General features: G+C 43.0%; 1 protein-coding gene across 5 annotated transcripts; it reads right to left on the reverse strand.

Moving 5' to 3' along the window:
• Window positions 1-8,850: 8,850 nt before the first annotated feature.
• LOC147426114 (uncharacterized) lies at window positions 8,851-42,626 on the reverse strand. Of its 5 annotated transcripts, none has more exons than XM_086498055.1 (4): window positions 42,420-42,626; window positions 42,133-42,208; window positions 41,122-41,330; window positions 17,110-17,320 (listed from the first exon to the last, which is right to left on the reverse strand). In XM_086498055.1, the coding sequence occupies exons 2-4, from the start codon at window positions 42,199-42,201 to the stop codon at window positions 17,110-17,112; spliced, it is 489 nt and encodes a 162-aa protein (XP_086354181.1). In that variant the 5' UTR covers window positions 42,202-42,208; window positions 42,420-42,626. The 5 variants fall into 5 exon arrangements, with proteins under 5 accessions (XP_086354182.1, XP_086354183.1, XP_086354181.1 ...); XM_086498054.1 differs by having other exon boundaries at window positions 42,133-42,241; window positions 42,420-42,625; XM_086498056.1 differs by lacking the exon at window positions 17,110-17,320 and adding an exon at window positions 8,851-9,966 and having other exon boundaries at window positions 42,133-42,623.
• Between the last annotated feature and the right edge of the window lie 29,463 nt (window positions 42,627-72,089).

Raw genomic sequence — 72,089 nt, forward strand, 5'->3', positions numbered from 1 at the left:
AAGCGATGGACACATCGCACCAGGTCGTGCACATTCGATCAAGGAGTCCAGCAGTGCGAGGGGTGGTCGGCACACAACAGCGCATCTCTGTTGGAACTTGGCAATGTGCACTACGTGCGCGAGTGTGCGTGCACGTGCACGCCCAAGGCCAGTATCCACAAAAGAGGGGCGGGCTGCTGTGTAGCTGTTGCTGCAGTTTATAGCAGGGTGCGAGCCTCGCTTGTGCGCAATAAATAGAGAGGCTCTCAGTATGCGCAGGTCCGTACAGGATAGAGGCGGGGCAGCTGCAGTGCAGGCCATGCAGAGGGTGCACGAGGCAAAGGTCTCTCTCTCTCTCTCTCTCTCTCTCTCTCTCTCCGCTTTATGACAGATAGCAAAGCTAATGCTTCTTCATGGGTAGTTCCATTGCCAATCGACAAAGTGGATGGAACATGGCCTGGACAATGCCTGTGATGATGGATCTGTGCACATTTTACTTGCAAATGTGCACCGAAGGGGAGAGTAGGTCGTTACAGAACAGCAGGAGCAGATCATTGCAGGGCGCAGAGGGAGGGGATGTAGGAAGGGGTGTACGATCATGTAGGAGAGGCCAGGATGCTAGCTTCGTTTTTCATTTGGGGAAAGCAACGAATGACGGTATCTACATAGATTCGGCTTAATGAAATTGAAGTTGAGCGAAATAGGGAGACTAGGTTTAGCAAGTTCTAAATGGAAAAGGAGAACTCGAAAAGAAGGGGTGTATACCATGCGAAAACACCTCTCTCTCTTTCCCTTTTCATCTCTCTCTCTCTCTCTCTCTCTCTCTCTCTCAAGGTTGCTCCTCAATACCGAGCAGGATGTTACCGTTTCCCACCCCCAAATTCCAATTATCCAGGTAAAAGCTTTGCGCTCGCTCTCTCTCTCTCTCTCTCTCTCTCTCTGTGTGTGTGTGCTACATCATGGAGCTCTTCACTACCACAAAGTTGGCACACACTTTATTCCCTTGCCCTTTCCCTTTGTATGCAAAGTGTTTTGAAGTATTGAAATGGCAATTGCTTAAGTTCTTGGATGGCATTAGTTTTCATTCTCAAAGGAAGGCCAGCTTTGGTAATTCCAAGTTTCTATAGTTGATGATTCCAAATTCGCTTGTTTTTGGTCTAGAATAGCAGAATTAATCATCACATAGAGATTGGCGGTATTGTCAGGTTCTTCAGGTTGAATTCTCGGTCTGCTGATTGAGATCACTGCGAATTTGCTCACTGCAACCACTGCTGGACCAGACCACACAATGAACTAGTGTTCTTTGAATTCTCGGGCTTTGACAAATTACAACACGTGCTTAGAGATATGAGGTCCAGTGCTGAGAAATTTTTGAGAAAAAACCTTTGGAGCTTTTAAGAAAAGCTTGGTTCAGCAAGTTTGTGACTCGTTCTCCTCCATCTTTGTTACTCGACAAAGCTCTTGCTCATGTATGATTTCTTGAGTGTTCTGATCCTGTCCAGTTTCTTATTCATGAAATGCTTACATTTTCATTTCTAGTTTTGGACAAGGACATCTATTCACTTATGCCAAAGCATTGCTTCGATACCATCACTAATTTGTCATACTAAAGGTACAATTGGTCATGTAGCATATTGCAGATTTCCTCTTATCATTTTTGCATAATAAGATCATAGATTTCACTGCTTTATATCCATAGCCAGCAGATCAACATCATGTTTCAAGCTCATGCTAAATACCAACAAATTGATGTGTATCAACAAAGCAATGGGTTACATTTTTGAGGTGCCTCAAGATTTTGTACATTCGAATATGATGGCTCTAAGTCTGTCTTTATGTTTTTAAGCGAAGTGTGAATCACATTTTAGTTTTCACCCCCAACGTATAAATGTATACCAGTCCTTGTTTTTCTTAGGTGTGCGCAGTATTCACGAAAAGTCATTTTCTTAATCACACTCTCCCTTTTTATGATGTTCCGAGTGGAAACTTTCCACTTTTTGCTATTTTTGCAAGAATCCCCACTATATCTAGGCAGGATTTTGTCCTTTCTACTTGCTCTAAACTGATGTTTTTGAATGTTGGTGCTTTTCCCAATACTAGGTGTGCTTTAACACATGCTTAAACCAAGTTTGTGACTAACCAATTAAAACCTATGCATACATATGCACAATAAATTTAGACAAAGAGATCATATTTGAGCTGGATAGTTATCATATCTACTGAGAATGTCTGGCCGACAGACTCAAGGCCACTCTTGGCATGAGTGGCAAGTTAAACTACTTTTAGCTATGAGTGGTGAAAGCTGTACAACACAATTGAGAGCAAAGGAACGTAAACTTGGTTGAGTTGTAAATGAATAAAGCTTATTTTCATACATACAAAGCTCGTGCTGGCATTTTAACCTTTGGCTTCCATTCTTTGACAATAAATAGCTTTATCTGCAAATAGCTTACTGTAGAGGCGTTTTAGAAGTTTTTTGTGATTTGACCATACTTGGTAGTCTATTGCAACACTCTAGTTCTAGTTAGTAAAAGTGTTGGTTATTTCATCTGCTTCGCCATGTTCAAGATACGGTTGAAAGCAACTCTGTAAATAATAATGTTGTAAGCTAGCATATGTGAGCATGCTATAGAAATATTTAATACTAGTTTGGTAACTTAACATGACATAAAAGTGTCCTTCCAAGGTTTCGGGAAAAAAAAATCAAATGCTCCTTATCATATATATGAGAAGTCCTTACTTCAACTCAAAGCTAACACCACACTTCATGTGAGAGAAATAGCAAACACAACTCTTGTCAATATTGTCATGAAGAGCTTTCAAAGGAGTGCTCAATTTGACCAAACAAGTAGATTTGCTAGGTGAACTCCATTTTACACAAGGCACAAAAATCTCTAGACAACGAGCCTATTTTTCTCATAAACATCAATGACTTCTTGACCATATAATGCTTCTTGTGGCCCTAGAATATTTCTTTTAAACATAGTATTAAAAAAATTCTCAAACATGAATGAGTTCTTGATCAAAGTATGGTTGCTCTAAGCCCAAAATCTCTTTTGAACATAGTATTAAGGACAAAAAGAAGTGCACTTTTCATATTTTGTTACCATCAATGTTTCTATGCGTACACCTATTATGTTCACTACGAATACTTCCACTTTACACACTTCGGTTCTTTACATTCATGTCAAGCACTAAAAGCATTAAAAGCATCAAAACACAACTCCTTTCAGACAATTTGAAACACACCTACGAAGTTTTTAAAAAATCTGAATGAATGAAAAAACTGGCTTCCACAATGTAGCCTTTCATATGGCATATAAACCTGTCAAGTTGGTGCCAAATTAAAATTGTATGCTTGTATATATTTGGACCTAAGCTTGAATTAAAAACATGAAGGCAACATCACATTGACTGAAAATGAGTCCCTTTCGGAAAATCACTCTTGGCTTTGTGCTATTTGCTATTTTTAGGGTGTTAGGTGCCCCAATATCAAGAAAGAGGAGTTACATAGTAAGCACTCCATAAACACGCTCATAACTTTCCTTTTGATTGCAAAGAGACTTCCAAAATATTCATCAAAACATGAATTTTACTAGCAAATCAACACAGAGCTTAAATTGGCCATAATTTCCAATACATAGGCTTTCCATTTATTAGAGGCAAAACAACACTTGCAAACTAAATACGCTAGCTATGTAGCACTTTGGGCAAACACAACACACATTTATTTGACTAAGGTTAGGTATGAAAATGTTATTGGAGCCCAACTATGAAGGTAGTAGCTCAAACAAATTACCAATTTTTTTCAAGTCGTAAGCTAGCTTTGTGGATATAGAACACTTTAGAACCTCCTTGGCATCTCAAGCTGTAATTCTAGGAAGTTGATGAGTAAAAAAGTGTCTTGTTATCAATCTAGTGTTAATGAGCTAACTAGGGCAAATAGTCATATCACTTGCTAATTAGCTCTAAGAGTGCAAACCTCACAAACAAGATGTCCATTAGGATCTATAGAACATTACAGGTGCAGGTGGACACTAGTGCACTCTTGACGTCTATCTTCTGGTGTGTCTTTCTTCAAGTCGATTCCCTTGGAGGACGAGTGCAAGCAATACACAATTGGACTTCCATCACCGATACAAAAGTATTGTCTTTCTAAACAAGTATCCACAATGCAAGAGTTTATGGACCATGCCACGGTTGGCTACAAACTTATCGAAGGAAAGTTCGAGTTTACTACAGAAGCAACTCCGACAAACAATCGAAACTCTCGACAACAACGAACAAATCCCTGACAATCTTGTGGAAGTTAACCTCAAAGGCCTCGGTTGACATAGTGTCAAAGAGAAACCCTATTGCAAGAAAGCCGACGCTTTGAATGTTTTCAAACCGGCATACTTACAATCCATGTCCTCAAAGAGCCTAGGCATCTTTAAAACCTCCTGCTCCGACAGCAGATAGATCCCCACGACCACCTCCGACTAAGAGAGCTAGATCTGCCATTGGACTTGTCCCCCATATTTATGAAATTAATCTTGAAAGTTCAAATGAATTGTACCGAGTCTATGGCAAAGTCAACGACTTGAAAGCAAATTGCGTTGATTGCTTTTGGCAGTTTTTGGGGACCAGTTGCTTTTGAGTTAGATTGCTTTTGGGGCTCTGCTTTTGGGGAATCCCTTGTAAGAATATATAGACTCTTTGGGGCATCACTCTTCAGAGCATCTGGACGCAGAGTCAGAGCAGAGGACCCCTCGGGAGTTGTACTTTTCTCAAGTACTTTTCTCAAGAATTAATATAAAAGAAATACAGAAAGCGGCGCCAGTCTTTGGGCCAATCTCTTTGGGCATGAAACTACGTTGGGCCGTGTCGACCAAATTGAACTGTGATTTTTAAGTTGTGAAGTATTTTAAGTGATTCTCTCATGCTTGAACCTCCAAGCGACGCAAGCTGCGATCTAGGAGTGTTTGGTTGTATCAATCCTCTGAGCTCATGGCCCAAACCTTTTTAGGTAATTTACGGGGGGAGTGACGAGATAGTCGTTGAGTAGCTTCATACCCAAGACCGTTAGTATAGGAGAAGTGCTCAACGGTTCTATTCGTTGTGTCTTGTAACATGTATATGTGAGCATTTGTGTTGCATTGTGATGTGCCAACTATTGAATATTCCTATTCAATATAGATCAACACGGTCTTGGTGTGATGGCTAATTTTGCTACGCTGGAATATCAAGAGCTCCGATGTGGAATGAGAAAACTCAATGACCCTCAGAATGTCCCACGCAATGACCCTCGAATATTTTTTAACTAGCTTCAGTTGTTTTACATATATATTGTAATCGCAACGATACTCTTCTTTGAAGAAGGGAGGATGTCACAAATTGCTGACGTGCCAAGCCACTGAAGACCCGATGGATTAGGGTTTTCTCGACCTAACCCTAGCCAACCTGCACATCCCGATCGAGGGACCTAATTCCTAGAAGCAGTAGAAGAAACAAAAGTGTCTACCAACTTACAATTCCTCGTCGAAAGGGCCAAACATTAGAAGTTCAACCATGTACCTCACAACCCTTCCTGCCTAGATAGCATAGCAAATCATTCAATGGGCGCATGAACAATGCTTGCTTGATCTAGTAGCTATGATTGCATTGGAAGCAACATGCTCTCTCTCTCTCTCTCTCTCTCTCTCTCTCTCTCTCTCTCTCTCTCTCTCTCTCTCTCTCTCTCTCTCACACACACACACACACACACACAAAGGAAGTGGCTGATTTCTATCACTTGCAAAATCCCTCAAACCCCCAAGAAATCCTGCCAATTCTAAGGGCAAGTGCATCATTGATTACAAAGAAGGAATAAAGCCGACAAACTAGAAACTGTAAAAACTGCATTCAACTAGTCACATGGGCAAACCATACGAATTGAGAGCCAAGGTTAAAACCTCTTCTAAAGAGAGTAAAAATGCCTTGGTAAGCTAAGTGGAGAGGCCAAGTACCAGGCCTGTAAGTGTTGACCAAGCTGCAACACCCCAAGTGTATTGGCTGGCTGTAGAAAGTGCAAGCATCAGCCCAAGAACCTGAAGCCAAACCTGCTGTGCCATGGGGTCTCAAGTGGGTGGTCATACCGCCAAGAGGCCGCTGCGCACCAACCAACTCTTGATTGCAGTAGCTCGATGTGCAATTAGCCACTGGAACATGGTGACTCTCATCAGTTGTCTGCTCTCCCACAAGCGCTCCCAAAACTTTGCCAAGAACTCAGGCTTCAGACCCTGCTCCTACCAATGCGCCGCTGCTTCCGTATATCCGAGGCTCGACTTGTCCCACCGACGGAGACTATCCATGACATTTGGCTGCAGCTGATCCGTACTTAGTGGCCAGTTTGAGAGGCCTCATGGACCGCATTCGAGAGTGCCGCGAGGCCTTCTTGAGACTTTGGTGCCCAGGGCCCTTCTTCACCATGGTTCATGGCACACCTAAATGGCAATCTCGTCCACCAATGTGGTTGTTTCCTCCTCCCATATCCTGATTTAGCCATCATTGTACATACCTAGCCTTTTCATTGGGAGAGTCTCTCTCCACATTTTGATGTAGCCCTCTCTAGCAAGGCAGTTTGTAGCCCATTGGGCAGTTTCTTAACTAATGGAAGGATCTTTTCCTTGAAAAAAAACTCATGAAACCAAAAACCAAAAGAAATGAACTTTTAAGTCCAACTTCACCCGAACTCACTCACCCACCCAAACACACTCACTCACTCACTCACACTCCCAAAAGCAATTCATAAAAGTACATAAACCACACACACACACACACACACACACACACACACATACACACAAAAGAGCACACCAAAAAATACAAGGGAAGTAGAGTCGGAGCAATGGCCAAAATAGCATCACTAGGGAGACCACGAGACGCTGTGCAATGCAAGGCTCCATTGCTCTTAAGGTGCACATGAGCCCTAGCTAGCGGGATCAGGGAAGCCTTCTTAGGGGTGGCCGATGCAAAGGGGACGATCGAGGCCAACAACGGCGATACCTTGAGGTCAAGCTGATCTTGCCAAAATAGTGGGCAACAACTGTTCTGTCACGTGACACATCCAACCCTATGTGTCCGTGGACAGCATGACAAGGGTTCAATTCAGTCAAGTCAGTCTAGAATAGGAAGTGATCTAGCACTTTTGTGAGTTTCTTCGCAGACCGTGCATGACCAGTCACTTCGATTAGATGCATATCCTTCGGTTGCACACAACATTCCCATCAGAATCCATTGGGGAATTTTCCAGTGCATTAAACCTATTTTCCCTATTTTGACATTTTTCACTTATTATTTTTAAGTGACTTTTGTTGGAAAGTAGGTAGAGCAATTTTGCTAAGTTCGTATATACGCAAACCTAGCGCTAGCACTTTCTGGCAGAAGAGGCAGCAGGAGCACCTTGCTCAACAGACAACTTCTCAGCAGAACCCCATCAAAAGACCTATCGTTTTGCAGATTGCCAGACCTGCCGTTTTTTGATGTAACAGAACAGCGGCACAAAGCCTTGGCGTTTTTGCATTGTAGAGCAGCTTCGGCATTAGCAGACCCAGTGAAACCCCTTCATGACAGTAGATCAGCCCTAGCGTTAGTGGATTTCCAACAGCAGCAGAATTCAGCCCCTAGCGTTTTTGGATCAGCTTGGACCTCAGCGTTTTTACAGTTCCGTCGCGACAAGGCCACAAGAAGACCAGCTTTTCAGTTTTCAACAGTTAGCACCCGCAGTACCAGTCCCGAACCTCACAGACCTCACCTTCCCGCAGCAAATCCTCGCCGCACGGTGAAATCCATCAAGGTTTACAGTTTCAGCCCGGGAAACGCAGATTTCAGCATCTGCGTTTTCAGCGCGTCATCGTCGCCATCAACATCGTCACCGACATAGAGTCAAAATTCAGCATATAAAGGATTTGCAGATTTCAACCCTTAGCATTCTCAGATTTCAGCCCGTCTTGTCGTCGTCCTCATCGTCGGCAAGTCCAAGCATTATAGAGATTTGTGCAATCATAAGTAGACCGCTCTCGCCATAGAGAGTGGGGCCTTCGGAGGAGGGTTTGACAACTTCCGGTGTCGTATTCTCTTCTCTCTCTATCTCTCAGTCTCATGCACTTCCATTCACAGTGTCCATTCACTTTGTTTGTGTCCATTGCACTCTCTCACTAAAGGAACGGAAGCACTAAAGGAACGGAAGGCTCTCCCTTCCGTAAGTAAAAGGAACCCTTGAGCACAGTTCGGAGCACTCATCTTGAGCAAAGTTCAACATTCACTTCCACTGCACCTTACATGTTCCCAACAAGAAAAGCGTACTTGCTGGTGTGAATGGCAAGGCAATGCATGCAAACTTTGCAACGGCGGGCAGCCCTGAGTTGGGTTAGGTAGTGGAACACTAAGAACTTCAACCTGTGAATGGGCATAGCTCACCCCAAGAACCATAACAAATATGCATTGTTCTGTGTGTGCAGGTAGCTCTTTGCAATTGGCTTCAAACTACAAGGGCTGAACATTGTCGCAGGGAAGCTATAGGTAGGGCAGTAGACGCGGGAGGAGGCGAGAACAGCTGCGAGGGCTCTCTGCAGGTCGTGCACGCAACAAACAGTTCATGCAGGGAGAACGCGCGTGCAAGCAGCTGTTGGGCACGACAACACGGGCTACAATGGTGAAGGCTAGGGTTTCGACAACCTGCGACAGGCGCTGGAGCTAGAGTTCGCACTACCTCCAAGCATAAGTTTCACATTCACCTCTCTCTCTCTCTCTCTCTCTCTCTCTCTCTCTCTCTCTCTCTCTCTCTCTCTCTCTCTCTCAAAAAAAAAAAAAAAAGAGGGGGGGGGGGGGGGGGGGGGGGTTTGCTTTAAACCCTTTGCATTACATAAAATCAACCATAGGTCCATACCCAAGAGATATGAGAAAACCCCTGAAGGATATACAATGAGATCATGAGGGAAAATCCCAATAGGATACATCTGGGGGATGAAGATACTTAAATGAGAGAGCGAAATGTAGCTATCTAGCTTTTAATTACCCTACACAAATCTACCCAAAGCTCTGTCCACCTCAGGCAATGAAGCAGACACTACAAACTCCAAGGCTAGGTATCTGATTGATGTAAAGCATCCACTGTAAAATCCCCCAGGCAGCTCACAAAAGCAAAGGAATAGTGAAACCCCTAGGCTGTATCCAAAATCATCGGCATCCACTCTTAACATTTCCTGATATGGTACTCTGAAAAAGGATGCAAATCTATGGCACAGCCATACTGTATGAGAAGCAAGAAGGACCCAATCATCGTCTACCACAAAAGCCAAGAAAAGGTACTAAGATGCACATCTCTCCCAAAGGCCCTACTAAACTGACTCCCAAAAAACTTTGCAAACAATTTGATATTCAAGAAGTAATTGGCCTCAACCATTGTTTGTTGTTGTAGGGTATCATAAACAGCCTCCCTCGTCCCAAACAAACCCTCAGTAAAACCTCACTCTATATCTGATCATGGGAGCTCCCTCTGACCCAAGGAAAATGTGACGTCAGCCTCAGAAGAACAAGAAAAACATGTCAACACATAGTGGTCCACTCCTCAAACAGAAATCAATCGCAAAGAACTGTGCCGGCAAGATCTCAAATAATAGGATATCTGCTGGTAATACAATACCTTATGAATAGTCAAACTTCTCTACAAGCTGAGGAGACTCACTCTCCTGCTCACCATCAACAGTGACTATTGTAAGAGGTAGTTGCGACTGAATCTCCAAGGGATCGAAAGCCTATTGAATTGGCCTATCTTGGGGCAGCTCAGACTGCTCCTCAACTTCCATTGATTGTTGGTCCTCAAGCTTTATCGCTCAAGCTAGCTGCTATGGGACCTCCTCTCGATCCTCATCTCGTAACCTCTCCTCACGAGGTCTATCTGACACTCTGCTGTTGTTTACTCTGACCCCTCGGATCTCTATCATTCTATTGTGCAAGGCCTTGCTCCTGTGTAGAGCTCTACTAGGTTTCTCTCTCTCTCTCTCTCTCTCTCTCTCTCTCTCTCTCTCTCTCTCTCTCTCTCTCTCTCTCTCTGTGCCCACCCCTCGCATAACCTGCAACGCACCCCCCTGTTTTCGCATGCGTAACCTACAGCTCTTTCCCCACAGTCCGCAACCCGCAACGCGCCCCCACCACCCGCACCCCCCCCCCCCCCCCCCCCCCCCCCCCCCCCCCCCCGGGCAAGGTGCAGGTTTTTTCCAAAAGAGTTTCAAACGGCTTTCTCAGCCCTGCAGAAAAACAGTAATTGCAAGCAAAATTAGAAATTTACAGAATTTGCAGAACTTACAAAAATTGCAGAATTGGCAGTTGCAAAAAGCGGGAATTTGTTTTGATTTACAGAGATTGCAGGAAAGGCAAAATGTATGCCCTGTATGCTTAAAGTGGGGGAAACATGTATGCATAGTGTGGTGCGTGTGGTGCCGTCTCCTACTAGCATCGCAAATTTCCCTCTCGTTTTTTGCGGCGATCAAGCATGAGGAAACAGAAATCATAAGCTCTACCCTTTAGAGGATACAGTTCAAAAATGCAAAGAAGAAATGACCGAAACATTTAACAAGATCAGCCGCAACTTATTGGGCACAATAAAAATGCTCGACGAACACGTGTTGGCCCAAGAAAGCAAGATAGCTACACTGGGAGATCGTGTGACGGCCCAAGACGAAGGGATTGCGTCACTCAAGAGGGAGCTCGCAGAGGCACGATCACGAAACACACTTGAAGAGGGAGAATTACAACCTTCAGTAATAGAAGAGCTAAACACGATCAAAGAGCAAGTGCGAGCCATCAAAGAGAGGGAAGAGCAGCAGCACAAAGAAATGACGACCTCTTGGGTGGACGTTATTACAAAGACTCAACAAAAGGCAGATGAGGTCGAGAAATGGATTGAGGTTGCTAAGAAAGGGAAAAGCAAGGAAACAATTACGTCCATACCCACCATAATTAACCTGACACTAGAAGGGGAGCAAAGAAGGCGTGTGCGCTCTCTGCATGTGAGGATTTGCGGCCTTAAAGACAAAGATAATGTGGACGAAGAGGTAAAAGAACTCTTGGCTTTGATGGGGGTTCATGAGCCGATGCACAAGAGCTTGGAGAGTGGGCAACAAGAAAATTGGGAGCAAGGGGGAAACCTCGAAAGAAAGGGCACTCATCCTTCGTTTTCCCTCCATGGAAGCGAAGGACTTTTTGAAGAAGAGACCAACTCTCAAGAAAACGGGCATCTTTCTCGGGGATGACCTTACCCTCTCACAGATAGCTCATATGCAGGAGGTAATGCCAGAGATTAGAGCGGCAAGGGAAAAAGGTAAGATTGCTTTTTACCGAGATGGAAGAGTGGGGATATTGGAGCCACGCTCCATATAACGGTGTGAGACCTATGGGACCACACTCAAAGTTGCTACCTAGAATTGTAATGGATCTATGCGTCTTGATGTGGGTGCTTTTGAGGAAAGTTTTAGTGGGAGAGATATCATCTTCTACTCTGAGACGCATCACGCCCCCGGGCAGTCTATGCCTCACATTAGTGGATACATATGGGAGACCGCATGTACACACGAGACACGATCAGAGCACAGAGGGTGGGGCTCAGGAGGAATGGCAGTGTTATTCAAGGAGGAGTTGCAACCATTGATACATATAGCTCGCAGGGATGAGCAAGCTAGGTACATGTGGGTGAGATTGAGAGCAAAGACAGGCAGGAATCTTTACATTGCTATTTTCTACTTTCCCCCGAGTACGTCAGCGTATGCACCACCCAGAGGACAGTCCCCCTTTTCTATTTTGGATGATGACATCTAGAAGTTCTCTAGAGATGGTGACATCATCATTCTAGGGGACTTCAATGCTAGGATTGCCCATCATCAGACAGTTTTTTATGATACTTCAGAGGAGATGCTAAGAGAGCTAGATGTTGCAGAGACGGGCCTATCCAGACTATCACAGGATGGGAAGCATAATGAGTATGGACGACACTTGATAGACATGGAGACTGCACATGGATCGGTCATCTTGAATGGCCTACAAAGATTTCCCGCTGCAGGGGGTTTTACATGCTTTCCACACAGACATGGGGCTAGCACAATGGATTATGTCATGGCACAGTCGAGTCTCATCTCTAGTATCCAGGACCTCACTGTTGGACCTAGACTTGTTGGTGTGGTAGTGGATCGTGCTCTTGTGTCACTGACCGTCTCTTTCCAGTTTAGTGTAGTACAGCCACAGGCAGCAGCCCCTACTCGCTACACCTTAACGCGGGAGACGGACTCTGTATACATAGATGGGATCTACACACGCTTGTGTACAGAAGAGCCAGGGCGACCTTTGGAGGAGCTTACTACTATACTGACACAGACGTTACATGATACAGCAGCAGAGACATACCCACACACACAGCCTGAGCAAAGACGCCGTTCTGGGAGCATGCCCCAGAACAGCTTGTAAGATGAGGAATGCCGCGAGACCAAAGCTAGACTTCAAAGGGAGGTGCTTTTGGGAGACATCACTCACAGACAATCACAGATTGACTTCCGACGCCTAGTGCGGCGGAAGAAGAGGGCATTTTTGGCTCGCCTAGGATCTATACCAGCTATTCTTGAGTCAAGACTCACGTGAGGCATGGCGGCTCTTTCATGAGCATCCCCCCCCCCCGCGCCATTACCTCTACAGAGGCTTGGGGTCAGTACGCGTCATCTCTGTACACAGTTCCTGGACAACCGCCCCTTCCCGACCCCCCCGATCCATGCCCCTACACATGTGCTTTTTTCACCGCCGAGATGGTGAGGACGGCCATTGACAAGATGAGGACTGGGAGAGCATATGATCATGATGGCTTAGTGGCTGAGCACTTCATGCATGCTAGAGATCTACTAGCAGAGCTCCTAGCAGTTATGTTTAATCGTGCCATGTGTGATACTTTGAGCCTATCTACTATTGTACCTATCTTCAAGTCAGGAGACCCTATGGAGCCTGGGAATTATCGCACTATCATGATATCATGATCGGACACACATTGGCACGGTTGTACGCATGCATTCTTGAGCAGCAGCTGAGTAGATGGACAGAGAGGGAGGGGATACGCACAACCAAGCAGACAGGATTCAAGAGTTTTTTTTCTACTCTTGACCATATCTTGACACTCAGAGCCATCATTGAGGAGGACAGATCACATGGGAGACGGATCTATTGTAGCTTTGTGGACTTCCGCAAAGCATTTGACACAGTACCCAGAGCTAGATTGATGCGTAGATTACAAGAGATGGGAGTACCCACAGAGCTCATTTGGGGGGGTCATGGCACTATACAGGTCAATAGTGGGACATGTACGCACCTCAGAGGGCCTATCTACAGCGGTTCACTCCACTATTGGGGTGAAGCAGGGTTGCCCGCTCTCTCCTACTCTATTTGGTATGTATGTGGATGCGGTTTCTCACTACATTGAGAGAGATGGTGATAGAGGTGCATAACTGGTAGCAACATGGATTCCACTATTGTTATATACTGATGATATTGTGTTGATCTCCGACTCTCCGGAGGGGATGCAACGTCAATTGGATGCTTTGCATAGGTTTGCCCATGAAAGTGGTTTGTCTGTCAACCTTGGTAAAACCAAGGTCATGGTATTTTATACCACCCCACAGTGGATCAGGAGGTCAACGCCTGCATTCACATACGGCCAGAAGATAGTGGAGTATACAGATGCTTACACCTACCTTGGAATGTTTTTTAGTGGACCAGCATTTTCATTGAGAAGAGCAGCATTGTTAGGTGCAACGGAATGATTGTTTGCGCTTTGCTCAAGATGAGTGCTCCGAACTGTGCTCAAGGTTCCTTTTGTTCTTATGGAAGGTAGAGCCGTCCGTTCTTAATGAGAAAGTGCTATGATCACAAACAAAGTGAATGGACACTGTGCGTGCAAGTATACGAGACTGAGAGATAGAGAGAGAAGAGAGATACGACACCAGAGACGTAAAATCCTCCTCCGAAGGCCCCACTCTCGTCGGCGAGAGTGGTCTACTTATGATTGCACAAACTGGTACAAACTGAATGCATGGGACTGATGCAAGTCTAGGCTATGTCGGCGATGACGACGGTGAGGACGAAGTCGACCTAAGGGCTGAAATCTGCAATCTTTCTACTGCTGTCCAAAAACGCTATGGGCTGAAATCTGCGATTAGTCCAAAACCGCTGATTTGGGGGGCTGTTTTCTGTGGGTCTTTGTCGCTGAAAATCTGCAAGTTTAGGGCTGAAAACTGAGGTTCTTCATGGCTGAAAACTGAGGTCTTTACCGGGCTGAATCTGCCACACTTTAGGTGAAAATTGCCGGTCTTTATCTGCTGCTGAAAACCAAAAAATGTTAGGGAATCTGATGATCAAAAACGCTAGCAGTTGTGGTCCTTGCAAAAACGCGAGGTGCTGGGTACTGTTGGCGATGCAGATCTGATGCAAAAACGCCAAGCTGGGGATGCTGTGCAAAAACGCTAGGTGAGGGAATCTGCTGCTTGGAGGGGAAAGTCCACCAAGGTTCTTGTGAGAAGTTGCCTGCTGAGCTTGGCTCCTGTTGCCTCTTCTGCCAAATAGTGCTAGCTCTAGTTTGCTTATATACAAACTTAGCAAAATTGCCCTACCTACTTTTCTTATAAAGTCACTTAAAAATAATAAGTGAAAAATGTCAAAAATAGGGAAAATAGGCTAAATGCACTGGAAAATTTCCCTGATGGATTCTGATGGGAATACTGATGATCATGCTGTGTGCAACCAGAGGATATGCATCTACACTACGTGACTAGGCATGCACGGTCTACGAATAGACTCACAAAAGTGCCAGATCACTGCTAATCTAGACTTGACTCAACTGACTGAACCCTGCTGTGGTGTAGCTTGTCCACGGACACATAGGGTTGGGATGTGTCACGTGACAAGCAGAGACTAGATTGACCAGAGCCCATGCAGCATTGGGTAGATTGGAGAGGATGTGTTCACATGTTCAGTTTCAGGAGCCTCGAACGAAGCTCTGGCTCTTTGACACACTGGTGGCTTCTGCATTGGCAATTGCTCTATGGAGCAGAGATTTGGGAACCTTCATTGGACCATCACGGAGGACAGGTCGCACTAATGGATGGGGGGACATGGAGAAGCGACTAGTCTCTATGATCTTACGGCTCATTAGAGCTAAGGCTTCAGTACCACGTGCCATTATCCGAGCAGAGCTAGCTGCCCCCCCACTAGTGGTTGAGGTGCTCACCAGATCTGTCTCCTTTATACACCGCATGTGGGAACTTCCCAGAAACAGATATGCCCGCCTTGCACTTGAGTCCTCTCAACATTTAGCCATGCAGGGAGATACAACATGCTGGTAAGGGGAGATGACATCATGGTTTCAGGCGTATGGGTTCAGCATAGACAGACTGCCCCCCTTCCAGTAGTCACTGGATGCACCCTCTCTGACTCTTACACAGTCCAAGATCACCAGGCTCATCCGCCAGGACCTGACTCAGCTAGACACCAAGGGGGACATGGATACAGCCAACACAAGAGCTGGGCACAAAGATGGCTTTCTACAGAGAGCATCTTCTCCAACTTACGGAGGACGGTTTTGTGACGAGGCCTAGATACATGGACATCCACTTGTCTCATGGGATACGATGTGCTATTGGCCAGATACGCACATCTTCACACCAGGTGCGGATCGAGACTGAGAGATACAGCAGAGTACCAACAGAGACCAGGACATGCCTCCTATGTGACCTGGAGCCTGAGACAGAGTTGCACTACACATGCCACTGCCAAGTCTACTACGAGATACGCGGCCGCTTCCACTGCTTGTTTAGAGAGGGCTTCGGACCACTCTCCAGAGTCATGCGGTACGAGGATCAGAGATGCTTGGGTCTGTTTTTGCTTGAGCTACGCAGACACAGAGAGAGCCTGATGAGGAGAGAGGCCAGCCAATCTCAGAGACGGATCATAGACTTCTTTAGAGCAGACACTAGACACCCGGAGGAGCTACTACCACAGGAGAGCTCGCCCCGCCTCACACCAGAGGCACATTGATCGACCAAGCAACCGAGCTAGGGAGATCCAGACGCCCACGACTACAAAGGACTACACAGCATCGACGGAGGCTGCATCAGAGGATTCGGATCACTTGGCCCGACATGCACGACGCCGGGTCAGGCTATTAACCATGGAATGAGATCCGCCAACGACAGATGCTGGATCTTTTGTGATCTGCGATTTAGCTATCCCACCTAGCTGCTTAGATCACACCTAGCTGTTTCGGATTCCATCGCATTTTATTTTGTCATTGTATTTTGTCATATTTGTTACTCTGATTTTGTTTTGGATTCCATAGCATTTTATTTTGTCATTTTTGTTACTCAGACTTTATATCAGATCCACACCTATAAGAAATTATGTGTATGTAGTTGGATAACCATGACTTATTCTCGTATAGTTGGATAACCATGACTTATTTTCGTCTGGATAGATAGGCTCCACAATTTTGGCCATATCTCCTAGATCATAGCTTCAAAACTTATTAAAAAAATAAGGACATAATGATCACTTCAACGCCTACAACTTTTTTGTTGAAAGTGTTTTCCAATTCTAAATGAAAAAACTCAAGAAAAATCTCACAACAATATGTGTCTGTCTTTTCCCTTCCACAAGTCTTCCAGGTGGTCCCCTCTTGACTTCATTTGCAAGCCTTGTGTCCACAAGTGAATTATGATTGAATTTGATAATATCTGGTTGACATCCTCTCTCTCTCTCTCTCTCTCTCTCTCTCTCTCTCTCTCTCTCTCTCTCTCTCTCTCTCTCTCTCTCTCTCTCTCTCTCTCTCTCTCTCTCTCTCAGTGGACTTTAGCAGTTTAGAATTGAATCTCGGCATGGATGCCAAATTACAAGTTACGTACACTTAATGTTAAAACACCCCTCAAGATAAATAAATATTTAACCAAGTAGTATAGAAAAAAATTAAAAGCTTAAGGGAGCTCACAACATATCGAAAGGGACTCTTGTCATAGAAGCATTGCAACACCCACTAATGCAAGTGGTCCTCTAATTAACTCGATCCTTCTTGGGCGCCACTAACAACAACTATATCACCAACCATACCATCAAAATATTAGCATAAGTGAATATTTCTATTTTAGTGCTCTCGCTAATCTCAAACAAGTCTTTCACTTCCTCCCAGCACTCCGACCAACACATTTGTTCTATAGGGACATATTCAACACGACGACGTTGCGCATTAGGAGACACAACAGAGATGAAGCCATTGTCCATATAGGTAGCGAGGGTTCGGCACCTGCAAGCACACAACTCAAAACGAAGGCGCCACACAAAAACATGTACACAAAACAAGCACAAGTAAAAGCATCCACGACCCCACACACACACGACAGCCAACCAAACAACTAGAAGCAAAAGCACAAATATAGGGACACACAAACAAAATGCACCTTAGTAGAAACTCAAGGCTAGAGAAGGAGATATAGCTAACACCTACTACAGCTTGGTTAACAACGTTGTCTCGTTGTTTATACGAGAGAGGAGAGAGGGGGGGGGGGGGGGGGGGGGGGGGGGGATACGTGGTCTACTATCAAAGATTGGGTGCACCAACATCCCACACAAAGAAGGGAACATAGTGCATTATGTGTACTTGGATCCATGGACCTTAGAGAGCTACTCATATCCTTCAGGATACCATAGAGTTCAATTTAAGCCGACCACACTTACCTCTCTTCACAAGCCATCACACCATAGACATACTTCACTTCACCCGTGACCTAGGAAGGTCTATGTGATTACTATGTGCATGACCGCCTACTCTAAATGGCACCCATGAAAAGTCTCACCACTCAGCTCTACACACCCATCCTCAATAGATTGGCATACACCACACATTCTTGACCGTCCCTACCAAGGCGTTTTCCTCTCACTAGTCCACAAAGGACTATTGTCACAAATGGGAGCGCATAACAAGATCAAATATACTCTCACAAATAGAGTTTCACTTAATGCTGAGAGAGAGAGAGAGAGAGAGAGAGAGAGAGAGAGAGAGAGAGAAGATTGTTATAACGTTGTAGGAAACTATCACAAGAGACCTTACATATTTATCCGACGAGTAGAGTTGAACTCAAGACCTGTTATTCAAGAGGGAATTGGCATAACCAATATACCACACTTGGGTGATAGAAAGGTTATACCATTTTCCTCTTTTTATTAGCACACACCCACATATCCACACACACACCCAAGAAGAAGATTTTTTCCTCTTTTTATTAGCACACACACACACACCCGAGAAGAAGATTGTTTTAACGTCGACTATCCCAAGAGACCTTAAAGATCTATCCGACATGGAGAGAGAGAGAAAGAGAGAGACACCCCCCCCCCCCGTAAAGAGTATCTTTATTATTGGAGAGAAGTCGTCATACAAGCAATCGTACCAACCGTATTATGACACACTCAATGGTACTCGGAAGCCTCAGCTTCCTAGTCTCAGGGAAAAACCCTATTCCTAGGAACCTCTGTTCCTTACTCAAATCCTTGAGAACCAAGGTTAACACCTCTAGAACTCACCTTCTAGTCTTAGGGCATGGTATCCCTTTGTAACTCTGTACTGACTCTATTCCCAGAGTCTAGCATCAACTATGCTATCCTGGACGCACAATCCCTTCTTGGGAATCTCTATTCCCTCATCCCAACTTGAGAGTCTATCACTCTCAAATCTGCGGGTCTACTCCCAATACCTAGGATGTGAAACCCTTGGGTTGATCTGGCATTGTTCCCACATAGCGCTTTTCTCGTGTCGAGGCTCATCCCTTCCTCTGTTTCTACTTCCTCCTATGGAGAAAGTGCAAACATTTGTAGATCAAATCATGAAAAGCATCACCTGTGAAGACTCAAAACTCAGAATACAACTTCCCAAAAGCGATCTCTACGCAAAGAAGCTTCTCTTCCAATCCTCCACACAGTAGAGGTGTGTAATTGGGTCCCTTAGCCCCGTCTACAATGTTTAAGGGGCAAAGAAAAACAACAGCCAGTTGCGATGGAAACAATATCCAAAGTTACTTCTTCGCGATGGAACTTGTCTACATGGTCCTGGCGTCAAGTGGTGCACTCAGGGCAGCCATAGGGGTCTTCGACACCGTCTTCTTGGTGACTAGAGTCTGCAGCAACAAGGCCGAATTTTTCTCCTGCGGGCCCTCAAACTGGTGCGCTAGTAGTTGCTTTTATAGGCACAAAGGCCGACAAGAATAGGGGAAAATTGGTTGCCCAAAATAGGGCCAAAGGGGGCACCTAGAGGGGGGGCAAATGTTAGCCTGCTGCCAACGCTAGAAAAGGGGAGAGAAAAAACAAAAAGGCTCACCGCACTGCTCTCTCACCCTGCGTACCTCTCCCCCCGCTCGCGCTCCCTGTACCCTGCAGCCATGCGACATCCTTGCACCCCCCACTGCTCGCGCTCCCTTTCCTTGCTCGCTTCGCCCGCACCAGAAACAAGAGAGTGATGTACATAGTCTATATACAACATGTCTTGTTTATCATAAAACCATGGAATTCATAACATCTGCTTTGTCCAGGCGCATGATGAGGAAATCTAGGTTCTCTTTGTAATCAGCTAGCTCGAGCGACAAATCTGGAACCATCCGGTTCCATACATCGATGTCCTCGCCAGGAGCCATCTTCACGCGATACTCAGTCACTACCCCGCATCTGCAGACGCAACATATGTGACAATTTTGCGTCCACAAAATTGTATAAGTTTTTATTATCAAGGAAGATGGTCGCATCATGGCTATCGCTCATGCAAAAGAGCGTATTTAAGAAACACTTTGGTGTCACATTTGCAATCAGTGCATAAAATGAGCACTAAAACAACAAATTTCGCATTGAAATGAGCCAGAAATCTGGATATTAGTTGTTGGAAAGGCTACTAGTGGATGGGTGGGTACAATATTCCTTGTTCTCTTATCTAGAAGAGCATCATGGCCTTAGCCACAGCATCTTCGACATTTGTTGGAGCTTTACCTTTGAGTAATGCCCAATGGTACTCCTCATGTAGGCCAAGGATATACATGTGGACACCATGTTCTGATCCAAATGAGTAAGACACAAGGCTTCCTTGAAGGCGGTGGTATAATGGTCGAATGACATTGTTTTCATCAACAGGCTCTGAAGGATCCTTTCTGGCGAACTGATCGAAGAATTTCACACAGAAATTGTCACGAGGACATGGCAATTGCTAACTTGAGTTGTTGGTTTCTTTCCGATGATTTTTGTTTAATTTTTGGGACCCTCTTTTTGAAGTTGCAAATGGTCGGACATTGTATGGCCAGTGTGAAACGGTCGACGACCGAGAGTTTCACCCGCAGTCTGGAAGGGCAGATCACCACGAGTTGGTCGGGCCAACCGGCACTGGAATCCGAGCAATAAAAGGGTGTCTAGGATCAGTGCAAATTCATTTAGGCCCCTCGCGACACTTATAAGTTGGTGGGTACTAGGAAATTAACTCAAAAGAGACATAAGAGACACATGGCGGCTCCTGAGCAGCTTTCCCAATATGCATGAATAGGGGACGCCCATTTCAAGAGAGGGGACTGATTTCAGCCCATAAGTGAGCTGCAATGTGTGTGAGTAGTGGGTGCAAATGCTCACAACTTTAATGGAAAGCTTGCCTTCTCCCTTGCTCTATGTAGCGCGACAATTTGCTCTCGCGCATCTCTCTCTCTCTCCTTTGCACAAACGGTAATGCCTCACTACTTGGGCTTCTCAGATGAGCATGTACAATTCTGGGGGTTTTATGCGTGTTTGCCAAGGCAAGAGCCTTCTGTACAGGAATCGGATTAGCTAATTGCTAATTCCCTTCAAGTACGCACGATTCCATCGCGAAGGAATGCGAAAACGGAGAGTTTCGTCGCGTGAAAACTTGTCCGATTTACAGGGGAACTATTCCATTGCGTGCGGGAGAACCTGAGACACGCGTGCGTAGGCGTGCTTGCTCCGCTCGAAACGGTCCAAAACAGAGAATTACAACCTGCTGTGTTTTTCTGCAGGTTTAGGGTTTCGCACCTAACTGCAAGGAATCGAGGGGAGCCTCAGAAAGGCCTTGGAATGCGTGTACAAGCAGTAGGCACCTAACAGTGGCAAAACAGAAAATTACAGCATGCTTAAATTGACCTGCAGCGCACTGGAAAGCTTCCATACCACAAGGGAAAGTGTCCTTGACGTGTACTTTTGACCTACAGGGATATTTGCGCCGTTAGGCTGACGAAATTTGATCAAAAACCTGCAATTACAGCCATGGACAAGTTTGGACAGCTTGGTGAGGGTTAGGTGGAAGCGTCCGGATCTTTTATTTGCCAGGGGAGCCTCGAGAAAGCATTGGGTGCTTGTACAGGACAGTTTAGAGAGATTTCTCGCGAGGAATCTCGTCTAATTCAAGGGGCAAGTGACCCACATGTGCAAGAGCTCGAGGGCTATCCACAGAAGCAATCGGCACGCAAATCGGAGCGCAATACAGAGAATTCAGCAAGCTGCAATTTCTCGCCAAGTTTTACAAAGAGCTCTAAAGTGCGTGGGAAGTCAATATTTGCTTGGGATTTTGTCCATGGAGACTTCTATTGTGGTTATGTTGCCGAAATCAGGTTGGAGTAGAGGAATTTCAGCTCGATAAAAGTGGGACAGCTTGAAGAAGTTTACACATTTTTCTCAAGTATAATGAGAATAAAGAAATACCGAAAGGGGTGCCAGTCTTTGGGGCCAACAGGGTGTCGTCGTCCGCTTAGTAGCGCTCTAGCTGCCAAGCTAAAGACAGAGTACACGAACTTGGAATTACACTATGGTTGACAGGACAAATGACACCAAGGAAGAGGGTTTCTCTTCACAGGACAGATAGGAAATTATGAATGTTCGCCCTGCCAAAAGTGGTCAAATTAGGGCTGATTTTCTGCTGCGTTTTTAGGGTCTGCAAGTATGAACCAAGATGAGATAGGGAGAGTCTCACGGTGGTAGATTGGCCACTAGATCTCCTGCGGGAGCGATGTGGGTCTGCCAGGTGACACGTTGCTCACCGATTCTCTGAGACAATTGCTTGGATTCTATGACGCATTGGTAAATCATCTTGAAATTTGAGCTTACTTGGTCGTGGGTGGTACGTCACAGTATTGTGAAATTATGCTCGTTTGCAAAGGCAAGAGCCTCTTGCACAAGTAAAAGTTAAGGGACATGTTCCAAGATGCTATTTGGTGAAGTTCAAGAATTATCCACCTATGGATGCAGAGTGGATGGAAGTGTAACAGACTTGGACACTCCAAGTCAAGAATCAATCACGACAGCACCAAATAACCACTTCAAAAACAATTCACAGATCACAATAGATTTGCACTGGCCCGACGGAGTTCCGTGCCTAGAGATATTGGCCCCAAAGACTGGCGCCCCTTTCGGTATTTCTTTATGTATTAATCAATGTTCAAAGTACAAAGAGCGGTTAGGGTTTCACTCTCAGACTCTGCGTCCAGATGCTCTACAGAGTGTGCCCAAAACCGCGTATTTAAAGTTTTACAAGGGATGCCAAAAGCAGAGCCCCAAAAGCTTCCAAATCAAAAGCAAAGTGTTCTCTATCTATCTCACACAAACTCTCTTGAGTTTTGTAAATAAAGAAATCCAATTCTCTCTCTCACAAGCTAAACTTGCGTAGAAAATAAAGCAAAAGCTGCAAACTTTCTGCGCAAATTCAGCCCGTAAATCCCACCGCAAAACCCAGAAATCTGTATTGCTGCCACGTGGCATTTCTGCCGCCAGATTTAGGGTTTCAACCAGCAGTTAAGGTTAAGCTGAATTCTGGGTTCCATTTGGAGTAGACTATGCTAAACCAAAAGCATCGAGGTAAAGTTTCACAATCTGAAGAGTGTCTGCTAGGTCCTCCTCCTCCATCCACTTCGCATCTAATGCAGGATACTTCTTGAACTTAACCAAGAACCGTTTTCGGACTTTACCTTTATTCTTTGTATCCTTATGTGCCAAAATCTGTTCAGGAACAAGGATCTCCTCGTTTTCTTCCACTTCGGGTTGCTCATGAGGCTCCCCATCATCAGGCACATCACCTTTAAAAGGTTTCAAGAGACTCACATAAAATGCATTGTGAATCCTCTAAGTATCTGGCAGTTTCAGTCGGAAGGAGACATCATTTATCTTTTCCTGATCTGGAAAGGTCCATAGTATCGCATACTAAGCTTTGAAAAAAGCCTCCTTTCCCTTTTTCTTTCTCAGGCATGCCTTCTCAAAACGTAAGAGCACCCAATCATCCTCCTTCAATTTCAAGTCGCAACGATGGCGATCCGCTGCCTTTTTCTGTCGTTCTTGAGACTTCTGCAAAGTCTCGCGGACCTTGGCAAAAGCCGTATCTAAGTCTCGCGTATATTCATCCGCTTCAAAAATCTCATCTTTCGTGCTTAGGAAGGGTGGAACCTTCGCAGCACCTTCAACAATCTCAAATGGCGCCTTCCCCATCGAAGAGTGTATCGTGTTATTGTATGCAAATTCCACCAAAGGTAGATACTTTTCCCATTGAGTCTTCTGATCTAAGATATAAGACTTCAATAAATCTAGAACCACTGAATTTGCAATCTCAGATTGCCCATCAGTCTGCGGGTGGAAGGATTAAGAGAACTGCAAACGCGTGCCAATGTTCTCCCAAATTGCCTTCCAAAACAAACTCGTAAATCTGGGGTCTCTGTCGGAGACAATCGTCTCAGGCATGCCATGTAATCTGAAGATCTGGGCCACAAACAGTCTCGCTAAGTGATCCGGCTTGACTATTTTCTTCACTGGGATGAAATGAGCCTGTTTGCTAAATCTGTCAATAATAGTCCAGATACCATCGTGACCACTCTGTGTTCTCGGGAGATCAAAAAAAATCCATTGCAATACTTTCCCAGGGGCGGGTGGGTATGGGTAAAGGTTGTAACAATCCCCGTGCTTTATGCCTGTCAAACTTGACCTTTTTGCATACTAAGCAACTGCACACAAACTCTTCCAAATCCTTTTTGAGTCTCGGCCAAAAGAAGTATCTCTCTACCCCTTTCATGGTGGTAGCAATGCCGCACTGACCCGTAAAAGGTGGATAGTGGCATTCAGTCATAACCCTTTCCCTCAACGGCTGTGTAACGTACAACATGGTTTTTCTCATCAAGTAGCCTTCTCGAATGGAGTATCCCGCTACTGTCTCCCCATCCCGTATCGGTGTGAAAACGTCTGCGAAATCTATATCTGTGGCATACTGGTCGACCATATCCTCGAAGCTCCTATGATGTATAGCGAAAATAGCCATAACCAACGGCTTCCGAGACAAAGCATCTACCACCACATTCTTCTATCCCTGAACATGGACAATCTAGAAGTGAAACTGTAACAAGATGTTCGCCCATCGCATCTGCTTTTCCGAAAGCTACTTCTGTGACAAGTAGTAGCACAAACTCTGATGGTCTGTAAAGACAGTATAATCCGCTCCGAGTAGGTAATGCTGAGTAAGAGCATGGATAATCGCCAAAAGCTCTTTCTCATAAATCTGTGCTGTCATTTCCAGCCTTGAGAACAATCGACTCTCGTAAGCAATGACATGGCCTTCTTGCATTAAGACCGCACCCAGACTACGACCACAAGCATCACAATATACTTCAAATGACTTCTACAAGTCCGGTAAAGTCAAAACTCGTCCTGTAGTGAATTTCTCTTTCAATGTCTGAAAGGCAGTCACCTCTGTGGATCCCCACGAGAAAGGGACTCCCTTCCGTGTCAAGATATGCAAAGGGGAAGCAACCTCTGCAAACTTTCGAATGAACCGCCTGTAGTACGAACACAATCCCAAGAAGCTTCTAACTTCATGGACATTCTTCAAATCGGGCCAATCACGGATAGTCTCTATCTTGCCCGGATCCATTTGCACTCCTGCTGCTGAGACAATGTGTCCCAAAAAGTGTATCTCTGGTAGGATTGCATTTATTACTAACTTGTGATCTCGTAATGCCTGAAAGACCTGAAGCAGATGATCTCTGTGTTCTGTCTCGTTCTTGGAGAAAACAATGATGTCATCAAAGAAAGTGTCAACAAATAGCCTGTACTCTCGAAAAATCATGTCCATCATCCGGTTAAATGTCGCAGGAGCATTGGTTAAGCCAAAAGTCGTCCGAAAAGCTGTCTTGTAGACGTCTCCCCGCGCGATCCTGATCTGATGATATCCACTCTTCAGATCAATCCTGCTAAAGCACGAGGATCCCTGTAATCTGTCGAGTATATCATCGATCCTAGGCATCGAAAATCTATTCTTGATAGTAATTTTGTTGAAAGCTCTATAATCGATGCACATTCTCCAAGATCCGTCTTTCTTCAAAACCAACAACACTGGAGAGCAATACGGTGAAGTACTAGGCTGGACAAGACCCTTTTCCAAGAGGTCTTTCATTTGGTTCATAATTTCTTCATTCTATACTCGGCTCACACGGTAAGGTGGCCAGTTCGGTGGTGTGCTTCTAGGTATCAGATCAATGGTATGACCTTTAGGCCCTCTAAAAAGCAATCGACATGAGTGTGGAGAAAAATCTTGGCGTTCTTTTGTTCAGGTCAAAACATATTCGACCTTTATCCATCGTTCAGTTCTCTTCCAAAAGAATGAGTAAAGAAACTGAAGTTCATCAAGTACAATCTCTGAGCCCTTCATTTGTCAAAGTCGCTTTCTCGGCCCCGTAGTCAACCACGGCGTAGTTCTTGTGGTACCAAGGGATTCCGAGTAGAACGTCACTCGCGTGCCCTGAACACCCCTGTCATTGCAAACGAAGTTTGCCAATGCTCGGTGTAGTGGCAACATCCCGTCCGGGTGCCAGTCGAACTACCTCCGCCTGTCGCATCAGCCTGTCGAGCGTAATTTCAAATCGAGCCACCAATTCCAAGTGAAAAGAAGTTGGCCTTGGCTCCTTCAAAAGAGCTTTGTGATCCTTCACTTTGCCCTAAAAGCGGCAAAGTTTGTACTTTTATTCATTTGATTCGGTTCAGGTCCCACGCCATGTGGTACCCGTTCTGCTTTTTATCTGTCTTTTCTGCCACCTTTAGAACTTTCTGGCCTTTCTTCGTCTTGTTCATTTGGTGCCTTGTTAGGGCACTTCGCGAAGGTATGTCCATGTTCCCCGCATCCAGAGCGCTTCCCCTCTCTAATGAAGCGAGCTCTCTCCTCAGGAGTACGCTTGGGTTGTGCATCCCTCTTTTCTGGGTTGCTCTTTCTCTTTATACTTTTATTCGCTGAAGTCTGTTCGGCTCGTTGTGTCATGACCTCATCAGTGGGGTAGGTCAGACTGCCAGAGTAAATGGCAAAGCCCCGTTTCGCATGACTGATCAACTCCTGAATAGAAGCTGACTTTTGTTCCAAGCAGTGATCTCGGATCTCTGTAGGTAGACCCAAGGTAAACCGCTCAATCTGTTCTCTGAACGAGATCTTCTTGAATGAAGAGGCGGGTAGAAAAGAGATCCAGAACCTCTCGCAATAAGCATCCATTGTATCTCGCTTGGTCATCCGAAGATGGTTCCAAGCAGCTCGTATATCGCGTTCATACTCTTGCATCAGCCAAGAAGAAATAAAAAGCTACTTAAATTTCAGCCATTTAACTGGCGCAGTCTTGTTTAAAAGAAGCGTGGACCACCAAGTTCGAGCATTCCTCGTAAAATAAGAGGTAGCTCTCCGAATCTTGAAGTGCTCTGAGTAGCGTCCTCCCGCAAAAGCGATGTCAAACTGTTGTATAAAAGACAAAGCCTTCAAAGCATCTTTGTATCCTGAAAAAGTGTCAAATTTGATCGACTGCACCTTCCTTAAACTCTCGGACTTTCTTGCTTTTATCTTCCAAAAAGTCATACTGGTTGGCTTTATAAAAATTCTTCTTGTTTTCCGTCATCAAAGTCTGAACTATCCGTAGACGAGTCCTCTGTAGAACTCTCAAGTCACTGGGCGAGATTTAGACTTCTTTGCCTTTTTCTTGCCCTTTCCAAAGTGTTGTTTCTTGCTTCGCTTTTTGCCTTTTATGTCTTCTTCGCTCGAATCTGAAGAGCTAGAAGAACTGTCATAAGAAGAAGAAGAAGAAGAAGAAGAAGAAGTGGGTACTCCTTCAAATCGAACACACTTCTTTTGTTTCTTTGCTTTGTCAAATGTCGACTACCGACCCAAATAACCCGGGAAGTCAATTCCTTTCTTCTGCTTTTTGCCGTGCTTTTTGGCTTTCTTCTGCACGTCGAAAAGCTTAGCAATATGTGCATCAACCACCTCTTCTAATTCTTTCTTTGAATATTGCTTGTGATCAGAAAGTTTCTTGAGAGCGGGTTTCGGGGGTGGTGGTGTGGTTTTCTGCCCCCACTGCTCGTGCACTTCCTGAAAAGAAGTCTCGCTCATATATTTTGCCAATTTCAGATCCTTCGCAAAACTGAGCATCATCTTTGCTGCATCGCGATCAATTGACGACGCTTCATCTCTCATTGCTCTGCCTGAGTAGGCCTAGGCAGGCATACTCTCTACCGGAATCTTCATTGTGATCCCTGCCCGCATCTTCGGATGCAAAGGGAGTCTACTAATCCTTGCGGGAAGCCATAGGTGTCGCGGAAAAAAAAATTGGCGATCGGATTTCCCGTAGAAGAGAAATCGACCGTGCTCTGATACCACTCTAACAGACTTGGACACTCCAAGTTAAGAATCAATCACGACAGCACCAAATAACCACTTCAAAAACAATTCACAGATCACAATAGATTTGCACTGGCCCGACGGAGTTCCGTGTCTAGAGATATTGGCCCCAAAGACTGACGCCCCTTTCGGTATTTCTGTAACAGACTTGGACACTCCAAGTCAAGAATCAACCGCGACAGCACCAAATAACCACTTCAAAACAATTCACATATCACAATAGATTGGCACTGGCCCGGCGAAGTTCCGTGCCTAGAGATATTGGCCCCAAAGACTGGCGCCCCTTTCGGTATTTCTTTTTGTATTAATCAATCATCAAAGTACAAGAGAGCGGTTAGGGTTTCACTCTCAGACTCTGCGTCCAGATGCCCTGAGAAGTGAGGCCCTCACCACTAATTTAAAGATTACAAGGGATGCCCAAAAGCAGAGCCCCAAAAGCTTTTAAAATAAAAAGCATCAGTTCTCTCTCTCTTAGAGAGTCTTTTCTCTTTTTTTTTTTTTTTAAAAGCAAAATTCGCGTAGCTCATCATTTTTCAAAAAAAAAAATCAACCTCCGCGATTTCCGGAAATTAGGGTTTCTGGCAAAAATTAGGGTTTTTGTTGTCCGCCACGTCATCACTTTGTGACATACCCCCCTCTTGAAAGCATTGTAATCGACCGCAATTACGTCTGCAAAACCGACAAAAGCCATAAACCGTCTCAGCAGACACTGACTATTAGTACCTACGTACTAGAAACACACATCTAGCACATGTACAAAATCGACAGTCACATCACACGACATCACAGGACATCACATGACATTCAACATTCATTCGGATCTTAGACCATGATTTATCGGCAATGTAGCTAGCAATCGCATCTAGATCCAATCGGGACCTCATCGATTTCCGATTGACTAACCCCTATTGCAACCATGTCTATTCGAGATCAATCAGACCAAAATGCTGCAGTCATTTCGTCTATCAGTTCCTGCACTTAAAAGAAGTCAAGAACAAATCAGTATCATTATCAGGAATTCCATTTCATAAAGTCATCCAGCAAAATACTATCAGCTCTCAGTATCCCTGAAGCTCAAAGAGACATCAGTGACTTTAGTATCAAAATCAAGGCATCTGTTGACAAGGGAGCGGAGTGACTCTCCTCTTGTGCATCCCACTGCACCAGATCTTCGGCCAAGCTGAATTCTGGGTTCCGTTTGGAGTAGACTATGCTAAACCAAAGCATCGAGGTAAAGTTTCACAATCCGAGGAGTATCTGCTAGGTCCTCCTCCTCCATCCACTTCGCATCAAATGCAGGAAAGTTCTTGAACTTAGCCAAGAACCGCCTTCGGACTTTACCTTTCTTCATATCGTTATGTGCCAAAATCTGTTCATGAACAAGGATCTCCTCGTTTTCTTCCACTTCGGGTTGCTCATCAGGCTCCCCATCATCAGGCACATCACCCTTAACAGGGTTCAAGAGACTCACATGCAATGCATTATGAATCCTCCAAGTATCTGGCAGTTTCGATCGGAAGGAGACATCATTTATCTTGTCAGTGATCTGGAAAGGTCCGTAGTATCGCATACTAAGCTTTGGAAAAAGCCTCTCCTTTCCCTTTTTCTTTCGTAGGCGTGCCTTCTCAAAAGTAAGAGCACCCAATCATCCTCCTTCAATTTCAAGTCGCGACGATGGCGATCCGCTGCCTTTTTCTATCGTTCTTGGGACTCCTGCAAAGTCTCGCGAACCTTGGCAAAAGCCGTATCCAAATCTCGCGAATATTCATCCGCTTCAAATATCTAATCTTTCGTGCTCAGGAAGGATGGAACCTTCGCAGCACTTTCAACAATCTCACATGGCGTCTTCCACGTCGAAGAGTGTATCGTGTTATTGTAGGAAAATTCCACCAAAGGTAAGTTCTTTTCCCATTGAGTCTTCTGATCCGAGATACAAGACTTCAATAAATCTAAAATCACTAAATTGGCAATCTCAAATTGCCCGTCCGTCTGCAAGTGGAACGATGACGAGAACTGCAATTGCGTGCCAATGTTCTCCCATATTGCCTTCCAAAACAAACTCATAAATCTGGGGTCTCTGTCGAAGACAATCGTCTCAGACGTACCATGTAATCGGAAAATCATCGTGATCATTCTGTGTTCTTGGGAGATCAAAAATGAAATCCATTGCAATACTTTCCCAGGGGTGGGTGGGTATGGGTAAAGGCTATAACAATCCCTGTGCCTTATGCCTGTCAAACTTGACCTTCTGGCATACCAAGCAACTGCGCACAAACTCTTCCACATCCTTTTTGAGTCTCGGCCCAAAGAAGTATCTCTCTACCCCCTTCATGGTGGTGGTAATGCCGCAATGACCCGTAAAAGGTGGACAGTGGCATTCAGTCATAACCTTATCCCTCAACGGCTGTGTAACGCACAACATAGTCTTTTTCATCAAGTAGCCTTCCCGAACGGAGTATCCAGCTACTGTCTCCCCATCCCGTATCCGTGTGAAAATATCTGCAAAATCTGTATCTGTGGCATACTGATCGACCATATCCTCGAAGCTCCTATGATGTATCGCGGAAACAGCCAGAACCAACGGTTTCCGAGACAAAGCATCTGCCACCACATTCTTCTGTCCCTTCACATGGACAATCTGGAAGTGAAACTGTGACAAGATGTTCGCCCACAACATCTGCTTTTCCGAAAGCTGCTTCTGTAACAAGAAGTAGCGCAAACTCTGATGGTCTGTAAAGACAGCGAAATCTGCTCCGAGTAGGTAATGCCGCCACTGAGTAAGAGCATGGATAATCGCCAAAAGCTCTTTCTCATAAATCTGTGCTATCATCTTTGGCCTAGAGAACAAACGGCTCTCGTAAGCTATGACATGGCCTTCTTGCATCAAGACCGCACCCAGACTACGACCACAAGTATCACAATATACTTCAAATGACTTCTGCAAGTCCGGCAAAGTCAAAATAGGTCCCGTAGTCAATTTCTCTTTCAATGTCCGAAAGGCATTCACCTCTGTGGTTCCCCACGGAAAAGGTACTCCTTTCTGTGTCAAGATATGCAAAGGAGAAGCAACCTCTACAAACTGTCGTATGAACCACCTGTAGTACGAACACAGTCCCAAGAAGCTTCTAACTTCATGGACATTCCTCAAATCGGGCCAATCACGGATAGTCTCTATCTTGGCCGGGTCCATTTGCACTCCTGCTGCTAACACAATGTGTCCAAAAAAGTGTATCTCTGGTAGGAAAAAATTCACTTTTCTTTGCATTGATCACTAACGTGTGATCTCGTAATGACTGAAAGACCTGAAGCAGATAATCTCTGTGTTCTGCCTCATTCTTGGAGAAAACAATGATGTCATCAAAGAAAGTGCCAACAAATAGCCTGTACTCTCGAAAAATCCTATCCATCATCCGGTTAAATGTCGCAGGAGCATTGGTTAAGCCAAAAGGCATCACCAAAAACTCAAATAACCCAAAAGTCGTCCGAAAAGCTGTCTTGTAGACGTCTCCCGACGCTATTCTGATCTGATGATATCCACTCTTCAAGTCAATCCTGCTAAAGCACGAGGATCCCTGTAACCTGTCGAGTATATCATCCATCCTAGGAATCGGAAATCTGTTCTTGATGGTGATTTTGTTGAGAGCTCTATAATCGATGCACATTCTCCAAGATCCGTCTTTCTTCAAAACCAACAACATTGGAGAGCAATACGGTGAAGTACTAGGCTGGACAAGACCCTTTTCCAAGAGGTCTTTCACTGGGTTCATAATCTTCACTCTGTACTCAGCTCACACGATAAGGTGGCCGATTCGATGGCGTGCTTCCAGGTATCATATCAATGGTTTGATCTTCAGGCCCTCTGAAAAGCAATCGGCATGAGTGTGGAGAAAAATCTTGGCGTTCTTTTGATCAGGTCAAAACATATTCAACCTTTATCCAGCGTTCAGTTCTCTTCCAAAAGACTGAGTAAGAAACTGAAGTTCATCAAGTACAATCTCTAAGCCCTTCATTTATCAAAGTCGCTTTCTCGGCCCGGTAGTCAACCACGACGTAGTTCTTGTGGTACCAAGGGATCCTCAGTAGAACGTCACTAGCGTGCCTTGAACACCCCTGTCATTGCAAACAAAGTTTGCCAATGCTCGGTGTAATGGCAACATCCCATCCGGGTGCCAGTCAAACTACCTCCGCCTGTGGCGTCAGTCTGTTTGGCGTAATTCCAAATCGAGCCGCCAATTCCAAGTGAAAAGAAGTTGGCCTTGGCTCCTTCAAAAGAGCTTCCTGATCCTTCACTTTGCCACAAAAGCGGCAAAGTTTGTACTTTCATTCATTAGATTCGGTGCAGGTCCCACGCCATGTGGTACCAATTCTGCTTTTCTATCTGCCTTTTCTGCCACATTCCTTAGTTGCTCTCGAACTCTCAAACCTGTCGTCGTCTTTATCATTCTGTTCTTTCTGTGCCTTATTAGGGCACTTCGCGGAGATATGTCCGTGTTCCCCGCATCCAAAGCACTTCCCCTCTCTGATGAAGCAAGCTCTCTCCTCAGGAGTAAGCTTGGGTCGTGCATCCTTTTTCTCTTGGTTGCTCTTTTTCTTTCTACTTTCATTCCCATAAGTCTGTTTGGCTCGTTGTGTCATGGCCTCATCTGTGGGGTAGGTCAGACTGCCAGAGTGAATGGCAAAGCCCCGCTTCGCATGACTCATCAACTCCTGAATAGAAGCTGACTTCTGTTCCAAGCAGTGATCTCGGATCTCTGTAGGTAGACCCAAGGTAAACCGCTCAATCTGTTCTCTGAACGAGATCTTCTTGAATGAAGAGGCGGGTAGAAAAGAGCTCCAGAATCTTTCACAATAAGCATTTACTGTATCGCTCTTGGTCATCCGAAGATGGTTCCAAGCAGCTCGTATATCTCTTTCGTATTCTTGCGTCAACCAAGAAGAAATAAAAAGCTTCTTAAATTTCAACCATTTAACTGGCACAATCTTGTTTAAAAGAAGCGTGGACCACCAAGTACGAGCATTCCTCTTAGAGTAAGACGGAGCTCTCTGAATCTTGGAGTGCTCTGAATAGCGTCCTCCCGCGAAAGCAATGTCAAATTGCTGTATAAAAGACGGCCTTCGAAGCATCTGAGTATCTGAAAAAGTATCAAACTTGATTGAGTGGCCACCTTCCTTAAACTCTCGGACTTTCTTGCTTTTATCTTCGAGAAAGTCATATTGGTTAGCTTTGTAAAAAAAATTATTCTTGTTCGCATAAAAGTTTCCGTCATCGGAATTTGAGTTGTCTGTAGACGAGTCCTCAGTAGAACTGTCAGTCTCTGGGCGAGATGTGGCCTTCTTTGCCTTTTTCTTGCCCTTTCCGAAGCTTTGTTTCTTGCTTCGCTTTTTACCTTTTCTGTCTTCTTCGCTCGAATCCGAGGAGCTAGAAGAACTGTCAGAAGAAGAAGAAGACGAACTCGGTACTCCTTCAAATCGAACACGCTTCTTCTATTTCTTTGCCTTGTCAAAAGTCGACTGACGACCCAAATAACCTGGAAAGTCAGTGCTTTTCTTCTGCTTTTTGTCGTGCTTTTTGGCTTTCTTGTGCGTGCCAAAAAATGGAAAACGCCAAGGTTCTTGTTGGGTCCTGCTGAGAAGGTGTCTGTTGAGCATGTGCTCTTGCTGCGTCTTCTGCCAGAAAGTGCTAACTTGGGTTTGCTTATATATTAACTTAGCAAAATTGCCCTACCTACTTTTGTTGGAAAGTCACTTTAAAATAATAAGTGAAAATGCCAAAAATAGGGAAAATAGGCTAAATGCATTGGAAAATTCCCCTGATTGAATCTGATGGATTCTGAAGGGAATACTGATGATCATGCTGTGTGCAACCGGAGGATATGCATCTATGCTAAGTGACTGGGCATGCACGGTCTACGGATAGACTCACAAAAGTATCAGATCACTGCTAATCTAGACTTGACTGGACTGACTGAACCCTGATCATGCTGTAGCTTGTCCACGGACACATAGGGTTAGATGTGTCACGTGACACGTGACAAATTTCTCCCTTTCCATTCCTGGTAGACATTGATTTGCCTCCGAATCTCGGTCCTTTCCTTTTGGTCGGGCACAAGGCACGCAAGGATGGTTTGCCAACCATTCATCACCTCTTTGTCGTTCCATTGGTTCCCTTGTTGGAATTGTGGATCCACTACATAAGCAGCCGCATGAGGAGGAGAATGGTAGGCATTCCACCTTAACACACACAATTTTTGTATCTCCTCGTACCTACGTTATCAAGATTCAAAACAAAGTTACAAACTCAAGAGAGTAAACTTGTAAAGCATAGGAAAAACTTAAAAGTGACTAGTGCGACATGAATATCTATCGGAGTCGGTTATAAGTTTTTCAAGAGAGGCAATCATGGTGTCCATGGCCTCATATATCGATGCAAGGTTTCATGGAATCCCACACCCGTAGGAGGTGGATGATATAGGCTTCACCATTTTAAAGATTGTCTTTACTTCCTCCCACCATTCCGGCATGTCGGCCCGTGCTCGGCATGCCACTCCATTGACACTTTTTGACTCGGGCATTGCCAAGAACTCATCACTAATGAAGAGTCCCCTCAATGCCCCACTACATAAACTCAAGCGATGAAGCATAATGAAGTTGAAGGCGAAGCAAGTCTCTGAGTATTTGAGAAGAGCTAGCTTTGACTCTTTGAAAATCCAGCCCTCACCTATTTAGAAAAATCAAGTTCAACATTCAAAACGAGAATTGGACTTCCATATTGAAATTAGATTCGAATTGAATGAGATTGGTTAACACTTGATGGTTACCTTTTGATGATTATTGACAAAAGTCACCATTGTATTCGCATGCTCAATGACGGGGGAAATCCATTCCAAGGCGCCTATATCTTTGAGAAGATTGTTGAGGCAATGAGCCATGCAATATGTAAACGTGGTTTTGGATAAAGGGATTCGATGATGGCTCCGGTGGCACGATTGCTATTTTCTCCACATCATGCTTTCCCACCTTCTCAATGGTAAGTGCCCACTCCGATGCAAGTACTTGTGCACTCTTCCCAATCCTCGATGCATCATGGGAGTCAATCAAATACATCTCCCCCCGAGAATATGCCACCACGCCATGAATGGAGCGGCAACGGGTATCACTCCACCCATCCACAATGAGGGATACCCCATTCTTCTTCCATGAAGCCCTTGTGGATGCACATGCCGCCTCCACCATTATCTTCTCCCTGTCAAGAAGGGTGGTGCGCAAGCTCTCCGAAGAGGGAGGGACATATGTGGGTCCAAACTCTCCGATCTTCTGTGCCATTTCTTTAAAATATGGAGACCTTTTGTGTCAAAAAAAAATAAAGTGTACATGAGTGATATACATTGTACGAACTAAAGATTAAAACTTAAGCCTTATAAGTTAAAGTCTGTAGAGCTTACCGTGCTGCATTGAAAGCAATATGGTCGTGGTAGAAAAATCTTGCTACGGCGACATCTACCTCCTCTTTCAAGGCTGGTTTCCAACTATCTCCAAGAGTTGCTTGTTGCTTGGGTGGACGAGAATGAGGGAAAGATGACGATGAAGGGTTGGTAGCGAGTGGAGGTGGGCGGTCGCTGTTGGTGCCGATTGATGCACAAAATGATGCCGAAGAAGGGGATGCCGATGCTTGAATGAAAGCCGCCGTGGCCATCTCCCTTGGATTCATCGTGCGACGCTTGGTACGATTCTTCTTAGCTTCTTTGATATCCTCAAGAGTCTTCTCAAGGTTTAGGAGCTTTTGCTTCTCCTCTTCCAAGGCGGTTTGCGGGCAAAATTGAACTTATGCCCTTTTTCGTGAACGAAGTGGGCATGCACCTTCCTCACGGAACCATTGCGCTCGTAGCCACAACAACGGCACTTCCATGGCTTGCTTCCACCTCCAACACCTGACTTGGGAGCAATCACCTCATTCCACCATGTCCATGTGAAGTCAGCGGAGGAAGGGGGTTGAGAAGCCGCGGCCGGGCCGGAGGAAGGAGAGCAAGGAGGACTTAGAGAAGCTTCGAATCCATCTTGAGATGCCATAGATGATAGATATTAGAGAAAGCTCGGAGAGAAGGAGAAAGGGCTACTAGGTAGTAGGTAGGCTTCAAAGTTTAAGCCTTAAAGGCCAAGCCTCAAGCTTTGCTAGAGATTTTGGGATGTTTTTCTCCCTGCCTCATCTTTTTATAAAATTAGTTTTAAGCAGCAAATCGAGCGATTTTGTTGTGATCGACTTCCCAAAGAGATACGAGATTACTGCGTACTACAGAAATCTGAGTTTATACAGCAACTGATAGGACGTACTAAGCAAGGGTTTGCTATGCTTTCAAGTAACCCGACTACAATCGGAAGCAACGCCAGCTCTAGAATGAACCTGATCACGATAAGAATCATGAATTTTGAATGATCATAACTAATGATGAATGAGATGACTGGATACTGATGAATGAGATGACTGGATACTGTGGTGAGCGCATCAAGAGTTCCCGAGGGATGAGATGGCTACACAAGGGATAAGATGACTAGACTGAATGATTGAAACACTCTGTTCAGTATGAACTAAGTGTGTGATTGATGAAATGGAATTCCCAAAAATGAACCTGATTTTTGAGTATTCACTCAATGTGATTGTGATTGAGTGCATGATTGAAAGACGAAATGACTACAGCATTTCAGTCTTGAGAAATCTATGGACATAATCGCAATAAGAATTATCTAATTCGACATCAATGAGGTCCAGTGTGGATCTAGATGCGATTGCTAAATACGTTGCCAGGAATCATGGTCCTAGATCTGGATGGATTCTATGTGATATGATCTGCATGTGATGTGAATGTGCAGTGACTGCCATCTTTGTGCAAGTGCTAGATTTGTGTCGTCTAGTGCATCGGCACAGTGTCTCCTCAATTGGTTTATGGCTTATGTCTGATTTTGCAGCCGTAATTGAGGGCAATTACAATTCTTTCAAGAGGGGGTATGTCACAAAATGATGACGTGGCATGACCACCCGGGACAGAAGCTCATGATGTGGCAGACAGCTATACTTTGACATGCTCACGCGGCAACATTATGGGTTTCCGCATTTTGCGTTGTGCCACGTGGAAAGCTGTACGGATTTCCGCGATGCTGCTCTTGGGCCAAGGAGCTTTTGAGTTTGCAACTTTTTATGTACTTGCTTTTGATTTTGAAGGCTATGGGCTTATAAATAAGGACTTGAGGATCTCCTAAACTCAGACTGGCTGACGAGCAGTTGAGCAGAGAGGACCCTCGGACTTTGTAACTTTGTTCAAGCATTAATATGGGCGCCAGATTTTGGGGCCAATACCTCTGGGCACGGAACTACGCCGAGCCGTGTCGACTCGACTTAACTGTGATAAAATTTGTGAAGTGTTATAAGTGATTTTCTCGTGTGTCGTGCCAGATTTCCGACTGGGGGTGCCCAAATCTGTTACATGTGATTCGTGATCCCGTTGTAAGAGGCACGTTTAGAAGCTATTTCACTGGATCTCATGCAGTTTCTAGATTGCTCCTGGCATGCACTCTTTCATCACGCATGAATATCCTAGAGTAACAATTTCACTTCAAAACTTAGGTCTTGGTCATCAGTTTGTTATTTCTTCTCTGCCTGGATGTCATATGATTTTTGTCATTAAATGGTTTCATAAGATTTATCCATAAGTTAATCGGAAAGAACACTCTCTCTCATCTCTCTCTCTCTCTCTCTCTCTCTCTCTCTCTCTCTGGGACGCCTCTCTAGTGGTTTTTCACTAAGCAAAGTATTCCACCTTTGTCAAGGGGATAAAGCGCACAATCCAATAGCATCTCTCAATAAACATTCCCATAGTTCAAAAAAGAATCAATCATTGCATGATAAGGAGTCTCTCTCTGTCATTCATTCTCCTAACGAGCATTTATTGTATAATAGAGATTTAATTGTTCGTAAGGATCATCAAGCCCTCAAGTAGCTCCAGTCTGTACCATGTACACCTTGGAGTAACCGTCAAGCTAGATGGTTCCAAAGCAATTTGGTGATTTAATTGATTATGTTCCTAGTAATGCTAACCCGGTTACCGATACGATCAATCATGCAAGACAGATCTTGGCGCTCGAGTTGAGATCCACAGTACCCATTCAGGAAGTATCTCTTGATACAATGAATAGTCAATATGCTTTTTTCGACTCTCATTCATGACGGTCTCTTGTATTTTGCCCCCGTCATTATGTATTACCTTTTATAGGGAAGCCACATGATTCACTCACGAGTAAGCATATAAGCATGAAGATCACTTTTGAAAAGGTAGGAAGTTTGCATTCAAGAAATACACAATGTTTCACCAATGTAGATCATGTCAATAAATTTTGCATGCTCATTCCTTGGCACGACACAGTCACAACATAAGCATTAGCATGATTGTTCATCAAGCATTGATATTCCCGTTGCGGTTTGCCAAAATCTATACTTTCCCGTAGAAAAGTCAAGTTTTTTGTAAGCACGCTTTGAAAGATTTGAGACATCGTTACATGTTTCATCTGCATTCCATACACAGTTTTTTTGGAAGCATATTCCATTTCCAATAATGCAAAAGGTAAAAGATGTGTCTATGTGTCTATGAATTCGCAGTTGTCTAACTCATGGTCAACGCACACCGTTTTCCATGTTTTTTGGTTCACGTTGTTTCGGAGAGATCCCCAAATGGAGATTTTTAAAGAGAACGAACCTGACAAAGTTGAACACTTCGAGCCGAGGAGATTATTTTGCATCGCTTTTGGCGCGGCTCAAAGAAGCAAGCATTACGGTCCTTTTTGAAGTTGGGAGTATCGTCGCACACCCATTCGTGGATTGTGAACCATCACATCTAAATACTCTGAGATAATGAACTATCTTGTCTATAATCTGGCCAATAATAATGAATTGGGTTCAAACACTGATAACTTGAACTCCAACACAAGGGTCCAAATTATTTATAGAAAGCATTGTTTGCCCTCTTTGCCACTCACAAGCCTCTCTCTCCCTAGCTGAAGCTAGTGGTGGCTATGGCCACCTGATTAGAAATCTGACGTCATGGCCACTATGGTTGCCAGCGCGTGTGCCATGCTGATCTCCTCTATCAAATCTTTATTGTTGTTATCTCTCTCTAGCTTGCCTTTGCCTTTGTCCTCTTGTGAGTTCTTGCTTTTGCCTTTAGCTTTGCATTCCCGAGCCACGCAAAGCGTCTTGTCGCATTTATAACGACGACGCTCGGAGCTCGTGGGTACCGTGGCAATTGACTAAGCATTGGTACTGCCATCCTTGTCGTATTTATAACGACGATGCTCGTGGGTACTGAGGCAATTGACTGAGCATTGGTACTGCCATCCTTATCAAGCTTGTCTTTGCCTTTGTCCTCTAGCGAACTCATGCATTTGCTTTTGGCTTCACAATCTCGAGCCAAACAAATTGACAACTTCCTTGAGAACTTTTCCCATGCATAGGCTGCTAACTGGGTACTAATCGATCTGCTTTCCATAGCCGATAGTTAGTGTTGGTCATGGTTCTCGCTGGCGTTCCAGCAAAGGGGGGCCATGATGCACGTACAAGATCTGGAAACGAAAAATTCTTTCCTTCTTGCACTCCAAAAGGGCCGCAAAGAATCTCCCAAGCTGCTCCTAAAAACTCTTTCATGGTTCTTGCAAGCCGCCTTTCCAAAGCCGATCAAAAAACTTCTTTGTTTCCCCTCTCAGAGCTTCAAAACCCCAAGCACATCTACACTGAGCATTTTAAAACGTTGGCAGCATGCTAGAGGTGGTTATGACAATCTGAAAATACTGGCACATACCATAAATCGAGCAATTCAGTCCCAGCACCATCACATGCACTTCAAGGCATTGCCCGCTCTCGTCGACCCCGGCGTGGATCTACAAACCACCTCCACCTTTCAAACTGCCATATCTTGCACCCCATAGCTGTAATTGAGGAGCCGTCTGGACCAACTTTGAGAACACTTTGAAAAACACATTTAGCTACATAATTCCATCACTTGAGACACCTTAAGCAATCAACCTGTTTAGCTCAATATAGAGCCTTCTTAGCATGAAAAACTGCCACAGACATATATTTCCGAATCCCCTTGGCTGCACTTGACCTTCACACTCGCTTTACACCCTCGCATGCACCTGTAAGCACATATACCCCTGCTTGTGTCCTCCACACTCTTTGGTTGCACCAACGTGCATGTCCATGCACTTTAGCGTAGTTACATACCCTCTAATTACACATGAGCACAGCTAGTGTTCGTTATGTGCAGACACTCGAGAGCGTTCCCATGATAGTCAATAGTATCAAGTCTAGATATTTACCTCCATGTGAAGCACCTCTTATGATGAGTTACAAACTTATTAATAAGAGAGCATCTAGCAAGTTATGGGATATTTATGAAGTCTTGCTCAACCCAGCATGTTCAAGCCTATATAAGTGACCATAAGGATCATTCATTGGATAAGTTCATTACCTGCATGGGAAAACAAGCGCCCCTAGTATCAACATTGAGCCTATATAAGGATCATTCATTGGATAAGTTCAATACCTGTATGGGAAAACAAGCACCCCTAGTATCACCACCGAGCCTAGCGTTTTGCACTCAACATCTATCCATCTACTTGAATGTTTCCAGCGACAAACCTCGACAAACCGTAAGCGATTTCAGCATACCCGTCATTATCAGATTTCAACTCTAATCATGATCAAGACTTGCGTTTTCAATCTTAAACCATCCCCAACATCAACAATACTACATTAGCCCTTAATCTCGTCGAGTTTGCACATCCTAGATAGCATCCCCTGTGTTTTGCAATTTCAACCTCTTAACCTCTCGGATCCAAGCATCTATCACAAGATCCCATCAACATCTAGGACCATTGTATCGGCATTTGTGCATTCTAAAGAAAATACCTCTCTAGCGATAGAGGAAAACCAGGATTTGAAATCCCAACCTGTGTTAGTCTTCTTTCTATCTCTATCACTCACAGAACCTTCACTCAGTATCTCTCTCTCTAGTCTATTGTACATCTCTCTCATGAGATAAAAGGAACCTTGAGTATGCACTAAGCACTCATCCTGAGTTATAACAATAAATCACTTTCATTCTCATAGGCGAGTTTGGCTTTTGGCGGATATTAACATTCTCTCTGTCTCTTTCTCTCGTCGGATAGATCTTTGAGGTCTCTTAGGATAGGTTCCTACGACGTTAAAATTATCTTCTTCTTCTTCTCCGCCATAGAGCATTTAATAACACGATAGTTGGTGTCCCCACATGAGATGTCATCCTATCTAAAAAACATAATTGTTGAAAGTCAAACCACTGACAAGAGAGCAAAAAGAAACTTACCATGGTTTACACACTTGAGAAAGAGCCACAAGGTCGTTACGCAGGCAAAGCTTTCGGGCAATCAATACCAACAGGTCTTGGGGCAAGGCACTCCAATCTCGATAGCTGGAGTACTCAGAATTTATCAATAAAGCAAGCAGGCCTATAGATCTCTGATCAGAACCCTTCGATATGCCATGCTGTTTATGAAATCTAGTAAGCACATTATCCTGCACAATCAATGAGAATGAGAGGAAGATTGAATAGGAAAAACAAGGTGCAATTTTTTAAGATCCCCTAAATATATTGATTTGTTTGAAGACATAAAGAAACACACACAAGTGCCGTTTAATGATACAGAAAAGACAAAAACCTACGCCAAATCTAATGCTACACAGGTTGATAAAGTCACACAGCATATGCCACACAAAATTTTTTTTTCTTTTTAAAGTGTCACTAGATTATGGTATCACAAAGACTAAAGACTCCTCCCCTCGAACAATCAATCACTTAGGACCAAGCTATCAAGGTATCCCAAAACCAGACTCAATGAAGACGTTGAGGATCACTCATACCCTCTACAATATATCACTATCATTGTAATCACCCTACATGGTGTAAACATAGAGATAGCTCCCCACTTCCTCCCAATCTGTCTTCTTCTAATTTTGCAAGGTTAACATATGCAACATCTACTATGACACTTGGACGGTCGATGTCCCTGTGCCGTTGCCAGAGACAGTAGAATTAGATAGCGACAACAATGAAGAGGAACAATGAAGAGGAGGATTAGCCCCAAATATGATGCCACACCACTATTATCAGTGAACAACAAGTCTCACAAATTATGATACTAAGTGTGGCCCAGTTCCCAGACAGGGAAGATAAAGAAATACATTTTTCACGTTTGTACTTTAGTTTGTCTCGTCAAGAAAAGCACCAGAATCCAAGCTGTCATTAGATAAGACAATGCCAGTGCGGGTATAATTAAAGCGAAAGGAGCAAAAAAGAATTAATGAAATCTCCACTAACCTGTAAATACGTGCTTGGAATCGGGATTCTTGAGGTTGAAGGATTCAAGTCTTCACTCAGCGTCACCATGTTCGTTCTTGATGCGGACGTTGAACAAAGGGAGAAACTCCTATAAGGATCCATGTCTCTATTTGTGTGTTTTTGTGTGCTTCATTTGTGTTTACGTGCGTGCGTGAGTTGTGTGTCTGTGCACGTGCATGCTTGTGTGCACGGGCAAGCGGCTTGTACGTGTAAGTGTACGTGTGTGCGTGCGCATTTGCATGCGTGTGAGGGAGACGCGATCTTACCAGGAGTGAGGGGCTTGTGGCTTGGAAGTTGCAGGGGAGGCTGGCAGCAGCTTGGGTTGTTTTTACCGAATGCAAAGGGAAGACCTTTCACCACCTGCAATCTCTTATGCTTGCACCTTGAAGACCTATACCTTACGGGAGACCACATCGAGAATTCACAATAACATTGTTAGTGAGGCTGTTGTGCTCGGCAATGCGTTGTTGGCACAATGTTTTGGCTTTTTGAAGCTATTTTAAGGTCCATGTCACACATGGGCGGACACACAAGGCATTAGGTCACAGAGACCAATTAAAAACGGCCTTTGAAGCTTTCCGTGTCACACTGCGTGGTGGACATGGTGCTGCCAAGCTGAGTTGGCATTCTAGCTCATGGTTGCCACCCCCTTCTTTGCGTCCAAGGGGTAACCCTCGGCTACCCCTGCCCATGCACGTTTTCTTGACTTTTGATTGGCGTAGACTGTTTTACGCACTGAGTTGTCCACCGCTTCGTCTGACTGCATTCACGGAAGCTCAGCAACGATCTGTGTTGGGCACCATGGTCAGACTTTGCCACCTCACACATAGCCTCCAGTCATGTGTGACACAAGCCTAAGATGCTGCTTTTTACCTGATTGTAATAAAAATAGCACTTGCATTAAAAAATATAATTTGCCAACACTAGCAACGCAAAGAGACTCAAGCAAGGAGTGCAAGGTATATTGCTACAACTCTCTCTCTCTCTCTCTCTCTCTCTCTCTCTCTCTCTCTCTCTCTCTCTCTCTCTCTCAAGCAGTGCCGTCGTTGGCAAGTTAATGTTCAGTATGTATGACAACTTTGGTAGCCTTACAAAAGTGCGAGTTTTACCAAACCCCAGAGCGAGCTTTCTTAAGCAAACAATTGCTACAAGACTGGGCACCCTCCTGTTGTAGTGGTTAGCTGCAATTGGGATAGTTGGCGTAATGGTTAATTATGTGCTGTCTATTTATTTTCTAATTGAGTTGATGATGATGATTTTGTAGAGTGGAATGCGGGGAGTTGATGAAGAGGCGTCGGCAATTACTCTTGGCCATTTTATATTTGCACAGTATTTTAGAATCTCATTGCAATAAGCCACCTATGGCTCTGTAAATAATTCTAGTGGGTACTCCCCTTATGGGTCATGCAAGAACTAATGAGCTTCACTCATTTACAAAAGTGAAGTGGTTGTAAAAAGAGGGGCCTCAATTTTTGGTACCTTAACACTCAAAAATAATATATTAAATACCAACTCCACAAGAGAGGTGACGGGAGTTTGGGGCTAGATTTAGTCCTTTCTCTTGCAAATTATCTTCTCTACTCTCTTATGCTATGTTCTATTTGTTGTGTACTCTCTAATCTAATCTCCATCTCTTACAATTCTCTTACACTCTCTTACAAGCATGTCTATGCCAATTCTATGTTCTGTGTGTGTGTGTGTGTGTGTGTGTGTGTGTGTGTGTGTGTGTGTGTGTGTGTCATAGTTTAGGTGTGTGTGTGTGCGCTTCGAAATTGGGAAAAGAAGTGGACAGGTTGATGGTGATGTTTGGGAGCATGTGTTGAATAGCTTAAGCACTCGATCTCCCCCTCTTCTCCCAACAGTGGTATCAGAGTAAACAGATTCAAGGATTCGTGGAAATTCAAAGCTTAATCGGTCTAATTTGCAAAGCAAATTCTACTCGAACATCAATTGGTGGCGAATCGGCTACTAACCGGTAACCGGTTTTCAATTTCGGCTTCACGACTATTAAAAACGGGTGTGCGCAACATCTATTATGCGATAAATACTAAAATTTGTGGAAATATGACGATACGACTAAGAAGGTGATAAGAAGATTCGAAAGAAGTTGGAATAAAAGCGATGGAACCGACTCGGCATAGGAGGACTTTGAAAGATTTTAGAAGGGTTGTACTCGGCGGAATTAAGAGCGGAAATCTTCTCTAAAGCTTGGTGAATTTCACGTTGCGGAACGAAGTAGGCAATCACGGCTATCAAAGAAAAGACGAAGAGTATTTGAAGGTCTTCCAAGGAAGCTTGAATCCCTTGAGCTGCGAATTCAGGCTTGAAATTCACCCCGAGCAACTTGAACCAAAGCACGATGTGGGACACAACCCTTGCACACAAAATCAATCTTAATTGACCTACAATAAATGTTCCTTGAGTAGTAGCAAGAGAAACGCCTTGGCTTGGGGAACATACCTTTCTACTATCACAAAGCCCAATTTCCATTGTAGAAAGTGCTATCTCCCAAATCATCACAGCCTGCTCGTTTTCTTCTTGTACTCGCTGCCAAGACATTCTCATGCATAAAAGTTAACTTAACTTTAACTTTGAAGACTTTGAATTCAGCCAGCTTCCCGTTTGAAAGCTTCTTTTGCTATTGAAATACCAAACCCACCAATTTAACTTAAAAGTCTTCCTTTGCTAAGAAGTCAGTCATCCCTTCTTTCGATACTCTTGGTCCTCGACGAAACTCACCCATCCGCCAGTCGACGGCAGCGAATCTTGGTCGGCACCGGTGGAAATTCTTCAACTGTGAACTGGCCAAAAATAAAATAAAAAATTAAGCGGCACCGGCAAAGACGAATTTTCTTTCGAAGTCGTCGAGTTTTCAAAGAACAAAATTGATTCTTTTTGAAAACCGGCTATCACAATTGAACCGACAATCATCCGCCAAGGAGCAGGTCACCTGAATAACTTGCAAAAAAATCTTGCGACTGCTACTGCTTTCTGCTTTGGGGGTACAGGAGATCGGGCGCCACGAAATTCAACCGACTCGCAGACGCACCGTCGGACCGCTCACTTTTCTGGCAATTTCCTAGTGCATCGCCATTCCGGATTGGACGCCACCGCAAATTCTCATCTAAGTACACTTCATTTCTGTTATTTATTTTACTCTCTTTTACTTATTCCGCATAATGCATCTGTAAATATCATCAAATAGCCCTTTTAAACATTATTATCTATCAATTAAAAAAAACAAACAAGCAAACAAAAACAAAAGAAAAAAAGAAAAGAAAAAAATAAGAAAAAATAATAATAAAAAGCACGCATTTATGGCACATCTTCCTCAGGCACCCACGATTACTGAGCAACTTCTAAATCTGCAACAATCCCTCACATATGAATGCTTGCGAAGGCAAGACTTGAAGATAAATTATTGCATTTTGCATGCACCGAATATGCACCGACACCCAAGAAAAACAAAATTAGCAGAAAAGCCTTCACTTTCAAGGATTTTGATGGCACTAAGGATGCTAGCACGGTTCTAGCATGGATTAGTCAGTTAGATGACTATTTCCACGATGAAAACTTTCCCGAGCGTGAAATGGTAAAGTGTGCATCAAATCATCTCACTAGCAGCAATGCATTGTGGTGGAACGCCACCAAACAGCATGGGAAAAGACCATGTACCTGGCATGCATTTAAAAAAGTGTTTTTACCCCAATTTTTGCCTACACAGTACAAAGCTAAAGCATGACGTCAATGGGATTTAATTCGACAGGGTCGAAATGAAGATGTACAGGGTAACACTGATCGTTTTTGGAATTGTTTAATTCAATTGCAAGCTATTGAACATGTTAGTCGCAGGAAATTGAAGCGTAAGTACATATTAGGCTTGGCACTACAAATTGGTGTTGAGGTAGATATGTTCGAACCAGATTCTCTGTCAAAGGCTATTAATTTGGCTCTCAATGCAGAAAAGAAGAAAGGTGGACAACCCTCTCACATTGATCAACCTGCTAACACTAATCGTAATAAGAGACCTCCTTTCTCTACTAACTTTGACAAAAACAAACACCAAAGCCGTGCTTTTTTCAAGAGACATAGATTCGATAATTCTCATACAACTGCTCAACCTCATACAAGCAACAACAACACGCAGCAACGAGGCAACCAAAATTCTTTCAACGAACGTCCTCATTCAAATTCTAATGGTAACAAAAAGGTGAAGTGTTTTAAATGCTTTCAGTATGGTCACTATGCAGATAAGTGCCATCCAATGGCCACTCCAATGGAATCAATAGAAATTCAAGTCAAAAACCCTCCAACAACAACCGCCCCAAGGGAGCTACTCTTAACCTCATCGAAGATGCTACTCCCGACGACAATTAAGTGGAAGCTAACTACGGTGAGGGATATGATCATGATTATGATAACGATGACAACCCATCCTCAGGTACTCTTATATCTCCTCACACTTTGTTTAAAGTGCAAGGCACTGTTCAGGGTGAAAGTGTCACCATTCTGTTAGATGATGGTAGTAGCCATGATTTCATTTCCACACATTTGGCACAACAACTATCTCTCTCTGAAATCTCATCACCTCACAAGGTCAGAACTGTTTTTAATAATCAACGTTTTAATTGTAAAACCCAAGTCACTGTTGAAGTTTGCATTGGTGAATTTACACAAGCACAAACATTTTTGGTAGCACCCTTGCATGGTCTTCATATGATTTTGGGAATGCCATTTCGTCATGAATTTGACCCGTTGATTAATTATAAAACACGTACAATGTCTCTCACTCATAATAATAAAAATTTCTCCATCCAAGCAACACTAGCACATCAAAAAATTTCCACTCCTCTCTCACACTCAAGCCAAAAGAGCAATTCGAAAACATGGGAAAACATATCTAGTATTGGTAAATCAAATTTCTACTGAAACTGAAACTTCACGTAACTCCACACACGATGAATTTCTCTTATAATTTAAAGATTGTTTCATGCATGATTTGCCACCTAGAATTCCACCATCACGCCCAGAAGACCACAAAATTGACATTATACCGGGTAGTGAACCTCCTTGTAGAGCACCTTATCGTGTCAATCCAACCATACACAGGGATATACAAACTCAAATCACTGATTTACTTGACCGAGTCCTAATCTGACCTAGTAGTTCACCATACGGAGCTCCAGTACTACTTGTCAAGAAGAAAAATGGAACCTTTCGTATGTGTATCGACTATTGGGCTTTAAACAAGATCACCATTAAGAATAGGTTTCCTATTCCTAGAGTGGATGACCTATTAGACAAACTGAAAGGGACAAACATCTTTAGAAAAATTGACCTTAAATCAGGGTATCATCAAGTCAAAATGTTTGAACATGATGTCTACAAAACTGCTTTTAGAACACAAACTGAACATTAGAAATTCCTTATCATGCCATTAGACAAACTGAAAGGGACAAACATCTTTAGAAAAATTGACCTTAAATCAGGGTATCATCAAGTCAAAATGTTTGAACATGATGTCTACAAAACTGCTTTTAGAACACAAACTGGACATTAGAAATTCCTTATCATGCCATTTGGTTTGACAAATGCACCAGCCACCTTCACATGCATGATGAATAGAATTTTCATTGACCATCAAGATTTTGTGATTGTATTTTTTGATGACATTCTAGTTTCAGTAAATCTAAAGAAGAGCATAAATAGCATTTAACATGTGTATTTGATCTGCTTGCACAAAATCACTTGTATTTGAATCCTGAAAAGAGTTCATTTTTCCAATTTGAAATTGAATATTTGGGACACATTGTATCGGGTAAGGGAATACATGTAGACCCCAAGAAAATTGAAGCCATTCAGTCATGGCCTAGACCCAAAAACTTGCATGAGCTACATTCTTTTAATGGTCTTTGTAGCTATTACAGGAAATTTGTTCGTAATTTTGCTTACAAGTCACACTATTTGACTCTCCTATTGAAGAAAAACACACCTTATGAATGGACTGATTTGCAAAAAAGCTCATTTAATGCACTTAAACATGTAGAATACATGTAGACCCCAAGAAAATTGAATCCATTCAGTCATGGCTTAAACCCAAAAACTTGTATGAGCTACGTTCTTTTAATGGTCTTTGTAGCTATTACAGGAAATTTGTTCGTAATTTTGCTTACAAGTCACACTATTTGACTCTCCTATTGAAGAAAAACACACCTTATGAATGGACTGATTTGCAAAAAAACTCATTTAATGCACTTAAACATGCTTTGACTAATGCACCTGTATTGCAATTCCCTGATTTTGAAAGACCATTCTTTGTGGTAGACACTGATGCTAGTGGAAAAGGTATCGGTGCAGTCCTTATGCAAGATAACCATCCAATTTCTTTTGAAAGCCGTAAATTCAAACCTTCTGAAACAAAGTTCAGTACTTCTGATAAAGAGTTGACTGATGTGGTACATGCATTGAAAATTTGGAAACCCTATGTAATGGGTACTGATTTGATCATTAAAACTGATCGACAAAGTATCAAATATTTACTTTCTCAGCCCTTAATAGATGATAGACATATTAAGTGGACCGCTTTTATTCAAAGTTTTCATCCCAACATTCAATACCAACCTGATAAAGAAAACGTTGTAGCTGATGCTTTGAGTAGAAGACCCTCACTTAATCATCTATCAACCATTATGGGAACGTCATTTGACACTATGCCTGACACTTATGCACATGATGATGACTTCAAAACGACATGGTTGCATATGCTTGATAATTTTGTGCACACATTTCTCGAATACACTATTCAAGAAAACTTCTTTTATTTCAAACAAAAATTGTGTGTGACTAAACCTTTTCGTACATTAATTATTGAAGAATTGCACAAACCACCCTATGTTGGACATAGAGGATTTGCTACAACTTTTCAAAACTTATGTCGTGATTTCTATTGGCCTACTATGAGAATGGATGTTAAACAGTATGTTTCAACTTGTTTGATTTGTCAAAAAATCAAAGCAGCTACATGTAAGAAATTGGGACTTTTACATCCTCTCCCCATTCCTGAAAGACCTAGGGAACACATTTCAATGGATTTTGTTACGGGTTTCCCACTCGCAGTGCACAAACATGACATGATTTGGACTATTATTGACCTTTTTCTAAACAAGCGTATTTCATTCCTTGTAAGGAAACACTCACAGCACATCAAGCTGCACTTTTGTTTCTTAAGACTGTTTTCCCACATCATGGTTTGCCTAAAGTGATTATTTCTGATCGAGATTCAAAATTTTGTAGTGCCTTTGTTGGAATTAGGGTTGCAGAGAAACACACACAGCTTGGAGAAGACGAAGGAAGCTCAAGGCACACAATAGAGAGTGTGTTACTTAGTGTGCAATGGAAAGATAGATAGCCCTAGAGTGATGGGCGTATATACAATGCACGGGGGAAAAAACCTCCTAAAGAGGGAAAAAATGCCCCAGCGGTCCTAGTGTGTTCACACACATCACTACCACATGTATATGGTAACAAATCCCCCCTGGAGTGATGCGGTGAACGAGAGCTGGCACATGAGTAAAGGGAAGTGCCATGCCCTGAGGACAGGATCAGTCCACAAAGGGGAGTAAGCCCAAAGCTTTGCGGAAAGCTTCAAGCTTCTCACGAGACAATGCCTTTGTGAAAAGATCTGCAAGGTTGTCCTGTGTTGGCACATAAGCCAAGCTGATCTCTCCTGCTGAGAGCCTCTCCCTGACATAGTGGTAATGCACCTCAATGTGCTTTGTGCGAGCATGAAAAACTGGGTTCCTCGCAACTGCCAATGCGCTCTGACTGTCAGTGTAGATAGTGTTGGCAGTGTCCTGTCCAACACCCAAGTCAGCCATAAGGCGTCTGAGCCATACACACTCAACCGTAGCTGTGAAGACTGCCCTGTACTCAGCCTCACAACTCGAAGTGGCCACAATAGGTTGCTTCTTGCTCAACCATGATATACATGAACTGCCAAGCATGAAACAAAAACCACTTGTGGACACTCGCGTGTCAAAACAACCAGCCCAATCTGAGTCCGAAAAAGCATGTAAGTCTGGCGGCAATGATCCCCCCTTGGGATAAAACAAGCCAAGATGTAAAGTGCCACTAAGGTAGCGGAAAATCCTCTTGACAGCCTGCCAATGCTTAGACCCTGGGCTATGCATAAATCTACTGACCTGCGAGACTGCAAACTGAATATCTGGCCTCGTGTTGCATACATAAATGAGGCAGCCAACAGCAGTTTGGTAAAGAGTGACATCAGCAGGATCGCCAGCATCATGTAGACTCAACTTCAAACCTGTTTCCATGGGAGTGGCAATAGGTTTGCAATCCTCAAGTCCAAACTTACATAGCAATGTCTCTATGTAACTTTTCTGACACAAGGCAATACCACCATCACACTGCTTAAACTGTATACCCAAGTAATGATGCAACAGCCCCAAATCTTTCATCTTGAAAGTAGCATTCAAATCAGCCTTAAATTCAGCAATATGTCTCTCATTTGGTCCAGTGATCAGCAAATCATCAACATAAAGAACCACAATGAGAAATACATCATCCTCACGCTTTACATACAATGTGCTTTCTGTTGGACTGTTACGAAAGCCTCGTTTAACCAAATGAGTGTCAGCTTTCTCATACCAAGCACGAGGAGATTGCTTCAACCCATACAAAGCCTTCTTACATTTGCACACTTTGTCCTCTTGTCCTTTTATGACAAAACCGCGAGGCTGCGTTACATAAACTTCCTCAAATATGTCACCATTCAAGAAAGCAGTAACAATGTCTGATTGATGTACATCCCAACCAAAATGAGCTGCCAATGCACATAGAAAACGCACAGTAGTCATACGACAAGTGGGAGCAAAAGTCTCTTCATAATCTATGCCTTTTTGTTGTGCATAACCCTTTGCAACAAGTCGAGCCTTATGGCGATCGATCTCACCATCCGGCTTGCGTTTCAACTTGTAAACCCACTTTGTACCAATGGCCTTTTAGCCAGGAGGCAAATCACATAAAGTCCATGTGTCATTCTCTATAAGTGCATCATATTCTGATTTCATGGCAGCAATCCAATTTTCTGAATTCTGTGCTTCATCAAAAGACAGAGGCTCCTCAACATCATGTAAACTAGACACAGCCAAAGCATAACAATCTGATGCATAAGATGCATGGCGAGAGCCTGAACGAGTACGACTAGATAAAGGTGCATCCAATTTACTGTCACGCAAAGTGTGCACCAGCCATTTTGGCATACCTCTAGCCTGCTCATTTTCAGCCCTTTCCTCATCAAGTACATCATGTACATCTGCATCAGTAATAGGCTGTTCTAAAACATTTTCAGAAACCCCCATAGGCTGTACATTTGCCTCATTGGAACTTACATTCGTATTTCCACCACTGAAAAGAGGCAACAAAGTGTCATAAATGTCCTGTGAGCTTACATTACTGTCTCTAGTACATGACAGCAAGGGTTGAACAGAATCTTCCACAAACACTACATCCCGTGAAACTAAAATACGTTTTGTTTGCGGATGATATAACCTGTAACCTTTGCTTTCAGCACTATAACCAACAAAAATACATTTGACAGCCTTATCATCCAATTTTCTGCGCTGCACTTGTGGCACCAAAGCATATGCCAAACAGCCAAAAACACGCATGTGCTCAATAGAAGGTTTTCTATCATGCCATGCTTCATATGGAGTAATAGACTGCAAAGCTTTCGTAGGACACCTGTTAAGTACATAAGTGGAACACATGATGGCCTCAAGCCAAAAAGAATGCGGCAAAGCTTGACTTTTGACCATACATCGTGCCATTTCCGTTAGTGACCTGTTTTTCCTCTCAGCAACACCATTTTGCTGAGGTGTATAAGGCACTGTACATTGGTGTTTTATCCCACGACTAGCCAAAAATGCATTAAATTCATGAGACATATACTCCCCCCCTCGATCGGAACGGAGGGTGCCCATAGTACATTTTGAGACATTTTCAGCCATAGCCAAAAAAAATTTGAAGCACATAAAAACTTCGGACTTTGCTTTAAGCGGAAATACCCATGCATGCCTGGAGTAATCATCAATGAAAGTCACGAAGTACAGGTAATTGCCCAAGGACGGAGTTTGCATGGGCCCACAAACATCACTATGCACAAGCTGCAACCTGCATGTGGCCCTAACTGAACCATCCTTTGGAAACTTAGAACGCTGCATTTTACCCAGAATACAGCCTTCACAAACATGTTTGATAGGTGCTTCAAGAGGCGGCAAAGAAGCAACCATAACAGATTTCTGCAAACGCAGCAAACTGGCAAAATTCAGATGACCAAAACGTGCATGCCAAAGTTTTGCATCTGAAATAGCCCTTGAATCTGCAACAGCATTTGCAAAATTTTGTCCACACTTGTCATACAAAGTGAGCTTATACAGCCCACGACACAAAAGCCCAGATGCAACAATTTCATCACCAAAACTGAGATCATGAACTGTACATCTGTCATCCACAAATTTGACTACAAGTCCAAGTCTAGCAAGTGCGGATACAGACAATAGATTCTTCTTGATCCCAGGTACATAAAGTGCATCAACAAGTGTGAAGGAACTGCCATTAGCAGCAGTGAGCACAATCTTTCCAACTCCCTGAACTGGATAAGAGGCGTTGTTGGCACAAGTGACTGAATTCCCATGAGGGACAGACTCGAGAGAGGTAAACAATTCACGATGTGAGGTAATGTGCTTTGTAGCACCACTGTCGAAATACCACACATGTGAATCTGCAGCAACTGACAAGCATGCATCATGGACAGCAGGATTGTAAGTGCACTCTGCGCTAAAAGCCCATTCTGCATCAACATCAGCATCAAAATCTCCTTTCACAGAAGACTCAACAATGGCTGCATTTGTAGTGGAACCAGCATTTGCAGTGGAACCACCCTCTTTCTTCTTAGCCTCTTTGGCCTTCAACTTAGGACACGACTTGATCAAGTGATCATTGGCTTTACAATAATGGCAACGCATCTTCTTTTTGCCCTTATCACCAGAATTGCCAGACGAAGTGCTGCCAGCAGAAGCATTAGGAACAGAAATTTTGCCACTCGCAGCAGAACCATAAGAAGTGGCTGCATTACTGTTACCACCCTTTCTTTGAGAAGCAATAAAAGCCTGTTCAACTGCACGCTGCCTAGTCCTGTTTTTTCTAGAAAGTGACTCTTGCAACAGCAATGTGCATAATGCATCAAACTTGACAACTTCAGGATTTCCTTGGGTCATCAGTCTCCAAGTACTAGCAAAAGTCTGGTAGGAATCTGGTAAGGCATCAAGAACAGTCTGCACAAGGGAACTGTCAGAAATGACTTCACCTGCAGAACTGAGTTGCTCATTGATATCCTTGACACTAGCAAGGAAAGTGTCCATATCATCTTCCTCATGCATAATCTTCGACTCTAGCTCTTTACGCAGCAAAGCAATTTTAGCCTCATTGCGGCTTGCATAAAGACCTGCTAGAATATCCCAAGCCTGTTTTGCAGATTTTGCTGAACGGATGTGAGGAATAATGGTGCGCTTCACAGACAACGCAATCAATGCATGAGCCTGCGCATCCTTAACATCCCAACGAGCTTGTTCTGCTGTAGGCAAAACAACTCTAACAGCTGCAATCCTTGCAGCAAGACCTGCAACATCCTCAATATCGCCTACATCTTCAGAACCAGGACGTACATCAATGCCCTGCACAATGTTCCAGACACCTTTTGACACAAGAACGTGTTGCATCATATAAGCCCACATAGGGTAGTTGTCCCCATCCAACCTGTCCTCAGCAGCAAACATCTTGAACACATCTGTGTTGTTGTTGTCAGCCATGGTAAATGCTGCACCTGATGTGAAAACTGCCCGAAAATAGGAGAAATGGAGCGGGAACAACTTGTGCTATATAGCACAAACCGTAGAAGACTATAAGGCACCTGTTATGCAGAAAACGGCACTGACAAAAAATCTGCACAAAATGACGAAATAACCTGTGCAGTACTGCCCGTAGTGGAAACGGAGGCCGAAATGAGCCCAAATCAAAATTCTGAGCAGACCAAGCTCTTCGAGATGTCCCAAAATATTTGTCGACCTGCGAACGCTTGCCAAAGCTCACTAAAATCGGAGAAAGTGAGCAGGCGTGTGCTGGAGCAGCTGGCGACTAAGCCCGGGAGGACGTGACCTGCTCTGATACCAATTGTTGGAATTAGGGTTGCAGAGAAACACACACAGCTTGGAGAAGACGAAGGAAGCTCAAGGCACACAATAGAGAGTGTGTTACTTAGTGTGCAATGGAAAGATAGATAGCCCTAGAGTGATGGGCGTATATACAATGCACGGGGGAAAAAACCTCCTAAAGAGGGAAAAAATGCCCCGGCGGTCCTAGTGTGTTCACACACATCACTACCACATGTATATGGTAACAGCCTTTTGGACTACTGTGTTTGAAAATCTTAGCACTGCACTCGAATTTACTTCTGCATTTCATCCTGAATCTAATGGTCAAACCGAAGTCACCAACCGTACTATTATTGACTTGTTAAAGGCTTATGTTTCTTCTCAACCTAAGAAATGGAATGGTTATCTGCATATTCTACAGTTTGCATACAACAACACCACTCACACTGCCACGGGTAACTCTCCATTTGAAATTGTATATGGTCACTCTCTTCCTACTCTGCTTCACGTCTTTCTAATGTTGTGCCCGCCACCGCTGATGATTTTACTACTGACTTTCATGATATTTATGCAAGTGTCACAAGAACTTTACACCAATCATGCTAACAAGCACCGCAAGGCACACCAATTTAAAGAAGGTGATCATGTTTTACTTCACGTTGAAAAATGAAGGATCAAAAGTGTTGATACCAATGTCTTTGTTAAGCTTGCTCCTCGTTTTTATGGACCTTTTGAAATTTCAGTTGTCATTAATGATGTTTCTTTTCGTTTAGACCTACCTGCACATTGGCACATTCACAATGCCTTTCACATTAGTCTTTTACGCCCATTCAGAGGACCCCTACCTACACACCACATTTATGAAGACCCACCTTCACTTGTAGACCAAGAGGAGCAACTCATCCCTGATAAAATAGTTGATCACGAGACCACCACTACACGGACTAGAATGGTTTATAATCATTACCTTTTGACTTTCAAGGGCCACCCTAGAGAGGATGCCAAATGGATGCCTGAAAAGTTTTTTCGCAACTTCCCCAATCTTCTCCACAGATTCCATCACTCACGGTCCAGTTGATTTCTCTATTGAGCAACTGAGGACAGTTGCTATCCCTGGTAGGAGGGATGTTATGAGATTGGGCACCCTCCTGTTGTAGTGGTTAGCTGCAATTGGGATAGCTGGCGTAATGGTTAATTATGTGTTGTCTATTTATTTTCTAATTGAGTTGATGATGATGATTTTGTAGAGTGGAATGCGGGGAGTTGATGAAGAGGCGTCGGCAATTACTCTTGGCCATTTTATATTTGCACAGTATTTTAGAATCTCATTTCAATAAGCCACCTATGGCTCTGTAAATAATTCTAGTGGGTACTCCCCTTATGGGTCATGCAAGAACTAATGAGCTTCACTCATTTAAAAAAGTGAAGTGGTTGTAAAAAGAGGGGCCTCAATTTTTGGTACCTTAACACTCAAAAATAATATATTAAATACCAACTCCACAAGAGAGGTGCCGGGGAGTTTGGGGCTAGATTTAGTCCTTTTTCTTGTAGATTCTCTTCTCTACTCTCTTATGCTATGTTCTATTTGTTGTGTACTCTCTAATTTAGTCTCCATCTCTTACAATTCTCTTACACTCTCTTACAAGCATGCCTATGTCAATTCTATGTTCTCTGTGTGTGTGTCTGTCATAGTTTAGGTGTGTGTGTGTGTGTGTGTGTGTGTGTGTGTGTGTGTGTGTGCTTGGAAATTGGGAAAAGAAGTGGACAGGTTGATGGTGATGTTTGGGAGCATGTGTTGATAGCTTAAGCAGTCGATCTCCCCCTCTTCTCCCAACAACAATATACTTTTAAAAAGGGAAGATGGTGTATAGAACACAATTTCAATTTATGCTCATATTGCCATTAAAGAGATGTCGCAAGTTCATGATATGAAACCCAATCATTTAGTGTGCTTTGGGGAGAGTAGAGACTACTCGTACTAACTAATATGCATGCTAACATTGAAGAGATTCCATTGCATAATGACTTGGAAGCCATCTCTCTAGAGATAGTAGAGATTGCAATAAATACATTTGATATAGAATCCAACTTTCAATAAAGTATGTTTTAAAAATGTTTTCCTTCACTTTTTAGTGAAATATAACTAACATTAAAGAATTACGACATTGATCTCATTGTTATATTCCGTGGATACACTTTGTTTTGACACTTAACGAAAGAAATGTGGACGTGATCTAAAACCTCACAAGGTATTTTGTGTAAGATCATACAATCTTCATTATCATGATACTATATGAGAGAAATATTGATAATTTTGATCTGTCATTGCGTTTGCAATGTCCATAAATTTTAGAAACGACCATTGCATTGCGAGGATTCAAAAACCAGTTAGAAAGTAAATATTCATATGTTTTGTTATGAAGTAAAAAGCTTCAAAAAGGCTTTAGGTAAATCTAAATTTTTATAGTTATTGAAATATGAAAATTTTGACTACACCATTACATTTAGAATTCCCAACAACTCATAGGTCTTATTTTGACACCCAAAGACTGGATTTTGAACCAAAAAATATCTCGAAACTGCTTGAAAGGACCTCGTGCAAATGCAGAACCCTTTACGTCACTTTCAAGATGAAATTTCACGATTTGGGCCACATGATTGCATCCACAATGGCCCAAAATCCTAAAAACAACTATCTATACACAATGATAGCCATTGCGTATGGATCATTGTTTTTAGGATTCTGGACTATGTTGGATATAACCATGTGGCCAAAATCGTCCCACATTGGTGCAGGACCCTTTCAGACAATTTCGAGAGCTTTTTGGGTTTAAAACCTCGTCTCCAAATGAAAGGGATTATATCATTTTTAAATCGAACATCTCTTCCTTGGCTAATATATGAGGCACATGAATGCTTCATTCCAAGTAAAAATGATCAAATATACCTTTGGTTTCTAGCTCAAACATGTGTTTTCTATACGTGTTCTTTTGATAAAACTATATAAGATTATCAAGACAACATTTTATATTGGTGTTTGTAAAGCCCTCTTGTTTGTAGAAATCAAGAATGGATAGCTTCTTAAAGTTCATCTTCCATCTTTCGTGTGGGCACATTGTAAGATTGTTGTAGTCAATAGCAATTTTGTGATGGAACCACTTGATAATAGTTTTGCTTGAACGGCTTGATAATAATTTTGCTTGTAGAGATACGTCCTCTCTTCATTGACTTGCTAGCATATTTTGTAGCAATTACACGGTCTCTCATCTCTCGGGTGCTTCAACCATGTCTTTTGTAATTGTCTTTATCTCTTTTATATTGATGCAATATCTGAGCTTTGGTCTGTAAGGGTGCAGGCCATACTGGCTGCACACCGAGCGCCACCCATCATGTACAATAACCTTATTATTTAATACATAAAGCAATAAGGAGCATTGGATAGTTATCCCTAGAGCTCCACCCACACCGAGCGTACTATCCTGCACAACGCACTCCTGCACTCGCACTCACATGCATCCGCTTGTCTCACAAGTGGTATCAGAGCATGACGGCGCTCTCGGGTCCCACGGCGACGCATGCATGAGCTCTTGCTTTTGAGCTAAGGCTCAAAGCCTTACAACAGTGGTTTTTTCTAAGTTATATGTAGTAGCTTGACTTTCTGCAGGAAGGGGGTTTTCAGTGGTGCTGAAGGTTCGACAGTCTATAGGTACACACAGTGCCATTGAGCTCTTTTAAGAGTAGATATCCCCGCAGGGATTTGTCTACTGCATGCAACAATTTTCTGGCACCTATTTGTGCGTGGTTTCTCATGTATGTTGAATTATGATTAATGCCTATTCTATATCGTGTGGAGCCATTTTTTGGCATTTTTGACAGTTTTTCGGATCGTTTATGAGACTCGGACCCAAAGAGCCCTTTCTGAGCCTGTGGCTAGTCTTGAGTCTACCTTTGGAGGGTCATTTACGTGAGGTTTTCTTGAGATGGGGTGTTCTCGAATATTGAGACATTTTCGATGATACGAGTTGCTAGAATTTCCCTCTTTTGGTATCCTTGTCATTGGCTATGTATCTGGACGAACACTTTTTCTTTTGACGCCGAGTTGGCGGTCAGATGATAGTTTTTATATCAGATTATGTCCAATGGTTACTTTTGTCACTTTATGCGTTGATTTTTTGTATTGTCGGGTTTGAGATTTTTCTCCCCATACCGAGGAGACTTTGTCGGATTTTTCTCGCGAGTCGACCATATGAGTTCTTGCCACATTTGAGTGCTTACAGCCAGTGATTCTGCTACTCTTTGTCTTGAGTTTTTGCTGCCATTCTAGGGGAAACTCTATCAAAATTCTCCCATCAATTTTTGCCATAAATCTTTGGTGATTTTTTGTTGAGTTATGGATGCTAGTAGTGCTTCAAAAAGGGAAGACTACTACATAAAGAAGTTCGATGGCACAAATTTTACGATTTGGAAGCTACAAATGCTTGATGTTTTGGTCAACAAGGCCTGGCAGCGCCATTGAAAGAGCGTAGAGAGCATGCTTACACTGATGATCAGTGGAAAGATTTGGATGACCGTGCTATGGCCACGATTTGATTACATCTTGGTGAGACCATATTCTTCACGATTATGGACAAGACTACAACACGAGAGCTTTGGGACTCTCTATGTGTAGCTTGGGATGGAAAGAGTGCTTCTAACAAAGTCTTCTTGATGAAGAAACTTATACATTTGAATATGAAGGAAAGTAGCATTGTTAATGCACACTAGAATGAGTTCAATAACATTTTCTCAATTGACATCAAAAGGATTGGGTTTTGATGATGAAATGAAGGCGATTAGTAACTCCGCACCTGGTGGTAAACTGAAGTTTAGTGATGTTACCAGTGCATTGCTCATTGAAGAGATTAGACGTCAATCTCTCAATAGTGGTGGGCATGGAGATGCATAAATGAAAAGTGGCCATAATCGCCATAGAGAAAGAGGTGGTGGATGTAGTCGCAGCCGCGGTCGCTCATAGGATCGTAAGGATCACCACAATCATAGCAAGAGTAGAGGCCGTGATTTGAGAAATGTAGAATATTATCATTGCGGTAAGAAAGGCCATTTAAAGAAAGATTGCCATGTCTTGCCACGTGAAAAGGGCAAAGTTATTATGAAGTCTGACGCTCCAAAGAGTAGTGTAAGGATAGAGGAGCACTGTTGTTGAATCTCTCTTGAATCTCCACCTCCAGAGATTGGTCCTAACATGCAACAGCCATCAAATGTGCTTGTTTTCACTTCCGATTTGAGTCTTGATGCATTATTGGCTCTTGACCAGTGTTATATTTCATTTAATGATTTATATTCTGTGAACATTGTCTGTATGGTAAGCAAACACAACAACCACATAAGCATAGAAGCAGTAGAAGAGATACACAGTTGGCACTTGTTCATAGTGATTTGTGTGGACCTATGCCTAACCTATCTCTAGGGGGAACTTCTTACTTTATGACATTTATAGATGATTACTCGAGGAAAGTATGGGTTTACTTTCTCAAGAACAAGGATGAAGCGTTTAGTGTTTTCAAAACGTTTGTGACACTTGTGGAGAATCAAAGTGGCAAGAAGCTTAAATGCTTACGCACTGACAATGGTGGAGAGTATGTTTCAAAGGCCTTTCAGGACTTTTGTGAGTCAAAAGGTATAAAACGTGAACTTACTGCTCCTTACAATCCTCCTCAAAATGGTGTTGCTGAGAGGATGTATCAACAACTGTTCATCTTATAGATAGATCTCCTAGCAAGGTTTTGCAGAAGGATTCAGTGGCAGAGATGGTATGGTCAGGCAAAATGCCCTCATACAAGCATCTCAGAGTCTTTGGATGTGAGGCATATACTCATGTTCCAAAGGAATTTAGGAACAAACTTGAGCCAAAGAGTAGAAAGTGCATCCTTCTAGGCTATGGTAATTTTGGTGAGATGGGGTACAGACTTTGGGATCCCGAATCCATAAAGGTTATCCACAGCAGTGATGTTCACTTTAATGAAGCCAAATATCATTCTAAACCAGAGAGGGTTGAGGAGATTAGAAGAGTTGTCTTCCAAGAAGATGGACCTGCACGTGCAAGACAAAATGTCAGGGCTCAAGAGGAGCAAGGACAGGATAGAGTGGAACCACAGGTTGTGACTGAGCCTCAGCCACCTATTTTGCGTAAATCGGGACGTATCTCACGACCTCCTGATCGGTTTGTTCCATCTATGAACTATGTCATGTTGACTGATTGCAATGAGCCTTCATGTTACAAGGAAGCAATGCAAATGAAGGACTCCGGGAATTGGAAATTGGCCATGCAGTCAGAGATGACAACTCTGCATAAAAACCAGACATGGAAGCTAGTTAAATTACCATAGGGAAAAAAGGATCTACCTTGTAAATGGGTTTACAGGTATGAGATCACCACTCATGATAGTCAGCCAAAGTACAAAGCAAGGCTTGTTGCCAAGGGCTTTAAGCAAGAACAAGGCATTGACTTTGATGAAGTCTTCTCTCTGGTGGTCAAGATGACTACATTGAGATGCTTTCTTGCATTGGTTGCCATATTAGATTTGGTGTTGCACCAAATGGATGTCAAGACAACGTTCTTGCATGGTGATTTAGATGTGGAAATTTACATGCAGCAGCAGCCAGAAGGGTTTGTTGAGAAAGGCAAGGAAGATTTGGTATGCCAGTTGTTAAAGAGTCTTTATGGCTTAAAATAATCACCGAGGGCATGGTACCATAAGTTCCACAAGTTTATGCTTTCTCAAGGCTACAAACGTAGTGAGTTCGATCATTGTTTATATACAAAGAAGGCTAAGGATGGCAGTTGGCTGATCCTTATTTTCTATGTGGATGACATGTTGATTGCTGACAAGCACTTGGAAGAAATTTCAGCTTTGAAGTCAAAGATGGCAAAATCGTTTGACATGAAAGACATGGGTGAGGCAAGTCATATACTTGGTATGTGCATTGAGAGAGACAGATCAAAGAAGTTGATCTGGTTATCTCAAACAGAGTATATTGACAAGGTTTTGCAACGTTTCAATATGGAGAAGGGAAAGGCATTGAGTGTTCCATTGCCACCATATGTGAAACTTAGCAAACAAGATTGTCCTGTGTCTGAGGAAGAACAAGCTGAAATGGATAAGATTCCATATGTGTCTGTAGTGGGTAGTTTGATGTATGCAATGATTGCTACTCGTCCATACATTGCATTTGCAATGGGAGTAGTAAGTCGATACATGTCAAACCCAGGCAAGAAACATTGGGAGGCAGTGAAAGGAATATTGAGATACCTGAAAGCTACAAAGAGTATGCATATATGCTATGGGAGTCAGGAGCTAAGTGTAAAGGGTTTTACAGACTCAGATTATGCAGGTGACTTAGACAACCGAAGGTCTACGTCAGGGTACGTCTTTACATTGGTTGGCGGAGCAGTATCATGGCGTTCTAGATTACAAGATTGTGTTACTCAGTCTACTACAGAGGCTGAATATGTTGCAGCATCAGAGGCATGCAAAGAATCAATTTGGCTTGATCGACTAGTAGCAGATTTGGGAATCAAAGAAGAGATGCCTGTTTATATTGTGATAGTCAGAGTGCTATACAATTGGCTCGCAATCCAGTTTATCACTCAAAGACAAAGCATGTGGATGTGAAGTATCATTTCATCAGGGAAATGCTCGAGGATAAGCAAATTCAGCTTGTCAAAGTTCACACCACAGAAAATCCTGCTGATCTACTTACAAAAGGACTTCCCTCAGAGAGCTTTGTGCATTTTCGCAAGCAGTTAGGTGTAGGGTAGTACATCACTTCTCTACATCTCTTGTATATTAGCTTGTAAAGTAGCTTCTCTCACACTTAAAGTACCACATTGGACTTTAAGTGGGAGGTTGTTGGGGTATAAAGCCCAATGTGGTCGCCTAGGTAAGTGGGCGCGGGCCGCCAGGTATGTACACATATTCTTTTGTAAAAACCTAATAAGAACTCACTATGCTCTATACATTACAATAGAGCGAGTTCACCATATCGTCGTGCTCTTCTTCTCGCACTCTCTCTCGCGTTGCACTTCCGCTCGTACTCCTTCACACTAACCTTATTCTTTAATACATAAAGCAACAAGGAGCAGTCGCTAGTTATCCACTACACCTCCACCCACACTGAGCGTACTCTCCTGCACAGCGCACTCCTACACTCGCACGCATCCGCTTGCCTCACATGGCCTGCTAGAAATTCTACTTTGCTTGCTTTTTCGATCGGGTAATTGAAATTCCCCAAAAGTACATACAATTTTTAACGAGCTTTCTATCTAAAATATACTCTCTTGGAATCTATTGATTACAGGATATGTCCAACATGGTTGTGGCAAGGACTTGAATATAAAGTTATAAGCAAAAAATTCACATGGTGTAGCAAGGACTTGAATACCAAATTATCAGAGATAAATTCAAGTTTGTTATCTTGTTCTTGAATACCATGACTTTGTAGTAGAAACTGGACTACAAGGCAGGACCATTTCTTATAAATTTTGGAGAGACATTGTGCCCACGCCACACCATATATTCGTATGGCACTGAAGTAGACCGTGCACTATCTACTTTTTTTAGAGTTTATTAAATTTTTCTTAATATAAATAGTTTATTTGGTGTTTTTGTTTTTCTTTTATAGATTCTCAAAGGCGAGATTTTTGACATACAGACTTGTTCAAGTGAAGATATAATTCACAAGGTTACTGTGCTATCTTGATGGAGAGATTGCATGGGTGCTTTTCAAAAAATGAGGGTTTGATTTTACAATTGTGTTTCACAAAATCTTCTATGTTATTTTCTTTCTATAAAAAACTTATCAAGCCATAGTATCCTATTTACACATTAAGTACTATGACTATTATTTACACATTTATAACAATTAAAGCATTAACAAGGTCTACTGAGCATGACTACTTCACACATCATTGAGTATTTGATTTGGTTGATTTATGTCATAATAACTAATATCTAATTCTCCTAAATGATTTTCTCATGTTAAACTGATCATTTAATATGGGGAAGTGCCAGGGAAGAAAAAGCTAGAATATTGGTTAAGCTCGCAGACCGGCCACAGTAGGGATCCAAAGGGGGGGCCATCTGCAAAAGAGCTATGTGCAACAATGGGCTCCAAAGACCTTAGGGTTCACCCCATTAAGACTTCCAAAATGCTAACGTTCCAAAATTCAAAGGTTGTGTCCAATGGTCAAAGGCTTAGAAATTGGATGCTTTATGTGTGTCCCAAAAAGTCTTCACAAACTCCTACATAGGAGGGGGGCGAGCCCAAGAAGAGGGGATGAGAGAGAAACACACACACACACACACACACACTCACAAGCTTCCTTTGTACACAAGGGGAAAGAGGGACACATGTCAGCTCCCTAGGCCAGATGCCCATAAGGTGTACTCAAATCCTATTGGATGGCCATGGAGGTGGACCAATGAGAATTAGGCTAGAGTAAATCTAGTTTAATTAATTTAAAAACACTTCATAAAAGAACCAATAAGAATTAAGCTCTCTAGAAGACTATTGGACAGTCTCCCAAGGGGTCCAATGAGCATTCAACAGCCCAATGGCTTGCTTGATTCCTATTGGCCAGGAGACAAAGGGGTCCAATGAGAGTTTAATTGTATTTATTAATTACCTAAAGCTCTCACAAAAGGGAAAAGGGGGACACAAGTCAGAAGGCTATCACTTATGCTCCTAAAATCCTATTGGCTAAGCCTGGGGAGGTCCAATGAGGTGCTAGCAAGAGCAAATAGCAAGAGGGGTCGACCAAGAGAGAGAGAGGGGGCTGATTTTTCAAAGGAATTATCCACACACACTCCCACAAGCTCATGTGTAGATTAAGAAGACTCTCTCTCTCTCTTCTCAAGCTTTAATGGAAAGCTTATCACCTACTCCATGCTTGTGAGAAGGGAGGCCTACACCAACAACTCTTGGCTTTGTGATGCAAATCCAACCAAGAGCCAAGATTCAATGCATGCTCATCTCCTCTACCATGCTAATTTCTAAGCTAAGCTATGCTAATATGAGTGATTATGTGAGGAGATGTACATCTTTCTCATAAGACTACTCCTTCTTCCTCTCAATCTACTCTCATACCCCGCTAGCTCTCACCATCTTTGAAGGTGTGTGAGGTCTTGGGTCTAAGACCGTGAGCGAATTGATGTTGTCTTTGATAAGTGTTTTGCTTAGTGCTTGAAGTTTCCATCTTCATTGCACTAGCTAGTATTGAAGGAACACAAAGAATTGTATTGTAAAATGTCTCTCTTGATGGGAGAAACCATAATACAAAGCCTTTTGGAGGGGGGACCGGCTCCATGCAAATCCGGTCCTCAACTGTTGTCAATTGCTTAATTTCTCTCTCTTTTAAAGTATTATTCATGCTATCTAACTAGGTGTTATACTTTTTGTTGCTCTCTCCACCCACGCACTCTTGTTATTCTCATTAGGAATCTATTGTAATGAAATGCTCACTATGTTCATGCTATTTTCCGCTACACACAAGTTACTAGACCATTAAATGTTACATTGGTATCAGAGCACAAGGTTTCTCATTTCTTGCTCAAGAAGGGAGGTCCTCAAGCTAGCTATAAATGGTTGGTATTATTAATTGCATGTGAGTAAGTAGAATAGGGATTTTTTAGCCTTGCAGTGCGCCTGCCTTTGTGCAGTTAACGGGGCATCACCGTCGAGAGCTATGGTCTTAATAGTGGAGTCCTACGGGGGGTTGCCTACAGCTTTAACCACTATTGAGCTATTAGAAGCTTGACAGGAGCCGGTGTTGTTTTGGTGTTGAACGACCCTCTCTTCTATTCCTTGCAATTAATGGTATTCGAGCCATGGGTACAGTAGCTTGAGTGCTTTTTCTAAAGTGGTAAAGAGGAGTAGCAACTAGGGCTTGCAGTGCCAAAGTATACCTAAAAAATTTACACCTAAAAGTTGTTAGAATGAGTGACAATAGTAAAGAGAGTGAAATTAATGTTGATAACTTTGATTTTGCTAATGAGCAGGCTACTAATGATGCCCCTATGCTTGTTAACTATCTTGTTTCTAGTCTTCAACAAGCCATTGACAATCCATCCCTCCAAAGTGAAGTGCAATGGTAGCTTCGAGCTCATGGGATTCTCCAAGCTCCCCACCATGACGAGAGAGAACCTAGGAAGCCTCCTTGCGAGACTTCCAAAAGAGGCCTCTCTCCAATTTGGGAAGAAGAAGAGGATCCATATGAAGGGCTCGTAAATTTGCTCCTTGATGATGCATTTCCTTCTCAAAGGAGAATTCAAGAGCCCCCACCGAAGGAACAAGAAAGAAGTGAGTCTCCTACCACCTCGGTGGAGATGGCTCCACGAAGACGGCGGGCTAAACGCTCTCCATCACCTCCAAAATGGAGAAGACCATCGCATACTTCTCCACACCATAATTCAAAGAGGGATGACAAAAAGCAAGAGAAGAAAAAGGTGAGAAAGAGGACACCCTCTTCTCCATCTTCTTCATCCTCTTCCTCTTATGAAAGCGATGGTGAAGACAAAGAAGATCAAGGCAAGAAAAAGGCGAGAAAGAGGTCACCCTCTTCTCCATCTTCCTCAAATTCTTCATCTTCTGAAGAAAGTGATGGTGCAACCTTTGGACCATAAAAAAGAAGAGGCCATAGGAAATCCTATTCCGCGTGGAAGAGGTCGTCCAAGCTCAAGAAGTTCAAAGAGGGAGGGAAGAGCATCTCTTTCCTTACCTATGATGGCACCTTTGGTGCTACTGACAAAGTCTTGGCCTTTATCCAACAATTCGATGTGACGTTTGGAGATGAGGGCTTCACGGAGTCCTCTAAGCTACGACATGTAGCTATGCACTTTCAAAAGTCTGCTAGGCAATGGTGGTCTAGCCTATGGGCAAATGGTGAAGCTCCATGAACATGGAAAGCTTTAAGAGCTTCCATTATGAAGCAGTTTTTGGCCATCGATGCCAAAGACAAAGTACTCACCGAATGGCGAAGCTTGAAGCTCTCTCCCTACGAATCCATTCACAAATATGTAGACAAGTTTTGGGACTTATAACTCAAAGCCACTGTGTTTAAGAAGTTGGATTTTGGAGAGAAAAAGCAACAATTTTGTGTGGGCTTAACTGAAGAAATGGCGGAGTATGTCAACTCCCAAAGGCCACGCACCATATCGACGGTTATACACCATACTATGGTGGCTTCTCGAATCAGTTTCCAAACGGGGGCTAAAAGAAATTTTAAGCCCACAGAAAACAAGGGTTCCAATGAGCCTAAGGGGAAGGACAATCTCAAAAGTCTCCTAAGGGCAACTCCAACAAAGCTAAGGAGAAGGGACTTTACAAAGGTAAAAACAAACTCTCTCCTGAAGAGCTTGAGCGTTATCGCAAGGATAACCGTTGTTTCAAGTGCGGCAAGCAAGGGCATGCGTACTGTGCTTTTTCCCAAAAGAACACCCGCCATGAGCCTCGTAGAGCTACCTTGGTCGAAATCCAAGAGGAGGAAACTCACCACAAAGGATCTCCTCTATGCCATGCTTGGGGAAAGGTAAGAGAACATGATGCTTTTACTCTCTTTGACCCTGGTTCTACTCACAATTTCATATCCACAGAGTTGGCCACCAAGCTAGGCATACAAGCTTATGAGTCAACCTCTAGAAATCCGACTCTCCTCTTTGCACGATAGCAATAATTGCACAAAAAACCAATTCCACTTTGAATTCTATATAATCCATTTTTAAAATTTCTTGCAATGTTTCCAAATACATGAGTTTTTCTATAACCTACAGGTCTGCATCAGAGGATCATAGTCGACTAAAATGTTAATAAGAAAGCATACTACTAACAAGAATGCATTTGACTAACAAGAATTGCATACAACTAACAAGAATGCATTTGGCTAACACAACCTGCAAAATGTCCAATAGGAATGCATACGGCTTGTTCAAACCATCAATAGGCAAGTTGGCAAACCGTCTACAAAGCGACAAGCATAAATAGCAAGTGCACAAGCTGTTTTTATTTAAATACAATTAGACTTTAGAAGCTGCTTGCATACTTGCCATTTCTACTTGCCGCTTTCCACACTGCTTGTCTACTTCCCTGTTGATGGTTTTGGCAAGCCATATACAAAGTGGCAAACACAAACAACAATAGGGCAAGCCGTTTTTTAAGTTCGTTCATGTTTGCATAAGAAAAAACACAATTGAATCTTCAAAAACAGCTTACCCTTTTATAGTTTGTGCTTGTTGCTTTGCACACGGCTTGCCTACTTCTCTATTGATGGTTTATGCAAGCCATATGTAAAGCGGCAAACACAAACAGCAAGAGGAAAAGATGCTTCTCAAGTTCGTTTGTGTTTCCATGAGAAAAAATGCAATTAGACCTATAGAAATAATTTGCTCTTTGCCGTTTGTACTTGCTGCTTTGAACATGGACTTTCCACCCCCCATTGTTGGTTTGGCAAGCGGTATGCAAAGCAACAAACACAAATGACAAGAGGGCATGCCATTTTTGAAGTCCATTGACATTTCCATGAGAAAAATTGCAATCAGATATTTTGAAATGGATTACTCTTTTGTTGTTTGCGGTTGCTATTTCCCACATGATTTTTCTACTTCCCTATTGATGGTTTTCACAAGCCGTCTACAAAACAACAAACACGAACAGCAAGAGGACAAGCCATTTCTGAAGTTTGTTTGTGTTTCCATGAGAAAAAAATGCAATTTGACCTTCAAAATTAGCTTTCCATTTGTGCTTGCCACTTTGCACATAGCTCACCCACTTTTCTATTGATGTTTTGGTAAGCCATTTGCAAAATGGCAAGCACAAACAGCAAGAGGGCAAGCCATTTTTGAAGTCCATTTGCATTTTCACAAGAAAAGTGCAATTGGATCTTCAAAAACCGCTTGTTCTTTTGACATTTGTGATTGCCGCTTTACACACGGCTTGTCCACTTCTATATTGATGGTTTTGGCAAGCCATATGCAAAGCAATAAGGACAAATGGGAGGAGGATAAGCACTTTCAGAAGTCCATTTGCATTTCCATGAGAAAAATGCAATCAAACCTTCAAAAATGGCTTGTCCTTTTGTTGTTTGTGCTTGTCACTTCACACACAATTTATCCAGTTCCCTATTTATGGTTTTGGCAAGTGGTATACAAAGTGACAACCATAAGCGGCAAGAGAGAAAGCCGTTTTTGAAGCCCATTTATGTTTTTATGAAAAAAAACGCAATCAAAACTTTAGAAACAACTTGCCCACTTCCATGTTGATGGTTTTGACAAGCTGTATGCAAAGCGACAAGCACAAATGGCAAGAGGGCAAGCGATTTCTGAAATCCATTTGCATTTCCATGAGAAAAAATGCAATCATATCTTCAAAATGGCTTGCTCTTTTGCTGTTTATGCTTGCAATTTTGCACATGGCTTGCCCCCTTCCCTATTGATAATTTTAGCAAGTTGTATGCAAAGAAACAAGCATAAGCAGCAACAGACAAGCCATTTTTTTAATCCGTTTGCGTTTCCATGAGAAAAAATTGCAATCAAACCTTCAAAAATGGCTTGTCCTTTTGCCGTTTACCGCTTCACACACGGCTTGCCCACTTTCTTATTGATGGTTTTGGCAAGTCGTATGCAAAGCGACAAGCACAAATGACAAGAGGATAAGCCGTTTTTAAAATTTGTTTGCATTTCTATGCAAAAATACAATCGCAAGCCGTTTTTGAAGAGCGTTTGTGTTTCCATTAAAAAAACGCAATCAAATCTTTAGGATCGACTTGCTTTTAGTCCATTTGTGCTTATTGCTTCGCACACTTTTTGCCCACTTCCCTTCAGAAACACCTTGCCCTCATGCCATTTGTGCTTAATGCTTCGCACACAACTTGTCCACTTCCCTATTGATGGTTTTGGCAAGCCGTATGCAAAGAGACAAATACAAACGGCAAGAGGGCAAGCCATTTTTGAAGTCTGTTTGTGTTTTGATGAGGAAAAATGCAATCAGACCTTCAGAAACAACTTGCCCTTTTGCCATTTGTGCTTGCTGCTTTGCATATAGCTTGCCAAAACGCTAAGCGGCTAGCCCTAAGCAGATTGAAATGGTCAAATCATAATTATAGAATATAACTTTTCAGTCCTCCTCGTGCAAGAAAGTTAAGCCACACCCCCACTTTACTTTTTTTTATCACTAACCACATGGCCTTCACTTCCCAACTTGCCTTGCATGTCCTAAGGGACATATCACATGAAGAATCTTCTTTAAAGCATTGAATCCCTACCTCCTTGGTCCATATAGCCGTATAAGTCATACACACCATGAATTCTTTTGTCCATATTGGGTCTTCACACATGCTTTGACATTCAGGCACACATCTGTAAGCACCCTTAACACTGCTTTCCATGCTTTTTGGCATTGACTGCACCGATGGCCAAACCAAAAGCCGCTAATGTTAAGCTGTTAATCCTAAGCAAATTGAAACAACTAAGCCAATGCAACCCTAAGCCGATTTAGAGTGGCCAACCGCTTTACATGGCCAACCCAAAGCAACTTTACACGGCCAAACAAAAATTCACTAGAGATCAAGAAGGAGAGAAGGAAAGAGCATGAGCATCTATTCGCCTTGGAGCTCCTCCATGCTTCCTGTCTCCCCTACCTCCTAGATTTGATACCAGTGAAAGGACATAGAGACTACCACATGCTCATCTCCACCCAACCATCCTACATATAGGCCCTTGGCCTTGCTATATATAGATCCCTTTACCGCATGCATGTCATGGCCTTAGGCTTGACATAAGGAAGCTCAAAGAAGGAGAAGTGTGACAATTGAGGCTAGCATAGAGTTTTGGAAATGGGAGCCAATCGAGGGAAGCGACCCTTGCACATACACACAAGGCAAAGCACAGGCCTACACAAAATTGTGGAAGCATGTATCCAAAGTTACAACGAAGTTATGTGGCCATAAGGTTGTTTCGGTAAAGGCAAAGCATCATGCAAAGGCCATAAGGTTTTCCATTTTCATGATTATGTGTTTGGCCTTGATGTTTTTAAGTTTCATATAAAGTCGTTTTGCTAAAGGCAAAGCATCATGCAATGGCCAATAAGGTTTGCCATTTTCATGATTATGTGATCTTCCTTGCTTCATTGATGAGTTTATGTTGCAAGAAGTATTGTAGATAGTGTTTTTTTTAATTCAATAATTTCTCAGCGACTCATTATCTCTCTAGATTGGCCGTGGTGCATTGGTCTAAGAGCAAAGACCGGTTTATGCATGATAATGGTTATCAAAACATGCCCAACCAAGGCGGTGTGAAAATTATGGCATCTCAATTGAACCGCCCGATGTGATCCCAATATTTATTTTGGCTTTTAGGTATTTATTTCACTTATATGTCAAAGTTTGGGTAGGGCAATTTACTAAGGTGGGTATATATTCAAGCAATTGCCCCCATTGTATGATGTATCAATTCATCACCAAGGCTAGTTGGTTCAACAGTCTCTCTCTCTCTCTCTCTCTCTCTCTCTCTCTCTCTCTCTCTCTCTCTCTCTCTCTCTCTCTTATTGTCCCCATTGCTCTACGCTTCTACATCGTCGACTTTCACATGGTATCAGAGCACAAGGCTCGTTGATCCTAAGGTGCGAGGAGATCATCGTGAAGAAGAGAAAATAATTGAAGCCCATCGATGTCTTCAAAAGTAGCATTTTTTTCTTGCGTTTTAATATGCTGCATTAGGTCTCCCCAATCTCAAAAAAATAAAAAGCCTTTCAAAACATCTTAAGTTCATAAGTGAAGTGAGTTTAGGAAATGAAAAGACCCATGAAAATGGAAAGTCAAAAGACTTTTTGTGTGCATATAAAGAGATGGTCGAGTGCACATGGAGTCCTTTTTTTCTCTCCTTATTTTCCCTTTAGCATTTTCTTCTCTTTAAAGTGTCCTTGCACTATATAGGCAGTGATTTTATTTATTTTTGAATCCATTAGGAGAGCTATTTCACATGCTACAGTAGTCGATGTCAGAAACCTTGCTCGGCGTTTCAAAACACACCTGATTCAGGTGGCGCTATTGATGACTCACACTGGCAAAGCATTTCAAAACGTTGTATCACGTGGGAGTCTTTATATCATTCCAAGGCATTTTGAGATGCCTTTCGAAACGCTAGGTGACACTGTAGCAAAGAGATTGCCCACCTTTTGAAATGCATGGGGCAAGGAGACAACATCTTGAAATGCTGGTATCAGAGAGAGGGTGGCCTTGGGCTGCATGCTAAAGGTCAACGGGGAAGATTAAGCATTTTTTTCTTGCATCTTGAGATGCCAACAGTAGAGACAGTAGACTCCACATTGGAAATTTGTGGAGAACCGCATTGCTTGGCATATGAGGAGTCTTCAAATTGGGGGAGCACGTTCCTATGGATTATCATAAATGGGTGAGCACGATGCCACCTCTTTGTCATACGTACATATGTTTTTTTTTTTGTAACCAACACGCCATGCAAGAATGTAATGCATTGATCATGGTCTTTTGGACCCATGTCTCTATAATTTCTATCAAAAATTTTCAACTTCTAATTTTATTATTTCAAGGTTTTGGTTATTTATAACTTGTACACATGTGCTTTGAGATCAATTTTTGAAACTAAATATAGGTACATTACCACCAATGGCGATTCACTG

This window comes from Adiantum capillus-veneris, chromosome 24, assembly GCF_014529385.1.
Source record: "Adiantum capillus-veneris isolate H3 chromosome 24, ASM1452938v2, whole genome shotgun sequence".
In the NCBI taxonomy this organism is placed as follows: domain Eukaryota; kingdom Viridiplantae; phylum Streptophyta; class Polypodiopsida; order Polypodiales; family Pteridaceae; genus Adiantum; species Adiantum capillus-veneris.

Bases quoted from the DNA above. Each gene is read 5' to 3' on its own strand.
- LOC147426114 (XM_086498053.1), bottom strand. From the start codon at position 42,255: ATGGATCCTTATAGGAGTTTCTCCCTTTGTTCAACGTCCGCATCAAGA. The intron at 41,331-42,132 runs GTTAGTGGAGAT...TTGATTGTGCAG, and splicing joins TTCCAAGCACGTATTTACAG to GATAATGTGCTTACTAGATT. The intron at 17,321-41,121 runs GTAAGTTTCTTT...GTGTGCTTGCAG, and splicing joins TCTCAAGTGTGTAAACCATG to GTGCCGAACCCTCGCTACCT.